The following is a 72,089-nucleotide window of genomic DNA, read 5'->3' as shown; positions in this document are numbered from 1 at the left end:
GGCCCTTAACGAATCCCCTGACGCCCTCTCACGAGGGATGTGTGCCAGCGCCACCGAGGATCGGCTACAGACCCTCCACAACGACCTCTGCCACCCAGGGGTCACGCGGCTGTTCCACTTCATAAAGTCCCGTAACTTACCCTACTCGATTGAGGAAGTTCGGTCTCTGACCAGGAACTGCCGCACTTGCGCTGAGTGCAAGCCTCGGTTCTACCGCCCAGATAGAGCCCACTTAATCAAAGCTACACGGCCCTTCGAGCGGCTCAGCTTAGATTTCAAGGGCCCCCTCCCGTCCGTCGACCGCAATGTTTACTTCCTGAACATTGTGGACGAATACTCCCGTTTCCCATTCGCCTTCCCCTGCCCAGACATGACCAGCGCCACGGTCATTAAATGCCTCAACAGCCTGTTCTGCCTGTTCGGTATGCCGAGCTATATCCACACGGATAGGGGGGCGTCCTTCATGAGTGAAGAGCTACGCCAGTACATGCTGTCCAAGGGGATCGCCACGAGCCGTACCACCAGCTACAACCCCCGGGGTAACGGCCAGGTGGAGCGAGAGAACGGGACAGTGTGGAAAGCAGTCACTCTAGCTCTAAGGACCAAGGGCCTCCCTATCTCCCGCTGGCAGGAAGTCCTCTCGGATGTGCTCCATTCGATACGGTCGCTATTGTGTACGGCCACTAATGCCACGCCTCATGAACGAATGTTTGTCTTTCCTCGGAAATCCACCTCAGGCGTATCCATGCCGTCATGGCTCTCCACCCCAGGTTCGGTACTCGTGCGAAGGCATGTGAGGGGCCACAAGACGGACCCTCTCGTGGAGCCAGTACACCTACTCCACGCCAACCCCCAATACGCATATGTCCGGCACGCCGACGGAAGGGAGGACACCGTGTCCATAAAAGACGTCGCCCCAGCCGGCATCGACAACAACCACGGCAATAGCAGCGACGACGATCACAGCAACCCTTACCCACCCACTATTCTTTCATCACCCCCGGAAGAACATCGACCAACGGCACCCCCACCAACTACCCCTTCAACAACCCCGGCGGCACCCCCGGCAGAGACCCAGGAGGCTACCGGGGACACCCAGCCGACACCCGCGGCACCACAACAGCCACGTCGGTCGCAGAGGACTATCAAACCCCCGAACAGACTAAATCTATAGAAGGGGTGAATGTGATGAAATATATTCCATTCATCACTGCCTGTTTTCTGTGTCTTGTAACTGCCTGCTTTCTGTGTCTTTGCCCTTCCCCCAGTCCTCATGTATTATGTATTGGAATGCTCTGGAACTGGTTGTGTGCAGGGCTTCGCCCATACCTGGCTCCTTTGTAATCTAAGTTCAGTCGGGCATCAGCCTCCTGAAGGAAGACATCTCTCTATTTTACGTGTTATGTTCTGAGTTAATAAAAGCCTTACTTTTGTTCTGCTATCTTCGAGTCTCGGAATAATTGAGGCACATCAATTTTATTAACTCAATTTTCAACACTATGGATCAACTCCTGAAACCCGAACGTTTGGATTTGGATCAACATGCTCCGGACGCATCAGCACGCTTCGGACACTGGTTTGACTGTATGGAATTCTTCCTGGACAATTCCGCAGCCGTCAAAGACGCTACGGACACTGCGAAGATGAGACTCGGAATGCTACGGAATTGGGTAAGCCACCGGGTTTACCCCCTCATCCAAGATGCCGATACGTACCTGGCCGCCTGCAACACCTTAAAGGCGCATTACCAGCAGCCTACGAATGAGGTGTATGCTAGGCATCTACTCGCTACTCGCGCACAGCGACCTGGGGAATCGGTGGAGGAGTTCCTAAGCATCCTGAAAAAGCTTGGCAAGGACTGTAAGTGCCGAGATGTAAAAGCCGTAGTGTACACCGACGAGCTTGTTCACGATGCCTTTATCACAGGCCTCAGCTCCACTCACATCCGGCAAAGACTGCTGGAAAAAACGGAGTTGGACCTGAAACAGGCTGCGGACACCGCGCGGTCCCTGGAGATGGCCCAGAGAAACTCGGACGCCTACTCTTCAGCCCGCGCCGCCCACGCCGCCCCGTGTGCGCTGAGGGCGCCGCCATCTTGGAAGGCATCTTCCCCGCCCGGCAGCCCGACACCGGCGGGGCCCAGCTCTCCCCCCAGAAGCCCTACGACAGCCGCGACGCGTCAAGGACCCAACTGCTACTTCTGCGGGCAGCCAAAGCACACCAGAAACCTGTGCCCGGCGAAAGGCACCACCTGCTTTAAGTGCGGTAAGAAGGGGCACTTCGGGAAGGTGTGCAGAGGGAACCCCGCCGGAAAACCAACCGCCGGAAAACCCGCCACCGCCGCGTGTGCGCCGTGGGAGCGGCCATCTTGGACGCCATCTTGCCCGACCTCGTGGGGTCCGCCATCTTATGAGCAGACAGCGTGGACGCCATCTTGTCTCGATCAGGGCCCTACAGTGGCATCGGTCACAGTGGACCAGACCAGGCCGCATCCGCTATCCAAATCAATGGTGGACATCGAGGTAAACGGGTGCCGGGTTAAATGCTTAATTGACAGTGGAAGCACGGAGAGTTTTATCCACCCTGAACTGGCACAACAACTCTCCCTAAAGGTGGTCCCTGCTCAGGGTACCATCTCTATGGCCGATAAAACCCAGACATCGACCATTCTGGGTTACTGCACGGTACAATTGTGCGTTAACGGAACTGTGTATGATAATTTTAAAGTATTAATCATGAAGAATCTATGTGCGAGCGTGATCTTGGGTTTGGATTTCCAGTGCAACCACCAAAGCATCACGCTCAAGTACGGTGGGTCCCAGCCGCCCCTCACAGTGTGCGGTCTGGCTACCCTGAAGGTAAAGCCGCCTTTGCTATTCGCGAACCTTACCCCTAACTGCCGGCCAATAGCGACCAAAAGCAGGAGGTACAGCTGGGAGGACAGGCGGTTTATCGCGACCGAGGTAGACAGGCTCCTGAAAGAACGCATTATTGAACACAGCAACAGCCCGTGGCGCGCCCAAGTGGTAGTGGTAAGGGGTAGCGAGAAGAAACGGATGGTGATCGACTATAGTCAAACGATCAACAGGTACACCCTACTAGACGCCTACCCGCTACCCCGCATATCAGAAATGGTGAACCAAATCGCCCAATACCGGGTGTTCTCCACCATCGACCTCAAGTCAGTGTACCACCAGCTCCCTATCAGACCAGAGGACCGCCCGTACACCGCCTTCGAGGCGAACGGACGCCTCTACCAATTCCTCAGAGTCCCCTTTGGGGTGACGAACGGGGTCTCGGTCTTTCAGAGGGAGATGGATCGCATGGTCGATGACCACCACTTGCAGGCAACCTTCCCCTACCTCGACAACGTCACCATCTGCGGTCACAACCAGCAGGATCACGACTCGAACCTCGAGAGGTCCCTGAAAACCGCACAAAAACTCAACCTCACCTATAACGAGGGCAAGTGCATTTTCAACACCACGCGCCTCTGCATACTGGGCAGCGTGGTGGAGAATGGGGAAATCGGACCAGACCCCGATCGATTGCGCCCCCTACGGGAGCTGCCCCTGCCCAACACTCCCAAAGCCCTGAAAAGGTGCCTGGGGTTATTTTCTTACTATTCCCAATGGGTCCCCAACTACTCCGACAAAGCCCGCCCCCTCTTGAAAGCATCCTCTTTTCCGCTCTCTGCTGAGGCCCACGCCGCCTTCAAAAGCATTAAGCAGGATATTGAGCGGGCCACGCTACAGGCAGTGGACGAGAACACTCCATTTCAAGTGGAAAGTGATGCGTCCGACTTCGCCTTGGCGGCCACCCTCAACCAGGCGGGGCGGCCCGTAGCTTTCTTCTCGAGGACCCTCCAAGGCCCCGAGATCAGACACTCCTCCGTGGAAAAGGAGGCCCAAGCCATCGTGGAGGCAGTGCGCCACTGGCGCCACTACCTAGCCGGCAAACACTTCACCCTACTTACCGACCAGCGGTCGGTAGTGTTTATGTTCAACAATAAACAGAGGGGGAAGATTAAAAATGATAAGATTCTTAGGTGGCGGATCGAGCTCTCCACTTTCGAGTACGACATCATTTACCGGCCAGGGGCCCTTAACGAATCCCCTGACGCCCTCTCACGAGGGATGTGTGCCAGCGCCACCGAGGATCGGCTACAGACCCTCCACAACGACCTCTGCCACCCAGGGGTCACGCGGCTGTTCCACTTCATAAAGTCCCGTAACTTACCCTACTCGATTGAGGAAGTTCGGTCTCTGACCAGGAACTGCCGCACTTGCGCTGAGTGCAAGCCTCGGTTCTACCGCCCAGATAGAGCCCACTTAATCAAAGCTACACGGCCCTTCGAGCGGCTCAGCTTAGATTTCAAGGGCCCCCTCCCGTCCGTCGACCGCAATGTTTACTTCCTGAACATTGTGGACGAATACTCCCGTTTCCCATTCGCCTTCCCCTGCCCAGACATGACCAGCGCCACGGTCATTAAATGCCTCAACAGCCTGTTCTGCCTGTTCGGTATGCCGAGCTATATCCACACGGATAGGGGGGCGTCCTTCATGAGTGAAGAGCTACGCCAGTACATGCTGTCCAAGGGGATCGCCACGAGCCGTACCACCAGCTACAACCCCCGGGGTAACGGCAGGTGGAGCGAGAGAACGGGACAGTGTGGAAAGCAGTCACTCTAGCTCTAAGGACCAAGGGCCTCCCTATCTCCCGCTGGCAGGAAGTCCTCTCGGATGTGCTCCATTCGATACGGTCGCTATTGTGTACGGCCACTAATGCCACGCCTCATGAACGAATGTTTGTCTTTCCTCGGAAATCCACCTCAGGCGTATCCATGCCGTCATGGCTCTCCACCCCAGGTTCGGTACTCGTGCGAAGGCATGTGAGGGGCCACAAGACGGACCCTCTCGTGGAGCCAGTACACCTACTCCACGCCAACCCCCAATACGCATATGTCCGGCACGCCGACGGAAGGGAGGACACCGTGTCCATAAAAGACGTCGCCCCAGCCGGCATCGACAACAACCACGGCAATAGCAGCGACGACGATCACAGCAACCCTTAGCCACCCACTATTCTTTCATCACCCCCGGAAGAACATCGACCAACGGCACCCCCACCAACTACCCCTTCAACAACCCCGGCGGCACCCCCGGCAGAGACCCAGGAGGCTACCGGGGACACCCAGCCGACACCCGCGGCACCACAACAGCCACGTCGGTCGCAGAGGACTATCAAACCCCCGAACAGACTAAATCTATAGAAGGGGTGAATGTGATGAAATATATTCCATTCATCACTGCCTGTTTTCTGTGTCTTGTAACTGCCTGCTTTCTGTGTCTTTGCCCTTCCCCCAGTCCTCATGTATTATGTATTGGAATGCTCTGGAACTGGTTGTGTGCAGGGCTTCGCCCATACCTGGCTCCTTTGTAATCTAAGTTCAGTCGGGCATCAGCCTCCTGAAGGAAGACATCTCTCTATTTTACGTGTTATGTTCTGAGTTAATAAAAGCCTTACTTTTGTTCTGCTAACTTCGAGTCTCGGAATAATTGAGGCACATCAGGGAGCTTTACTCTGTATCTAACCCGTGCTGTACCTGCCCTGGGAGTGTTTGATGGGACAGTGTAGAGGGAGCTTTACTCTGTATCTAACCCGTGCTGTACCTGCCCTGGGAGTGTTTGATGGGACAGTGTAGAGGGAGCTTTACTCTGTATCTAACCCCGTGCTGTACCTGCCCTGGGAGTGTTTGATGGGACAGTGTAGAGGGAGCTTTACTCTGTATCTAACCCGTGCTGTACCTGTCCTGGGAGTGTTTGATGGGACAGTGTAGAGGGAGCTTTACTCTGTATCTAACCCGTGCTGTACCTGCCCTGGGAGTGTTTGATGGGACAGTGTAGAGGGAGCTTTACTCTGTATCTAACCCGTGCTGTACCTGCCCTGGGAGTGTTTGATGGGACAGTGTAGAGGGAGCTTTACTCTGTATCTAACCCATGCTGTACCTGCCCTGGGAGTGTTTGATGGGACAGTGTAGAGGGAGCTTTACTCTGTATCTAACCCGTGCTGTACCTGCCCTGGGAGTGTTTGATGGGGCAGTGTAGAGGGAGCTTTACTCTGTATCTAACCCGTGCTGTACCTGCCCTGGGAGTGTTTGATGGGACAGTGTAGAGGGAGCTTTACTCTGTATCTAACCCGTGCTGTGGGGCTCTGTTCTACACCAGGCGGGGCATTCAGCAGTGAGCATACACTGAAGCAGTTTTATGTTTAAATATATTAGAGTAAGTCCACACTCAAGTAAATTTTGCAGCTTAGCAGATTTGACAGATTGATATCGAAAGTTTCTGATTGATCCTGTTTTGGAATCTGCAGGCAGTTTGAGTGATTGGGCTGTGGGGCGTTAGCTGGGCTGAGCTACTGATTTTCCACATGAGTGAATTTTTGTCCCTAAATCATAGGATTACATCGGATTACGCCGGATATACGGCACAGAAACGGGCCATTCAGCCCAACCAGTCCAGACCGGCATTGATGCTCCACTCCAGCCTCCTCCCGTCTTTCCTCATCTAACTCGATCAGCCTAACCCTCGATTCCCTTCTCCCTCAAATGCTTGTCCAGCCTCCCCTTAAATGTATCGATACTATTCGCTTCAACCACTCCCTGTGGGAGCGAGTTCCACATTCTCACCACTCTCTGAGTAAAGAAGTTTCTTCTGAATTCCCTATTGGATTTCTTGGTGACTATCTTATATTGATGGCCTCTAGTTTTGCTCTTCCCCACAAGTGGAAACATTCTCTCTGTATCCACTCTATCAAAACCTTTCATCATTTTAAAGACCTCTATTAGGTCACCCCTCAGCCTTCTCTTTTCGCAAGAGAAAAACGACCCAGCCTGTTCATCTTTTCCTGATATGTATACCCTCGCATTTCTGGTATCATCCTTGTAAATCTTCTCTGCTCCCTCTCCAGTGCCTCTATATCCTTTTTATAATATGGCGACCAGAACTGTACGCAGTGCTCCAAGTGTGGTCTAACCAAGGTTCGATACAGGTTTAGCATAACTTCACTACTTTTCAATTCAATCCCTCTAGAAATAAACCCTAGTGCTTGGTTTGCTTTATGGCCTTGCTAACCTGTGGCACAACTTTTAGTGATTTGTGTACATTTTCCTTTCTTTCTGTTTGACTTGGTTTATTGAAGAAACTTTAGCGATCTCGGGTCTGTCTTTCCGTCAGATTCATAGAGTAATGGCAAAAAGGGGTTTTGTAATTTTTTTTGCTGTAAAAGCAAGAGGCGGGTATTGAAACTGCAAATTCCTTCAGCCACGAGTCAGGGTTTGTGAGGGCGGGACACAGGCAGTAACCAGTCAGCACAGGCTGCTCTGACTGACAGCCAGGCTGGGCTGGGCCGGGTATAAACTGCAGCAACTCCGGCAACTGCAGCACAACTGGAACTAGAACAGTAACTGGAAGAAAGGCAGGTTAGAACTGGGCTGACAATGGGGGTTAACTAGAGACTGGTTATCTAATGGGGGTTAACTAGAGACTGGTTATCTAATGGGGGTTAACTAGAGACTGGTTATCTAATGGGGGTTAACTAATGACTGGTTAATGGGGGTTATCTAATGGGGGTTAACTAGAGATCAGTTATCTACTGGAGAGTTAACTAGCGATCTGGGAGGTAACTTTTTTATAAACTTTCTTTGTTCCTTTTCCGTCTCTTTGGCTCCAAACTCGGGACTGGGTTGACGGGAATATTATGGGATGTGCCGGGGTCTCTCCGCAGTTTCGGGTTTATTCCGTTAGAGGAAAGTTTGAAAAGTTTTTTAAACTTTAGTTTCACAGTTTGATGAAGTGAAGTAACCGGGAGAGAAACTGAGCAAATCCCTTAACGGGGGGCGAGGGAGGGGGTTTAGGGGGCGAGGGAGGGGGTTTAGGGGGCGAGGGAGGGGGTTAGTGTGAGGGGGCGTCAATGGGGAGTTTGCAGCCTCCGATTCTCTCCTGACTCGGAGTTTTCTTTGATTCTCAGACTTCACTCCCTCCTTCAGCATGGCAACAACTCCTTCCAGAACCGAGGTGGCCATGCAGAACCTGATGGATGTTTTTTACCAATACGCCAAGGGAGACAAGTACACCCTGACCAAGAGCCAGATGAAAGCACTGGTGGAGACAGAACTCGGCCAGCTCACAAAGGTAATGGACTGGGTGTGGCTCAGACGGGCATCAAAACTGACCACTGCACCTCCCCTTGCCTGCCCTACCCCATTACCCACCCTACGCCCCCGTGCCCTGCCTGCCCCACCTCCCCTAACCCTACGCCCCCTCGCCCCGCCCTACACCCCCCTCGCCCTGCCCTACACCCCCCTCGCCCTGCCCCCCTCACCCTGCCTGCCCCCTCACTCGCCCTGCCTGCCCCCTCGACCCATCACCCACCCTGCCCCTAGCCCCTTGCCCACTCTACCCCCTCACACACACACACCCTCACTAAATTACTGTGTGAGGGAGCTGGATGAACATCAGTAGAGATGGTCAGTGACCCCTGGTGATTCAGAGAGCTGTGTCTGACCAGGCAAGAACCTCCCCAATGATGTCATCATTTTTCATACATAACTCGAGGAAGGCGAGGCAGTGAGAACAGCGAGTGGATCTTCAACATATTCCTGCCCCTCAGGCTCCAACTTTAAACTCCTGTTTTGAAATATTTGGTTCCCCTCCTTGTCTGCACCTTACAATTGGACCAGCCAATGGTTTCCTGCCTGACCGCCCATCCCCCTGATCACTGCCCAGTGACCTCTGGGGGAGAGAAGGGAAATCAGCCAGGGTTCCTGCTCCTGGTCACTGTCCAGTGACCCTGCTGGAAAGCTGTGTGTGATGGGACATTGAGTGAGCACAGCATCAGACTCATCTGTGATGCCTCCCAAGGGTGAATATGACCACTCTCTGCCTCGGTTTGCATGGAAGGAATGGCCGTTTGGGTGAGAGTATCGGTGGCATTCTGCGCCTGTGGGACCAACAACCCGGACACAGTCAGGCTGCCTGTCTGAAGTGCAGACATTCGGCAGTGTGAGGGTTAAAGTGAACAGAAAGCATTTGATGAGCAGTCAGACCTGTGATGAAGGAGATAACAGTGACTGGGAGTTGAGGAATGTTTGCTTAAGGGTGTGGTTTCTGTGCAGCGAGCCAAGAGTGAACAATCCGGAATATTGATTAGAGGAGCAGTCAGGCCTGACCAAGCAAGTGAGCAGAAGCCCAGTTAGAAGCTACATATCTGGCCATGTTCCCACCTCCACCGGTCTCGGTGGGTTACACACAGGCTACTGAGGCCAGGAGCTTTTCAGTCCCGGGGCGTGACCTTCTGACAACCTCTTGATCCGAGTCTCGGGTTCAATGAAGCGCACAGTTTGCGACTGAATCCAACTGAGCAACAAGTCCGCACACTCACAATAGGGCTTGGCTTCCGAGTTAGGGAACGGTGCAATTTAACCCGTGCTGTACCTGCCCTGGGAGTGTTTGATGGGACAGTGTAGAGGGAGCTTTACTCTGTATCTAACCCGTGCTGTACCTGCCCTGGGAGTGTTTGATGGGACAGTGTAGAGGGAGCTTTACTCTGTATCTAACCCGTGCTGTACCTGCCCTGGGAGTGTTTGATGGGACAGTGTAGAGGGAGCTTTACTCTGTATCTAACCCGTGCTGTACCTGCCCTGGGAGTGTTTGATGGGACAGTGTAGAGGGGGCTTTACTCTGTATCTAACCCGTGCTGTACCTGCCCTGGGAGTGTTTGATGGGACAGTGTAGAGGGAGCTTTACTCTGTATCTAACCCCGTGCTGTACCTGCCCTGGGAGTGTTTGATGGGACAGTGTAGAGGGAGCTTTACTCTGTATCTAACCCGTGCTGTACCTGCCCTGGGAGTGTTTGATGGGACAGTGTAGAGGGAGCTTTACTCTGTATCTAACCCGTGCTGTACCTGCCCTGGGAGTGTTTGATGGGACAGTGTAGAGGAAGCAGAGCTCGGTAATGGAGTCACTCTATTTTCACACCTTTTTCATCTCTCGACAGAATACGACGAATGTTGAAGTCTTTGACAGGATGATGAAGGACCTGGATTTTGATGGTGATGGAGAAGTGAATTTTGAGGAGTTTGTGTCGTTTATCGCGGGTCTCATGTATTCCTGTAACGCAATCTATGTTCAGAGGCGGCAACAACAGGCAAAGGGCGGAGCCGGAGCCAGCCCGGCCAAGAAATAATCAGCGACCAGGCTGCTCATCGTGTGACTATAGAGCAATCAGCTTACAAACCCATGCAGCATACTTGCTTATTTCCTATTTTTAAATAAAAAATTATTGAAATAAAATGGGTCAAACAACCAACACCAGGGTTTCCGTCTCTTTAAAAGCTCGGCCTGTCGATGGGGGTCTGGAACTCACTGCCTGAGAGGGCGGGAGAGGCAGAAACCCTCATCACATCACATGTTAAAAGTACTTGGATCTGTGCTTGAAGTGCCTGAACTTGCAGGGCTACAGACCAACAGCTGGAAGGTGGGACTAGGCTGGGTGGCTGTTTATTGGCCGGCACAGACACGATGGGCCGAATGGCCTCCCTCTGCTTAAATTTCTCTGACTCTCTGTTGCTGCTGCTTTACACCTGAAACATGAGATTAGCAACATTCTTGTGTCCCGAACCCCCTCTGGCGGGGCAACTGGACTCAATGGAAGGGAGGAGAATGCGGAGCCTTGCTGGGCGGCGCCTGTCCTTGACATATTTCAGTCGGTGGGTTTCCAGGGTTCAATGGTGGTCTGGGCTGAGTGAACCATCACAGCCCACGTCAGTGCTGCAACCGGGGCGTGTCCCCAGGTTAGGGAGTGGGAAATGCAGCTAAGGAATCTGCCGCTGATCAAGCGAGTCTGCTGGGAAGTGAGTCGGGGGAAAGGATCAGCTGTGATACCTTCCACAGTGGAATAGTCTTGTGCCACACACTGTCTAGGCCCTTGGGTGAGGGATCAGAAGGTGACTGACACCCTGGGAGTTGTACATATAAAAATGCACTGGGGCCCCAGCAACAAGTCTCCTTGAGTAACAAAGCCAGGGTGTGGCTCCAGTCCAGCTCCATCACAGGCTGATTGCGCTCAGCCTCGGGTTTTGGCGCGGATACAGCGATGTTGGTCACCGTACTTTCTGTTTCAAGGTGTGCCTGTTCTGCCCAGTATCTAATTGCACGACACTGCCACCCTGGCGTCAATGATCTGAACCAGGTATCGTGTCTGCTTCTTCAAGCTGTGAAATCGCTTGGTGAGATTGGGCCAGCTGTGAATCAATACTGTGTGAGTGAACAAGCGGGTAGACAGTCCCCTTGTGGCTCAGGTACTGGAGCAGCAACACAGAGCTCGCAAGTTCTAATCTACACGTTATCACATTCAGTAAACCTGGACATTCCTGGCTGGCTGGGCACTGGAACCTGTCACCCTACTTGGTTTTCTCTACATATGACTGCAGCCCCACACTGACTGATTGACTCAACCCCCCAGGGTGAGAAGGGATGGGCAGTAAACACTAAATCAGAGCATTGCTAACATCTCAAGAAAAAACTAAATTAAAAAGAGCAGCCCTGAAACGCAACATTAATATTTGATGAGCTGCCCTCGTGGTCTGGATTGTCTGCTCTCCCATTTGGTTAAAAGCCCCAGTGAGGAACGTTGTCCCAGGGAAGTGCTGCCTCCTCACAGGAAGTATTTCACTGTCACCCCGACAGTATACTGGGCACTGCAGAGGAACGCTGAATCAACAGGGCACTGAGATGGGCACAGCCAGCCCACTAAGGGTTAAAGCCACTGCCAGTGAAGGCATCGCTGGAAGAAGCCAGAAGCCAAAGTTCAGCTGAGTGTTTACAGATCCAGCACACGACTGGCAGCTTAGAAACAGACAGAGAAAAATAGCAGCAGGAGTGGGCCCTTCGGCCCTTCGAGCCTGCTCCGCCATTCAATATGATCGTGGTTGATCCTCTATCTCAATACCATTCAGATATTGTCAAAGCCATCTCTGGAAATCTTCCCGGGGTTGCGGAACCTGCCTGTATCTCTGTAGGAAATGAGCTGATTGTAAGGCAGAGGTTGCATGGGTGCGATTCTGGCCGAGCTCACAGACTCCGTCTGCTCTGCTGGCCGACCTAACATTCATCATTTGCATATTTTTGGTAAGCTTCTGCCCAAAGACAGCTGCCTGGGCGACCTGAAGGGTGAAGAGGTCTGACAGGTGAGGAGAAGCAGGGTAGCACGAGGTCCAGTGGTGGGGAATTCGGGCCAGTTTTCAGTCATAATTCCATCCCTCTCTCTGGCCACTGTCTCGGGCTGAACCTGACTGTTCACAACCTTGGTGCCCTATTTGACCCTGAGCTGAGCTTCTGACCCCATCTCCCCTCCGTCACTAAGACCGCCTACTTCCACCTCCATAACATCGCCGGTCTCTGCTCCTGCCTCGGCCCATCTGCTGCTGAAAACCTCAACCTTGCTTTCATCACTTCGAGACTCAACCATTCCAACTCTCTCCAGGCCGGCCTTCCACCCTCCATAAACCTGAGCTCATCCAAAACTCTGCCTCCAAACTCACACCAACTCCCGTTCACCCATCACCCCCTGTGCTCACTGCCCCGTGTCCTAACTCACACCCAGTCCCATTCACCCATCACCCCCTGTGCTCACTGCCCCGTGTCCTAACTCACACCCAGTCCCATTCACCCATCACCCCCTGTGCTCACTGCCCCGTGTCCTAACTCACACCCAGTCCCGTTCACCCATCACCCCCTGTGCTCACTGCCCCGTGTCCTAACTCACACCCAGTCCCGTTCACCCATCACCCCCTGTGCTCACTGCCCCGTGTCCTAACTCACACCCAGTCCCGTTCACCCATCACCCCCTGTGCTCACTGCCCCGTGTCCTAACTCACACCCAGTCCCGTTCACCCATCACCCCCTGTGCTCACTGCCCCGTGTCCTCACTCACACCCAGTCCCGTTCACCCATCACCCCCTGTGCTCACTGCCCCGTGTCCTAACTCACACCCAGTCCCGTTCACCCATCACCCCCTGTGCTCACTGCCCCGTGTCCTAACTCACACCCAGTCCCGTTCACCCATCACCCCCTGTGCTCACTGCCCCGTGTCCTAACTCGCACCCAGTCCCGTTCACCCATCACCCCCTGTGCTCACTGCCCCGTGTCCTAACTCACACCCAGTCCCGTTCACCCATCACCCCCTGTGCTCACTGCCCCGTGTCCTAACTCACACCCAGTCCCGTTCACCCATCGCCCCCTGTGCTCACTGCCCCGTGTCCTAACTCACACCCAGTCCCGTTCACCCATCACCCCGTGCTCACTGCCCCGTGTCCTAACGCACACCCAGTCCCGTTCACCTATCACCCCCTGTGCTCACTGCCCCGTGTCCTAACGCACACCCAGTCCCGTTCACCCATCACCCCCTGTGCTCACTGCCCCGTGTCCTAACTCACACCCAGTCCCGTTCACCCATCACCCCCTGTGCTCACTGCCCCGTGTCCTAACTTGCACCCAGTCCCTTTCACCCATCACCCCCTGTGCTCACTGCCCCGTGTCCTAACTCGCACCCAGTCCCGTTCACCCATCACCCCCTGTGCTCACTGCCCCGTGTCCTAACTCACACCAACTCCCGTTCACCCATCACCCCGTGCTCACTGCCCCGTGTCCTAACTCACACCAACTCCCATTCACCCATCACCCCGTGCTCACTGCCCTGTGTCCGAGCTCGCACCCAGTCCCGTTCACCCATCACCCCCTGTGCTCACTGCCCCGTGTCCTAACTCGCACCCAGTCCCGTTCACCCATCACCCCGTGCTCACTGCCCCGTGTCCTAACTCGCACCCAGTCCCGTTCACCCATCACCCCCTGTGCTCACTGCCCCGTGTCCTAATTCGCACCCAGTCCCGTTCACCCATCACCCCCTGTGCTCACTGCCCCGTGTCCTAACTCACACCCAGTCCCGTTCACCCATCACCCCCTGTGCTCACTGCCCCGTGTCCTAACTCACACCCAGTCCCGTTCACCCATCACCCCCTGTGCTCACTGCCCCGTGTCCTAACTCACACCCAGTCCCGTTCACCCATCACCCCCTGTGCTCACTGCCCCGTGTCCTAACTCGCACCCAGTCCCGTTCACCCATCACCCCCTGTGCTCACTGCCCCGTGTCCTAACTCGCACCCAGTCCCGTTCACCCATCACCCCCTGTGCTCACTGCCCCGTGTCCTAACTCGCACCCAGTCCCGTTCACCCATCACCCCGTGCTCACTGCCCCGTGTCCTAACTCACACCCAGTCCCGTTCACCCATCACTCCCTGTGCTCACTGCCCCGTGTCCTAACTCACACCCAGGCCCGTTCACCCATCACCCCCTGTGCTCACTGCCCCGTGTCCTCACACCCAGTCCCGTTCACCCATCACCCCCTGTGCTCACTGCCCCGTGTCCTAACTCACACCAACTCCCGTTCACCCAGCACCCCCTGTGCTCATTGCCCCGTGTCCTAACTCACACCCAGTCCCGTTCACCCATCACCCCCTGTGCTCACTGCCCCGTGTCCTAACTCACACCCAGGCCCGTTCACCCATCACCCCCTGTGCTCACTGCCCCGTGTCCTAACTCACACCCAGTCCCGTTCACCCATCACCCCTTGTGCTCACTGTCCCATGTCCTAACTCACACCCAGTCCCGTTCACCCATCACCCCCCGTGCTCACTGCCCCGTGTCCTAACTCACACCAACTCCCGTTCACCCAGCACCCCGTGCCCACTGCCCCGTGTCCTAACTCACACCCAGTCCCGTTCACCCATCACCCCCTGTGCTCACTGCCCCGTGTCCTAACTCACACCCAGTCCCGTTCACCCATCACCCCCTGTGCTCACTGCCCCATGTCCTAACTCACACCCAGTCCCGTTCACCCAGCACCCCCTGTGCTCACTGCCCCGTGTCCTAACTCACACCCAGTCCCGTTCACCCATCACCCCCTGTGCTCACTGCCCCGTGTCCTAACTCACACCCAGTCCCGTTCACCCATCACCCCCTGTGCTCGCTGCCCCGTGTCCTCACACCCAGTCCCGTTCACCCATCACCCCCTGTGCTCACTGCCCCGTGTCCTAACTCACACCCAGGCCCGTTCACCCATCACCCCCTGTGCTCACTGCCCCGTGTCCTCACACCCAGTCCCGTTCACCCATCACCCCCTGTGCTCACTGCCCCGTGTCCTAACTCACACCAACTCCCGTTCACCCAGCACCCCCTGTGCTCATTGCCCCGTGTCCTAACTCACACCCAGTCCCGTTCACCCATCACCCCCTGTGCTCACTGCCCCGTGTCCTAACTCACACCCAGGCCCGTTCACCCATCACCCCCTGTGCTCACTGCCCCGTGTCCTAACTCACACCCAGTCCCGTTCACCCATCACCCCTTGTGCTCACTGTCCCATGTCCTAACTCACACCCAGTCCCGTTCACCCATCACCCCCCGTGCTCACTGCCCCGTGTCCTAACTCACACCAACTCCCGTTCACCCAGCACCCCGTGCCCACTGCCCCGTGTCCTAACTCACACCCAGTCCCGTTCACCCATCACCCCCTGTGCTCACTGCCCCGTGTCCTAACTCACACCCAGTCCCGTTCACCCATCACCCCCTGTGCTCACTGCCCCATGTCCTAACTCACACCCAGTCCCGTTCACCCAGCACCCCCTGTGCTCACTGCCCCGTGTCCTAACTCACACCCAGTCCCGTTCACCCATCACCCCCTGTGCTCACTGCCCCGTGTCCTAACTCACACCCAGTCCCGTTCACCCATCACCCCCTGTGCTCGCTGCCCCGTGTCCTCACACCCAGTCCCGTTCACCCATCACCCCCTGTGCTCGCTGCCCCGTGTCCTAACTCACACCCAGTCCCGTTCACCCATCACCCCCTGTGCTCGCTGCCCCGTGTCCTAACTCACACCCAGTCCCGTTCACCCATCACCCCCTGTGCTCACTGCCCCGTGTCCTAACTCACACCCAGTCCCGTTCACCCATCACCCCCTGTGCTCACTGCCCCGTGTCCTAACTCACACCCAGTCCCGTTCACCCATCACCCCCTGTGCTCACTGCCCCGTGTCCTAACTCGCACCCAGTCCCGTTCACCCAGCACCCCCTGTGCTCACTGCCCCATGTCCTAACTCACACCCAGTCCCGGTCACCCATCACCCCCTGTGCTCACTGCCCCGTGTCCTAACTCACACCCAGTCCCATTCACCCATCACTCCCTGTGCTCACTGCCCCGTGTCCTAACTCACACCCAGTCCCGTTCACCCATCACCCCCTGTGCTCACTGCCCCGTGTCCTCACACCCAGTCCCGTTCACCCATCACCCCCTGTGCTCACTGCCCCGTGTCCTAACTCACACCAACTCCCGTTCACCCAGCACCCCCTGTGCTCACTGCCCCGTGTCCTTACTCACACCCAGTCCCGTTCACCCATCACCCCCTGTGCTCACTGCCCCGTGTCCTAACTCACACCCAGGCCCGTTCACCCATCACCCCGTGCTCACTGCCCCGTGTCCTAACTCACACCCAGTCCCGTTCACCCATCACCCCTTGTGCTCACTGTCCCATGTCCTAACTCACACCCAGTCCCGTTCACCCATCACCCCCCGTGCTCACTGCCCCGTGTCCTAACTCACACCCAGTCCCGTTCACCCATCACCCCCCGTGCTCACTGCCCCGTGTCCTAACTCACACCCAGTCCCGTTCACCCATCACCCCCCGTGCTCACTGCCCCGTGTCCTAACTCACACCCAGTCCCGTTCACCCATCACCCCCTGTGATCACTGCCCCGTGTCCTAATTCACACCAACTCCCGTTCACCCAGCACCCCGTGCCCACTGCCCCGTGTCCTAACTCACACCCAGTCCCGTTCACCCATCACCCCCTGTGCTCACTGCCCCGTGTCCTAACTCACACCCAGTCCCGTTCACCCATCACCCCCTGTGCTCACTGCCCCGTGTCCTAGCTCACACCCAGTCCCGTTCACCCATCACCCCCTGTGCTCACTGCCCCGTGTCCTAACTCACACCCAGTCCCGTTCACCCATCACCCCCTGTGCTCACTGCCCCGTGTCCTAACTCACACCCAGTCCCGTTCACCCATCACCCCCTGTGCTCACTGCCCCGTGTCCTAACTCACACCCAGTCCCGTTCACCCATCACCCCCTGTGCTCACTGCCCCGTGTCCTAACTCACCCAGTCCCGTTCACCCATCACCCCCTGTGCTCACTGCCCCGTGTCCTAACTCACACCCAGTCCCGTTCACCCATCACCCCCTGTGCTCACTGCCCCGTGTCCTAACTCACACCCAGTCCCGTTCACCCATCACCCCCTGTGCTCACTGCCCCGTGTCCTAACTCACACCCAGTCCCGTTCACCCATCACCCCCTGTGCTCACTGCCCCATGTCCTAACTCACACCCAGTCCCGTTCACCCATCACCCCGTTCTCACTGCCCCGTGTCCTAACTCACACCGAGTCCCGTTCACCCATCACCCCCTGTGCTCACTGCCCCGTGTCCTAACTCGCACCCAGTCCCGTTCACCCATCACCCCCTGTGCTCACTGCCCCGTGTCCTAACTCACACCCAGTCCCGTTCACCCATCACCCCCTGTGCTCACTGCCCCGTGTCCTAACTCACCCAGTCCCATTCACCCATCACCCCCTGTGCTCACTGCCCCGTGTCCTAACTCACACCCAGTCCCGTTCACCCATCACCCCCTGTGCTCACTGCCCCGTGTCCTAACTCACACCCAGTCCCGTTCACCCATCACCCCCTGTGCTCACTGCCCCGTGTCCTAACTCACACCCAGTCCCGTTCACCCTTCACCCCCTGTGCTCGCTGCCCCGTGTCCTGACTCGCACTCAGTCCCGTTCACCCATCACCCCCTGTGCTCACTGCCCCGTGTCCTAACTCACACCCAGTCCCGTTCACCCATCACCCCGTGCTCACTGCCCCGTGTCCTAACTCACAGCCAGTCCCGTTCACCCATCACCCCCTGTGCTCACTGCCCCGTGTCCTAACTCACACCCAGTCCCGTTCACCCATCACCCCGTGCTCACTGCCCCGTGTCCTAACTCACACCCAGTCCCGTTCACCCATCACCCCCTGTGCTCACTGCCCCGTGTCCTAACTCACACCCAGTCCCGTTCACCCATCACCCCGTGCTCACTGCCCCGTGTCCTAACTCACCCAGTCCCGTTCACCCATCACCCCGTGCTCACTGCCCCGTGTCCTAACTCACACCCAGTCCCGTTCACCCATCACCCCGTGCTCACTGCCCCGTGTCCTAACTCACACCCAGTCCCGTTCACCCATCACCCCCTGTGCTCACTGCCCCGTGTCCTAACTCACACCCAGTCCCGTTCACCCTTCACCCCCTGTGCTCGCTGCCCCGTGTCCTGACTCGCACTCAGTCCCGTTCACCCATCACCCCCTGTGCTCACTGCCCCGTGTCCTAACTCACACCCAGTCCCGTTCACCCATCACCCCCTGTGCTCACTGCCCCATGTCCTAACTCACACCCAGTCCCGTTCACCCATCACCCCGTGCTCACTGCCCCGTGTCCTAACTCACAGCCAGTCCCGTTCACCCATCACCCCCTGTGCTCACTGCCCCGTGTCCTAACTCGCACCCAGTCCCGTTCACCCATCACCCCCTGTGCTCACTGCCCCGTGTCCTAACTCACACCCAGTTCCGTTCACCCAGCACCTCTGTTGCTCGCTGACCCGTGTCCTCACACCCAGTCCCGTTCACCCATCACCCCCTGTGCCCACTGCCCCGTGTCCTAACTCGCACCGTCCCGTTCACCCATCACCCCCTGTGCCCACTGCCCCGTGTCCTAACTCGCACCCAGTCCCGTTCACCCATCACCCCCTGTGCCCACTGCCCCGTGTCCTAACTCACACCAACTCCCGTTCACCCAGCACCTCTGTTGCTCGCTGACCCGTGTCCTAACTCACACCAACTCCCGTTCACCCAGCATCTCTGTTGCTCGCTGAACTACATTGGCTTCCGAAATAAGAACAGAAAACGCTGGAAATACTCAGCAGGTCAGGCAGCATCTGTGGAGAGAGAAACAGAGTTAACGTTTCAGGTCGATGACCCTTCATCAGAACTGGAAAAAGCTGGAGATGGAACAGATTTTTAAGCGGGTGTAGGGGCCGGGAAAGGGGGGAGGGGAGGAAAGAACAAAAGGGAAGGTCTGTGATAGGATGGAAGGCAGGAGAGATTAAGAGATGGTGCGAGGCAAAAGGAGATGGTAATGGGACAAGTTAAGAAACAAAAGATGACTCTAGATGAAGTGTAAATGGCACTGGCAGAATGATCGACAGCTGCCACGTGCGAGAGAGAAGAAAAATGAATAGATAAATAAATAAAATGGGAAAAAAAAGGATCGGGGCCGAGGTTATGGTCTGAAATTGTTGAACTCGATATTGAGTCCAGAAGGCTGTAAAGTGTCTAATCGAAAGATGAGGTGCTGTTCCTTGAGCTTACGTTGAGCTTCATTGGAACAGTGTAAGAGGCCGAGGACAGAGAGATCAGAGTGGGAGTGGAGCGGAGAATTAAAGTGACAGGTGACCAGAAGCTCGGGGTCACCCTTACGGACTGAACGGAGGTGTTCCGCAAAGCGGTCGCCCAATCTGCGTTTGGTCTCCCCAATGTAGAGGAGACCGCATCGTGAGCAGTGAATACAGTATACTAGATTGCAAGTAGTACAAGTAAATCACTGTTTCACCTGGAAGGGGTGTTTGGGGCCCTGGACAGTGGGAAGGGAGGAGGTAAAAGGGCAGGTGTTGCATTTCCTGCGCTTGCACGGGAAGGTGCCGGGCGAAGGGGAGGGGTGTTGGGGGTGATAGAGGAGTGGACCAGGATGTCGCGGAGGGAGCATCCCTCCATGGTCTCGCCCTTCCTATCTCTGTAACCTTCTCCAGACCTACACCCCTCTGAGATCTCTGCACTCCTCCAACTTTGGCTTCTTTCACCCCACCATTGGTGGCCGTGCCTTCAGGCATTTGGCCCCAAGCTCTGGAATTCCCTCCTTTATGGCGCTCTGTAAAATCCACCTCTTTGACCAAGCTTTTGGTCACCAGTCCTAATGTCTCATACGGCTCGGTGTTTGATAACGCACCTTAGGGTGTTTTACTATGTTGAAAGTGCGACTTAAATACAAGTTCTTGTTATGATCAGGGAGTGGGCAGACCAGCTCTGGTGCCGTCTGACACCTGGAATGTCGGTCCTTCTGCGTGAAGTCCTGTGATGAGGAAGCATTGAAAGGTATCCTGTATTTCTCAATGAAATGGCAGGAAAACAACCAACAGTGGACCTCTCCCCGGGGCCCTCACACCTCCCCCCCCAGCTCCTCTCCCCGGGGCCCTCACCCCCCCCCCAGCTCCTCTCCCCGGGGCCCTCACCACCCCCCCCCCAGCTCCTCTCCCCGGGGCCCTCACCCCCCCCCCCAGCTCCTCTCCCGGGGCCCTCACCCCCCCCCAGCTCCTCTCCCGGGGCCCTCCCCCCCCAAGCTCCTCTCCCCGGGGCCCTCACCACCCCCCCCCCAGCTCCTCTCCCCGGGGCCCTCACCCCCCCCCAGCACCTCTCCCCGGGGCCCTCACCACCCCCCCCCAGCACCTCTCCCCGGGGCCCTCACCACCCCCCCCAGCTCCTCTCCCCGGGGCCCTCACCCCCCCCCCCCCAGCTCCTCTCCCCGGGGCCCTCACCCCCCCCCCAGCTCCTCTCCCCGGGGCCCTCACCCCCCCCCCCAGCTCCTCTCCCCGGGGCCCTCACCCCCCCCCAGCTCCTCTCCCCGGGGCCCTCACCCCCCCCCCAGCTCCTCTCCCCGGGGCCCTCACCCCCCCCCCCCCAGCTCCTCTCCCCGGGGCCCTCACCCCCCCCCCCCCAGCTCCTCTCCCCGGGGCCCTCACCCCCCCCAGCTCCTCTCCCCGGGGCCCTCACCCCCCCCCCCAGCTCCTCTCCCCGGGGCCCTCACCCCCTCCCCCCCAGCTCCTCTCCCCGGGACCCTCACCCCCCCCCCCGAGCTCCTCTCCCCGGGGCCCTCACCCCCCCCCCAGCTCCTCTCCCCGGGGCCCTCACCCCTCCCCCCAGCTCCTCTCCCCGGGGCCCTCACCCCCTCCCCCCAGCTCCTCTCCCCGGGGCCCTCACCCCCTCCCCCCCAGCTCCTCTCCCCGGGACCCTCCCCCTCCCAGCTCCTCTCCCCGGGACCCTCCCCCTCCCAGCTCCTCTCCCCGGGACCCTCACCCTCCCAGCTCCTCTCCCCGGGACCCTCACCCTCCCAGCTCCTCTCCCCGGGACCCTCACCCTCCCAGCTCCTCTCCCCAGGACCTTCACCCTCCACTTCCTCTCCCCGGGACCCTCACCATCCCAGCTCCTCTCCCTGGGATCCTCACCATCCCAATCCCAATCCCAGCACTGAAGCTTTGTTGCTCGAGGTTTGTGGGCGAGGACAGGGTGACCGAGATTCGCCCCCAACAGACCCGACATCAGAACAGATTCCATCCCAGTAGCTGCAGTGCTGTCGACATTTTATTTTGTTGTATTTTACATTTTTATCATAAATCCACACTGCGCAAATCCTGTAGTCCCAGCCAATGGGGCTCACTGAGCATTCTGAGAAACAGTAATCCACACCGCAATAAAAAGAAACAGAAGAACAGCAATCGCTTGAAGAGAATCCATTTTCCTCAGGCGTTAAGCTCAGTGTCTTTGCCCCGAAGCTGCCTGGAGAGCCCGCGGGGTTCCGGGGCCTGGCTTCCAGCCCACCCGCTGGCGGGGCACATTATCCGGCCGCCTGTTTGCACTTTACTCTCCCCCACCTTCCCTCAGCGGCCCATCCAGCTGCCGCTTGGGCGCCAGAGTCTCTGCCAGGCCCGGTGAGGCGTCCTCCGAGTCACCGCTGGCCCCAGTGGAGAGCAGGGTGGGGCTGGTGTCACTGGAGCCCGAGCTCAGGTCCAAGGTGGCGGACAGCGGGAAGCAGCCCTTTGGGATCGGGTCAAAATCCTCATCATCTTCCACATCCAGGGACTTGAGGATACCTAGCCCCAAAAAACAGAAGCAGAGATCAGCGAGAAGCACAAACACAGCAACCGGCCAACAGGCCTCGCTCCCTGCCTACTGACACTGCCCACTGACACTGCCCACTACCCACTGACCATTGACACTGCCCACTGCCACTACCCACTGCCCAGTGCCCACTGACACTGCCAGGCCTGAGCAACAGGCCTAACCATCACACCAATAAACCGGTCCTTTCAGCGGAGTAAGCCCCAGCCCCACCCCTCCATTGCCCAAGCCACCGTCCCCCCACCCCCCCATTCCAACCCCCCCCCCCATCCCAACCCCCCCACCCCCCAGGGAGTGTCTAATCTGGGCGCGTCTACCCGCACAGCGCAGTGGAGGTTAGGAAACATTCCCTGGGTGGATCACGGGCAGTAACCCACGCCCGACCATCCACGGCACAGCATCACACACAATGCCCATCAATTCACCAGATAGAGAGAAACTTCTGGCAGAATGTCACATTCCTGTGAATAACTGGAGCTAACTCCTCCTCCAGACTGATCTCTTTAAATCCCAGCCCATTGTTTGACTTTCCTTCCTCCTGGCGATGTGCTGTTTCCTTCCTGTCCCCAGAGCTCCTCCACTTGCTGGCATCGTTCCTCAGGCAGCCGTCATGTCCTGGCACCTCGCCCGAGTCCACACAGTGAGTGTTGCATCGAGTCTGCAGCACAGAAACAGGCTGCTCGGCCCCTCAGGTCCGTGCCGGTGTTTCTGCTCCACACCAGCTTCCTCCCACCCCTCCTCATCTCACCCTATCACCATATCCTTCTATTCCTTTCTCCCTCATGTGTTTAACCAGCTTCTCCTTAAATGCATCTCTGCTATTCACCTCAACTACCTGATAAGTATAACCTCTCAGTTCTGGTATTATCCTTGTGAATTTTTTTTGCATCTTCTCCAGTGCCTCGATATCCTTTTTATAGCATGGAGACCAGAACTGTGCACAGTGCTCCAAGTGTGGTCTAACCAAGGTTCGATACAAGTTTAACACAATTTCTCTGCTTTTCAATTCCATCCCTCGCGAAATGAACCCCAGGGCTGGGTTTGATGTTTTAAGGCCTTATTAACCTGTGTCGCTACTTTTAGTGATTTGTGTATCTGTTGCCACAGATCCCTCTGCTCCTTGACCCCAGTCACACTCTTTGGGCTCGAATTTCCAAGCCCCGTGGAGGCGGGTTTGGAGGCGGGAAAATTGCAGAATCGGGGGGGCAGGAACCCATCCCGCCCCCGTGCCAATGTCCCAGGAGGCGGGTATCCGACCTGTGCTGGGAGCCGCCTCCCCGAGGCAGGAAGGGGATTAGTGCCAATTAACTGCCTGTTAACTGGCAGTTTTTTGCCTAATCCCTATTTTTAGCCCTGAAGTGTGGGCTGTCCGACGGCTCCGAACCACGCCAAGTTAGCGAGGCGGACCATCGGTCTGCAGGGGTTGGAGGGGTCGAGATGTCCATTGTGCAGGTGAGTGATGGGTGCATGCGTGCAGAGGTAAGTGTGTGAGGTAAGTGTAAAGTGTTTTAATAAGTTTTACTTAGCTTTACTTTCTCCTGCAGGCTTCCTTCCTTCAGTTCTCGGGAGTCCCTCAGCTCACCGGCACAGAAAGCAGAATGGCCGCTGAACTGTCAAAAGCTGCAGCCTCTGCTTTCTGGTCTGGAGAGATCGCTAACTGAGTCTGAGCAGAAGGACTCAAGTTAGAAGACAGATTGTCAGTGTTGGACAGCTTCACAGAGCTGTCAAACGCTGACTTTTCATCTGTCAAAAGCTCTTGACAGATGAAATGTCAATCACTGACATCACCAGTAACCAAGTGTCCCTTAATTGGCCTGCTGAGCCCGCTGGGTGGGCTCAACAAGGTCAATCAAGGGAAAATAGCGTGGGTTGGCCACAAGTCGATGGAGGCAGGACTACAACCCAAAAAGTGGGAGTCCCGCCTCCATTGACAAAATCCAGCCCTTACTATCCAAGCAGTGTGTGGCCTCCTTATTCTTCCTACCAAAATGCACCACCTCACACATCTCTATATTGGAATTCATTTGCCAATTACACGACCATTCTGCGAGTTTCTTAATGTCTTCCTGTATTTTGTTGCAGTCCTCCTCTGTATTAACTACACTCACCAATTTGGTGTCATCCACAAATTTAGAAATGTCAGTGAGGCATTCAACTGTGGAGCAGCATAACTGACCCCGATCCTGCCCCCCGCGCTTACGCGCTCGACCCTGTCCCCCGCGCTTACGCGCTCGACCCTGTCCCCCGCGCTTACGCGCTCGACCCTGTCCCCCGCGCTTACGCGCTCGATCCTGTCCCCCGCGCTTACGCGCTCGATCCTGTCCCCCGCGCTTAAGCGCTCGATCCTGTCCCCCGCGCTTACGCGCTCGATCCTGTCCCCCGCGCTTACGCGCTCGATCCTGTCCCCCGCGCTTACGCGCTCGATCCTGTCCCCCGCGCTTACGCGCTCGATCCTGTCCCCCGCGCTTACGCGCTCGATCCTGTCCCCCGCGCTTACACGCTCGATCCTGTCCCCCGCACTTACACACTCGATCCTGTCCCCCGCACGCTTTTACACATACACAAGCGCACACTTCCCAGCACGAGTCTCTAGATACTGATCAGGAGTAAGAACCCTTGCTGATTTTCCCTCCCTTGCTGAAGGGTGCAGTGGGTAATTGCTGCCCTGGTGAGAGCTAACTCAGCACAGACTGGGATCCCCGAGTCAGAATCACACCGAGCGGTATCTCTATACGCAGTCACTGGGCGGGGTGGGGCGGGGCGGTGCACCCTCTCATGCTTCAGCACAACTTCTGATTGAAAGGTTAAACTGGGTAATTACTCTCTGAAAGATCAATTCCAAAATCAGTTAAACCCAATAAAGCAGAGAACAGCCGCTGGCCACTCGCAGACCTGGTGGTGACATACAGAACATGCTCGATCTGTCTGGGACAATCCTCCCGTCCCAGACACGCTCGACCTGTCTGGGACAATCCTCCCGTCCCAGACATGCTCGACCTGTCTGGGACAATCCTCCCGTCCCAGACATGCTCGACCTGTCTGGGACAATCCTCCCGTCCCAGACACGCTTGACCTGTCTGGGACAATCCTCCCGTCCCAGACATGCTCGATCTGTCTGGGACAATCCTCCCGTCCCAGACATGCTCGACCTGTCTGGGACAATCCTCCCGTCCCAGACATGCTCGATCTGTCTGGGACAATCCTCCCGTCCCAGACATGCTCGACCTGTCTGGGACAATCCTCCCGTCCCAGACATGCTCGACCTGTCTGGGACAATCCTCCCGTCCCAGACATGCTCGATCTGTCTGGGACAATCCTCCCGTCCCAGACATGCTCGACCTGTCTGGGACAATCCTCCTGTCCCAGACACGCTTGATCTGTCTGAGACAATCCTCCCGTCCCAGACATGCTCGATCTGTCTGGGACAATCCTCCCGTCCCAGACATGCTCGATCTGTCTGGGACAATCCTCCCGTCCCAGACATGCTCGACCTGTCTGGGACAATCCTCCCGTCCCAGACATGCTCGATCTGTCTGGGACAATCCGCCCGTCCCAGACATGCTCGACCTGTCTGGGACAATCCTCCCGTCCCAGACACGCTTGACCTGTCTGGGACAATCCTCCCGTCCCAGACATGCTCGATCTGTCTGGGACAATCCTCCCGTCCCAGACATGCTCGACCTGTCTGGGACAATCCTCCCGTCCCAGACACGCTTGACCTGTCTGGGACAATCCTCCCGTCCCAGACATGCTCGATCTGTCTGGGACAATCCTCCCGTCCCAGACATGCTCGATCTGTCTGGGACAATCCTCCCGTCCGTCACATTCCAACAGGAGCTGAAGATGTTCATCAACTAGTTTCCGCATCAAAAGTTGTGAAAATGGTTGTTCATTAATTACTTAAATCTTGCAATAATTAAACCGAAGTTTTGTGATTCTGAACATTTGAATTTATTTCCGACTCACAATACGGATTTACTTGATTATTTGATCCAAGTGCAGGTATTAAAGAAAAATAATTCCTGGGATGTGGCGTGGCCCCTGGTTACCCCGAGAAGGTGGTGCTTGCTCGACTCCTTGAACTGCTGCAGTCCATGCGGTGAAGTGTGAGAAGGCCGATTCTCAAGATCTCTTGAACCCGAAGATTCCTGTGTGTTTGTGTGACTCTCCTACATGTCCCGTATCTGGTTAAATGTCCGCGATACTATCCTAGGGGTCCCGTAGCTAGCTAAATGGGCCGTTAAGATCTGTGTGAAATGTACAGCTCCCCGGAACATACTTACTGCTGAATGCTTCCGGGTGTTGCTTTGCGAGTTTGTCCTTCAGAGTTCTACGGGGAAAAAGCAAACGACTGACTGATCAGACCCTGGAAAACATCCACACAAATTCTGCTGCCAAGCTTGGCCAGTTGTCTGAATCATTTATTGAGACTTCTTTTCATAGAATCATAGAAAGTTACAGCACAGAAGGAGGCCATTTCGGCCCATCGTGTCCGCGCCGGCCAACAAAGAGCTATCCAGCCTAATCCCACTTCCCAGCTCTTGGTCCGTAGCCCTGCAGGTTACAGCATCCCAAGTGCACATCCAAGTACTTTTTAAATGTGGTTAGGGTTCCTGCCTCTACCACCCTTTCAGGCAGTGAGTTCCAGACCCCCAGAACCCTCTGGGTGAAGAAATTTCCCCTCAAATCTCTAAACCTTCCCCCAATTACTTTAAATCTGTGCCCCCTGGTTTTTGACCCCTCTGCTAAGGGAAATCGGTCCTTTCTATCCACTTTATCCAGGCCCCTCATAATTTTATACACCTCAATAAGGTCTCCCCTCAGCCTCCTCTGTTCCAAGGAAAACAGACCCAGCCTATCCAGTCTTTCCTCAGAGCTAAGATTCTCTACTCCCAGCAACATCCTTGTAAATCTCCTCTGTACCCTCTCTAGTGCAATCACATCTTTCCTGTAATGTGGTGACCAGAACTGCACGCAGTACTCTAGCTGAGGCCTAACTAGTGTTGTATACAGTTGAAGCATAACCCCCCTGCTCTTGTATTCTATGCCACGGCTAATAAAGGCAAGCATTCCGTATGCCTTCTTAACCACCTTATCTACCTGGCCTGCTACCTTCAGGGATCTGTGGACATGCACTCCAAGGTCCCTTTGTTCCTCTACGCTACTCAGTGTCCTACCATTTAATGTGTATTCCCTTTCCTTGTTAGCCCTCCCCAAATACATTACCTCACACTTCTCTGGATTGAATTCCATTTGCCACTGTTCTGCCCACCTGACCAATTTATTGATATCTTCCTGCAGTCTGCAGCTTCCTTCTTCAGTATCAACCACACAGCCGATTTTAGTATCATCTGCAAACTTCTTAATCATACCCCCTATATTCAAGTCTAGATCATTGATATATACCACAAAAAGCAAGGGACCGAGTACTGAGCCCTGTGGAACCCCACTGGAAACAGCCTTCCAGTCACAAAAACACCCATCAACCATTACCCTCTGCTTCCTGTCCACAGACTCTGAATGCTCTGCGTTCCTGTACAGCAATGCTGCCTGCGCCCTCGTGCACTAAGCCAGGTGTACCAAAGGTTGCTTGTGATGAGCAGGGACCATGTCTGTATTTGCGAGGTGCACCTGCTCCCTCCAGTGGCATAAAGCAGTACCTCAGTGAGTGGTTAATGCAGGTATGCTCTGGCCAAACTACAAACATTTCTTCCGTTCCCCGCCGAAGGCACGGACTCTTCCTAGGGTACAGATTCCCTGGGTGCAACTGTCCGCCAGAGTATTGAACCCCGAATCACAGCCAGGTCCCGACCTCAATCGACACCCCACTGGACAGCGGGGGTGGGGGAGGGGCAGTGAGGGCGGGGGAGGGGCAGTGAGGGCGGGGGAGGGGCGACAATGTACCTGATTCGCCGGAAAATGTTGTCGAGATCCTTCTTCATGTCCACAAGCGCCCTCGTGTGGTGCTGGTACCGTTCCGTCATCTGGTTCAGCCTCATGCTCGACAGATTGTTGAAGTTCAGTAACATCTCGTTCGTCTTCTCAAAACGGTCCAGCCTGATAGAGGTGAAAGGTCGATAAATTGGCGACCCGGTCTGTGGGGGAGTCGTTGTGGTGATTTTACCCACCAATAGCCAAACACAGTAGCAACCGACGGCAGCAATATCCAAACACCTCCCTCTCAGCACCACTCGTTACAGTGAATCCCGTACCCCAGTGAGAGTCAGTGTGTGGGGAACCCGTACCCCAGTGAGAGTCAGTGTGTGGGGAACCCGTACCCCAGTGAGAGTCAGTGTGTGTGGAACCCGTACCCCAGTGAGAGTCAGTGTGTGTGGAACCCGTACCCCAGTGAGAGTCAGTGTGTGTGGAACCCGTACCCCAGTGAGAGTCAGTGTGTGTGGAACCCGTACCCCAGTGAGAGTCAGTGTGTGTGGAAACCGTACCCCAGTGAGAGTCAGTGCCAGTGGAACCCGTACCCCAGTGAGAGTCAGTGTCTGTGGAACCCGTACCCCAGTGAGAGTCAGTGCCAATGGAACCCGTACCCCAGTGAGAGTCAGTGTCTGTGGAACCCATACCCCAGTGAGAGTCAGTGTCTGTGGAACCCGTACCCCAGTGAGAGTCAGTGTCTGTGGAACCCGTACCCCAGTGAGAGTCAGTGTCTGTGGAACCCGTACCCCAGTGAGAGTCAGTGTCTGTGGAACCCGTACCCCAGTGAGAGTCAGTGTCTGTGGAACCTGTACCCCAGTGAGAGTCAGTGTCTGTGGAACCCGTACCCCAGTGGGAGTCAGTGTGTGTGGAACCCGTACCCAAGTGAGAGTCAGTGTCTGTGGAACCCGTACCCCAGTGAGAGTCAGTGTCTGTGGAACCCGTACCCCAGTGAGAGTCAGTGTCTGTGGAACCCGTACCCCAGTGGGAGTCAGTGTGTGTGGAACCCGTACCCCAGTGAGTCAGTGTCTGTGGAACCTGTACCCCAGTGAGAGTCAGTGTGTGTGGAACCCGTACCCCGGTGAGAGTCAGTGTGTGTGGAACCCGTACCCCAGTGAGAGTCAGTGTCTGTGGAACCCGTACCCCAGTGAGAGTCAGTGTGTGTGGAACCCGTACCCCAGCAAGAGTCAGTGTCTGTGGAACCCGTACCCCAGTGAGAGTCAGTGTCTGAGGAACCCGTACCCCAGTGAGAGTCAGCGTGTGTGGAACCCGTACCCCAGTGAGAGTCAGTGTGTGTGGAACGCGTACCCCGTGAGAGTCAGTGTCTGTGGAACCCGTACCCTAGTGAGAGTCAGTGTGTGTGCAACCTGTACCCGAGTGAGAGTCAGTTTCTGTGGAACCCGTACCCTAGTGAGATTCAGTGTCTGTGGAACCCGTACCCCAGTGAGAGTCAGTGTGTGTGCAACCTGTACCCGAGTGAGAGTCAGTTTCTGTGGAACCCGTACCCTAGTGAGATTCAGTGTCTGTGGAACCCGTACCCCAGTGAGAGTCAGTGTCTGTGGAACCTGTACCCCAGTGAGAGTCAGTGTCTGTGGAACCCGTACCCCAGTGGGAGTCAGTGTGTGTGGGACCCGTACCCAAGTGAGAGTCAGTGTGTGTGGAACCCGTACCCAAGTGAGAGTCAGTGTCTGTGGAACCCGTACCCCAGTGAGAGTCAGTGTCTGTGGAACCCGTACCCCAGTGGGAGTCAGTGTGTGTGGAACCCGTACCCCAGTGAGTCAGTGTCTGTGGAACCTGTACCCCAGTGAGACTCAGTGTCTGTGGAGCCCGTACCCCAGTGAGAGTCAGTGTCTGTGGAACACGTACCCCAGTGAGAGTCAGTGTGTCTGGAACCCGTACCCCGGTGAGAGTCAGTGTGTGTGGAACGCGTACCCCGTGAGAGTCAGTGTCTGTGGAACCCGTACCCTAGTGAAAGTCAGTGTCTGTGGAACCCGTACCCCAGTGAGAGTCAGTGTCTGTGGAACCCGTACCCCAGTGAGAGTCAGTGTGTGTGGAACCCGTACCCAAGTGAGAGTCAGTGTCTGTGGAACCCGTACCCCAGTGAGAGTCAGTGTCTGTGGAACCCGTACCCCAGTGAGAGTCAGTGTCTGTGGAACCCGTACCCCAGTGGGAGTCAGTGTGTGTGGAACCCGTACCCCAGTGAGTCAGTGTCTATGGAACCCGTACCCCAGTGAGAGTCAGTGTCTTCAGAAAGTGTTGAGGATTTATTGCGGATATTACATTAGTTGTGACACGTCCCCTCCCCTGAGCTGCTGGCTGGGTCCAGGGCCTGGGGCAGGACTGCCAGCTCCCCCAGTACTCACATGTGTCTCTGTGCCTGGACAATAGCATTTACGTCCTCGCGGTTCACCATGCTCAACATCCTGCTGCAGAACATTCCCGAGGCGGAGGCCTCCATCCCTCCCCGGCCTGGCAAACACACAAAAAACTATCACACAGGGAACAGGCCATTCAACCATGGAGCACCCACCAGTACTGTACCCCAGTGTTATACAGTGACAGACCTGTACCCACCAGTACTGTACCCCAGTGTTATATAGTGACAGACCTGTACCCACCAGTACTGCACCCCAGTGTTATTGATGCGCTATCAATTACTCATAAAAGACTGAGAGTTAGAAGAGTAACTAAAGGCTTTTATTGACAACAGAATGGAGGTCTGCCTCGAGTGGTCGACCGGTCCAGGATACAAGGGCTGGGGAGCAGTCACCTTTATACTAGGACCTGTGGGAGGAGTCAGCCGAGGCATGTCCAGGCATGTACACAGTGGAATACAAACAGGACAAACAGGAATACAAACAGTGGTTTACCACATTCACCCCTTGTTTAAAATTGAGTCCGGCGGGGTGAAGTGTATTAAAAGTTAGTGTATTGGAGTCTCTCCGGAGGTCTTGTCTGCCGCTGTGATCGGCGTGGCGACGGCAGGGGTAGTGAAGCTTCCGGCGTCGAGTCCAGCGTAGGCTGTGGCACAGGCGTGTCGTCCTCGTAGATGTCGAGCGGGTCGCGGGGCCCAGGCCTGCCGTCTGCTGGGGCTGGATATCGGATCGTGGGGGGGGGTGGTAGTGGGTAGTGGGTTACTGTGGTCCCCGAGGGTGCAAGGTCTCTTATGGAGACTGTGTCCTCCCGCCCGTCCGGGTATGCGATGTAAGCATACTGGGGGTTGGCGTGGAGGAGGTCGACCCTCTCGACCAGGGGGTCCGTTTTATGTGTCCTCACGTGTCTTCTCAGTAGGACCGGCCCTGGGGACGTCAGCCATGGCGGTAGCGATGTCCCTGATGTGGACTTCCTTGGGAAGACAAACATTTTCTCATGAGGGGTGGCGTTAGTGGCAGTGCAGAGCAGTGACCGAATAGAGTGGAGCGCATCGGGGAGCACATCCTGCCAGCGGGAGGTTGGAAGGCCCCTAGACTTTAAGGCTAGCAGGACGGCCTTCCAAACTGTCGCATTTTCTCTTTCCACCTGTCCGTTCCCCCGGGGGTTGTAACTGGTGGTCCTGCTTGTGGCAATACCCCTAGTTAGCAGGTACTGACGGAGTTCGTCGCTCATAAACGATGAGCCCCGGTCGCTATGGATATAGCTGGGGAAGCCGAACAGGGTGAAGAGGTTGTTCAGACATTTAATGACCGTGGCACTGGTCATGTCCGGGCAGGGGAAGGTGAACGGGAAACGGGAGTACTCATCAATAATATTGAGGAAGTACACATTGCGGTCGGAGGAGGGGAGAGGCTCTTTAAAATCAACGCTCAGGCGCTCGAAGGGGCGAGTGGCTTTTATCAGGTGGGCCCTGTCTGGTCTATAAAAGTGTGGTTTGCACTCAGCGCAGACTTGGCAGTTCCTGGTCATGGTCCTGACCTCCTCAATAGAGTAAGGCAGGTTGCGGGCCTTGATGAGGTGGAAGAACCTGGTGACCCCCGGGTGGCAGAGGTCATTGTGGAGGACCCGTAGTCTATCGATCTGCGCGCTGGCGCAGGTGCCACGCGATAGCGCATCCGGGGGTTCATTTAGCTTCCCGGGCCGGTACAAGATCTCGTAGTTGTAGGTGGAAAGTTCGATTCTCCACCTCAAGATCTTGTCATTTTTGATTTTGCCCCTCTGTTTGTTGTTAAACATAAAAGCAACTGAACGCTGGTCAGTGAGCAGGGTAAATCGTTTTCCGGCCAGGTAGTGCCTCCAATGACGCACAGCCTCCACAATCGCCTGGGCCTCCTTCTCAACAGCGGAGTGTCTGGTCTCCGGGCCTTGGAGGGTTCGTGAAAAGAAGGCCACGGGTCTCCCCGCCTGATTGAGGGTAGCGGCCAGGGCAAAGTCGGACGCGTCGCTTTCCACCTGGAAGGGGATGGATTCGTCCACTGCGTGCATGGTGGCTTTGGCAATGTCCTCCTTGATACGGTGGAAGGCTAAGCGGGCCTCTGCCGTCAAGGGAAAAGGAGGTGGACTTGATCAGCGGACGGGCCTTCTCCGCATAGTAGGGGACCCACTGGGCGTAATAGGAGAAAAACCCTAGGCATCTCTTCAGGGCCTTGAGGCAGTGGGGCAGTGGGAGTTCCATAAGGGGACGCATCCGGTCGGGGTCGGGGCCGATGACTCCGTGTTCCACAACACAGCCAAGGATGGCGAGGCGGTTTGTGCGGAATATGCACTTCTCCTTGTTATATGTCAGGTTTAGGAGTTGGGCGGTGCGGAGGAATTTTTTGAGGTTTGCGTCATGGTCCTGCAAGTCACGGCCGCAGATGGTCACATTGTCCAGATATGGGAAAGTGGCCTGCAACGCATTTTGATCTACCATCCGGTCCATCTCCCTTTGGAAGATGGAGACCCCGTTGGTGACGCCAAAGGGAACCCTAAGGAAGTGGTAGAGGCGGCCGTTTGCCTCAAAGGCAGTGTACTGGCGGTCCTCAGGGCGGATGGGGAGCTGGTGGTACGCTGATTTCAGGTCAATGGTCGAGAAGACGCGGTACTGCGCGATCTGGTTGACCATATCAGCTATACGGGGGAGTGGGTAGGCGTCCAGCAGGGTGTAGCGATTTATTGTCTGGCTGTAGTCGATGACCAGGCGCTGCTTCTCGCTGGTCTTAACGACCACAACCTGGGCTCGCCAGGGGCTGGTGCTGCCCTCAATAATCCCTTCTTTCAGGAGCCGCTCCACTTCGGTTTTAATGAAAACCCTGTCCCCGGCACTGTATCGCCTGCTCTTTGTGGCGATGGGCTTACAGTCGGGGGTGAGGTTAGCAAACAGTGGTGGGGGGGTGACTCTGAGTGTGGAGAGGTTGCACCTGGTGCGCGGCGGGCAATTTGGAAGCTGCTGGCTGCGGACTGTGAGTGGGGGTAGGGGTCCACCGTACGCCATCGTAACACTTTTAAGGTGGCACTGAAAATCTAACCCCAGCAGGACGGCAGCGCAGAGGTCAGGCAGGACCAGAAGTTTAAAATGATCGTACACGGTCCCGTCTACTACGAGTGTCACCACGCAGTAGCCGCCGATGTCCGCCGACTGGGACTCGGAGGCCATAGAAATCCGCTGTTGCGCAGGCAGGACTGGGAGAGAGCAACGCCGCACCGTGTCGGGGTGGATGAAGCTCTCCGTGCTCCCAGAGTCAAAAAGGCAGATTGTATCGTGACCATTTACCTTAATGTCCATTGTGGAACTGGCCAGTTGGTGCGGTCTCGCTTGGTCCAGTGTAACGGATGCCAGCGTAGGGGTCGGTGTGTCGCTGCGGGTATCAGATGAGGCGGTGTCGGGGGCCTGCTGCGTCCCGGCTGTCGTCCAAGATGGCGGCGTCCATGATCCCCATGTGGCTGGAGGCGTCCAAAATGGCTGCTGTACCGGTGATTCGCACACGGCCGGGGAGGTCCAAAATGGCGGCCCGCATGGCCCACACGCGGCGCTGCTGGGGTTCGGGGTGGCTTTGGCCCTGCAGACGCTAGCGTAGTGTCCCTTCTTCCCGCAGCCCGAGCAGATCGCGTTTTTCGCCGGGCAGCGCGCTCTGGGGTGTTTTGCCTGGCCACAGAAGTAGCATTTCTGGCCTTGGGGCACTGCTGTCTGGCCTTGGGACACTGCTGCGGTAGTTGGGCCATTGTTGGGGTGTCGCTGGGGTGGCACGGCGCTATAAGGCGGTCCTACCGTGTCCCAGGCTGTCATTCCCCGCGGCGTCCACGGTGCAGAGGAGTAGGCATCCATGCCCTGGTAGGCTGCATCCAACGATAGTGCGAGTTCAGAGGCCTTGTTGAGGTCGAGGTTACTCTGCTCCAACAGTCGCTGTCGTGTGTAATTGGATCTGTGGCCCGCTACAAAAGCGTCCCGGATAAGTTCCTCTGTGTACACGGCGGCCTTTACATCCTTACAACCACAGGCCTGGCCAAGCACAGACAGTGCCTGAAGGTATTCCACGGTCGATTCCCCAGGTTGTTGTTTACGACTCCCCAGGAGGTGCCTGGCGTACACTTCGTTCACTGGGCGCGTGTACTGGTCCTTGAGGAGCTTGATAGCATCCGCGTACGAGGTCGCGTCTTGGATAACCGAGTACACTCGGTGGTTCACTTTGGAGGTCAGGACATCCAGTTTGTCCTCGTCCGATTTGATTGCTTCGGAGGCGGTCAGGAATTTTTCGAAACACTTAAGCCAGTGAGTAAACTTGGTGGATGAGTCCGCCTCCCGATGATCTAAGTCCAGGCATGCTGGTGTGAGGATCTTCTCCATTATAAAAATGTTGTTAATAAAATTGATGCGCTATCAATTACTCATAAAAGACTGAGAGTTAGAAGAGTAACTAAAGGCTTTTATTAACAACAGAATGGAGGTCTGCCTCGAGTGGTCGACCGGTCCAGGATACAAGGGCTGGGGAGCAGTCACCTTTATACTAGGACCTGTGGGAGGAGTCAGCCGAGGCATGTCCAGGCATGTACACAGTGGAATACAAACAGGACAAACAGGAATACAAACAGTGGTTTACCACAGTTATATAGTGACAGACCTGTACCCACCAGTACTGCACCCCAGTGTTATATAGTGACAGACCTGTACCCACCAGTACTGTACCCCAGTGTTATACAGTGACAGACCTGTACCCACCAGTACTGTACCCCAGTGTTATATAGTGACAGACCTGTACCCACCAGTACTGCATCCCAGTGTTATATAGTGACAGACCTGTACCCACCAGTACTGTACCCCAGTGTTATATAGTGACAGACCTGTACCCACCAGTACTGTACCCCAGTGTTATACAGTGACAGACCTGTACCCACCAGTACTGTACCCCAGTGTTATATAGTGACAGACCTGTACCCACCAGTACTGCACCCCAGTGTTATATAGTGACAGACCTGTACCCACCAGTACTGCACCCCAGTGTTATATAGTGACAGACCTGTACCCACCAGTACCGTACCCCAGTGTTATACAGTGACAGACCTGTACCCACCAGTGCTGTACCCCAGTGTTATATAGTGACAGACCTGTACCCACCAGTACTGTACCCCAGTGTTATAGTGACAGACCTGTACCCACCAGTACTGCACCCCAGTGTTATATAGTGACAGACCTGTACCCACCAGTACTGTACCCCAGTGTTATATAGTGACAGACCTGTACCCACCAGTACTGTGCCCCAGTGTTATACAGTGACAGACCTGTACCCACCAGTACTGCACCCCAGTGTTATACAGTGACAGGCCTGTACCAACCAGTACTGTACCCGTGTTATACAGTGACAGACCTGTACCCACCAGTACTGTACCCCAGTGTTATACAGTGACAGACCTGTACCCACCAGCACTGTACCCATGTTATACAGTGACAGACCTGTACCCACCAGTACTGTACCGCAGTGTTATACAGTGACAGACCTGTACCCACCAGTACTGTACCCCAGTGTTATACAGTGACAGACCTGTACCCACCAGTGCTGTGCCGCAGTGTTATATAGTGACGGGCCTGTACCCACCAGTGCTGTACCCCAGTGTTATACAGTGACAGAGCTGTACCCACCAGTCCTGTACCCCAGTGTTATACAGCGACAGACCTGTACCCACCAGTACTGCACCCCAGTGTTATACAGTGACAGACCTGTACCCACCAGTACTGTACCCCAGTGTTATACAGTGACAGACCTGTACCCACCAGTACTGTGCCCCAGTGTTATACAGTGACAGACCTGTACCCACCAGTACTGTACCCCAGTGTTATACAGTGACAGACCTGTACCCACCAGTACTGTACCCCAGTGTTATACAGTGACAGACCTGTACCCACCAGTACTGTACCCCAGTGTTATACAGTGACAGACCTGTACCCACCAGTACTGTACCCTAGTGTTATACAGTGACAGACCTGTACCCACCAGTACTGTACCCCAGTGTTACACAGTGACATACCTCTACCCACCAGTACTGTACCCCAGTGTTATACAGTGACAGACCTGTCCCCACCAGTACGGTACCCCAGTGTTATACAGTGAATGACCTGTACCCACCAGTACTGTACCCCAGTGTTATACAGCGACAGACCTGTACCCACCAGTACTATACCCCAGTTTTATACAGCAACAGACGTGTACCCACCAGTGCGGTACCCCAGTGTTACAGTGAGAGACCTGTACCCACCAGTACTGTACCCCAGTGTTATACAGTGACAGACCTGTACCCACCAGTACTGTACCCCAGTGTTATACATTGACAGACCTGTACCCACCAGTGCTGTACCCCAGTGTTATACAGTGACAGACCTGTACCCTCCAGAACGGTATCCCAGTGTTATACAGGGACAGACCTGTACCCACCAGTACTGTACCCGTTATACAGTGACAGACCTGTACCCACCAGTACTGTACCCCAGTGTTATAGTGTGACAGACCTGTACCCGCCAGTACTGTACCCCAGTGTTATACAGTGATAGACCTGTACCCACCAGTACTGTACCCGTGTTATACAGTGACAGACCTGTACCCACCAGTACTGTACCCCAGTGTTATACAGTGACAGACCTGTACCCACCAGTACTGTACCCCAGTGTTATACATTGATAGACCTGTACCCACCAGTGCTGTACCCAGTGTTATACAGTGACAGACCTGTACCCACCAGTACTGTACCCCAGTGTTATACAGTGACAGACCTGTACCCCAGTGTTAGTGACAGACCTGCACCCACCAGTACTGTACCCCAGTGTTATACATTGACAGACCTGTACCCTCCAGAACGGTACCCCAGTGTTATACACTGACAGACCTGTACCCACCTGTACTGTACCCCAGTGTTACAGTGACAGACCTGTACCCACCAGTACTGTACCCGTGTTACACAGTGACTGACCCGTACCCACCAGTACTATACCCCAGTGTTATACAGTGACAGACCTGTACCCACTAGTACTGTACGCGTGTTATATAGACAGACGTGTACCCACCAGTACTGTACCCCAGTGTTATACAGTGACAGACCTGTACCCACCAGTACTGTACCCCAGTGTTACACAGTGACAGACCTGTACCCACCAGTGCTGTACCCCAGTGTTATACAGTGACAGACCTGTACCCACCAGTACTGCACCCCAGTGTTATACAGTGACAGGCCTGTACCAACCAGTACTGTACCCGTGTTATACAGTGACAGACCTGTACCCACCAGTACTGTACCCCAGTGTTATACAGTGACAGACCTGTACCCACCAGCACTGTACCCATGTTATACAGTGACAGACCTGTACCCACCAGTACTGTACCGCAGTGTTATACAGTGACAGACCTGTACCCACCAGTACTGTACCCCAGTGTTATACAGTGACAGACCTGTACCCACCAGTGCTGTGCCGCAGTGTTATATAGTGACAGACCTGTACCCACCAGTACTGCACCCCAGTGTTATACAGTGACAGGCCTGTACCAACCAGTACTGTACCCGTGTTATACAGTGACAGACCTGTACCCACCAGTACTGTACCCGTGTTATACAGTGACAGACCTGTACCCACCAGCACTGTACCCATGTTATACAGTGACAGACCTGTACCCACCAGTACTGTACCGCAGTGTTATACAGTGACAGACCTGTACCCACCAGTACTGTACCCCAGTGTTATACAGTGACAGACCTGTACCCACCAGTGCTGTGCCGCAGTGTTATATAGTGACGGGCCTGTACCCACCAGTGCTGTACCCCAGTGTTATACAGTGACAGAGCTGTACCCACCAGTCCTGTACCCCAGTGTTATACAGCGACAGACCTGTACCCACCAGTACTGCACCCCAGTGTTATACAGTGACAGACCTGTACCCACCAGTACTGTACCCCAGTGTTATACAGTGACAGACCTGTACCCACCAGTACTGTGCCCCAGTGTTATACAGTGACAGACCTGTACCCACCAGTACTGTACCCCAGTGTTATACAGTGACAGACCTGTACCCACCAGTACTGTACCCCAGTGTTATACAGTGACAGACCTGTACCCACCAGTACTGTACCCCAGTGTTATACAGTGACAGACCTGTACCCACCAGTACTGTACCCTAGTGTTATACAGTGACATACCTCTACCCACCAGTACTGTACCCCAGTGTTATACAGTGACAGACCTGTCCCCACCAGTACGGTACCCCAGTGTTATACAGTGAATGACCTGTACCCACCAGTACTGTACCCCAGTGTTATACAGCGACAGACCTGTACCCACCAGTACTGTACCCCAGTTTTATACAGCAACAGACGTGTACCCACCAGTACTGTACCCGTGTTATACAGTGATAGACCTGTACCCACCAGTACTGTACCCCAGTGTCATACAGTGAATGACCTGTACCCACCAGTACTATACCCCAGTGTTATACAGTGACAGACCTGTACCCACCAGTACTGTACCCCAGTGTTATACAGTGACAGACCTGTACCCACCAGTACGGTACCCCAGTGTTACACAGTGACAGACCTGTACCCACCAGTACGGTACCCCAGTGTTAGTGACAGACCTGTACCCACCAGTGCGGTACCCCAGTGTTACAGTGAGAGACCTGTACCCACCAGTACTGTACCCCAGTGTTATACAGTGACAGACCTGTACCCACCAGTGCTGTACCCCAGTGTTATACAGTGACAGACCTGTACCCTCCAGAACGGTATCCCAGTGTTATACAGGGACAGACCTGTACCCACCAGTACTGTACCCGTTATACAGTGACAGACCTGTACCCACCAGTACTGTACCCCAGTGTTATAGTGTGACAGACCTGTACCCGCCAGTACTGTACCCCAGTGTTATACAGTGATAGACCTGTACCCACCAGTACTGTACCCGTGTTATACAGTGACAGACCTGTACCCACCAGTACTGTACCCCAGTGTTATACAGTGACAGACCTGTACCCACCAGTACTGTACCCCAGTGTTATACATTGATAGACCTGTACCCACCAGTGCTGTACCCCAGTGTTATACAGTGACAGACCTGTACCCACCAGTACTGTACCCCAGTGTTATACAGTGACAGACCTGTACCCCAGTGTTAGTGACAGACCTGCACCCACCAGTACTGTACCCCAGTGTTATACATTGACAGACCTGTACCCTCCAGAACGGTACCCCAGTGTTATACACTGACAGACCTGTACCCACCTGTACTGTACCCCAGTGTTACAGTGACAGACCTGTACCCACCAGTACTGTACCCGTGTTACACAGTGACTGACCCGTACCCACCAGTACTATACCCCAGTGTTATACAGTGACAGACCTGTACCCACTAGTACTGTACGCGTGTTATATAGACAGACCTGTACCCACCAGTACTGTACCCGTGTTATACAGCGACAGACGTGTACCCACCAGTACTGTACCCCAGTGTTATACAGTGACAGACCTGTACCCACCAGTACTGTACCCCAGTGTTATACAGTGACAGACCTGTACCCACCAGTGCTGTACCCCAGTGTTATACAGTGACAGACCTGTACCCTCCAGAACGGTACCCCAGTGTTATACACTGACAGACCTGTACCCACCAGCACTGCACCCCAGTGTTATAGTGACAGACCTGTACCCACCAGTACTGCACCCCAGTGTTATACAGTGACAGACCTGTACCCACCAGTGCTGTACCCCAGTGTTATACAGTGACAGACCTGTACCCACCAGTACTGTACCCGTGTTATAGTGACAGACCTGTACCCACCAGTACTGTACCCCAGTTATAGAGTGAGAGGCCTGTACCCGCCAGTACTGTACCCCAGTGTTATAGTGTGACAGACCTGTACCCGCCAGTACTGTACCCCAGTGTTATACAGTGACAGACCTGTACCCACCAGTACTGTACCCCAGTGTTATACAGTGACAGACCTGTACCCACAGGTACTGTACCCCAGTGTTATACAGTGACAGACCTGTACCCACCAGTACTGTACCCCAGTTATAAAGTGACAGACCTGTACCCACCAGTACTGTACCCCAGTGTTATACAGTGACAGACCTGTCCCCACCAGTACTGTACCCCAGTATTATACAGTGACAGACCTGTACCCACCAGTACTGTACCCCAGTGTTATACAGTGACAAACCTGTACCCACCAGTACTGTACCCGTGTTATACAGTGACAGACCTGTACCCACCAGTCCTGTACCCCAGTGTTATGCAGTGACAGACCTGTCCCCACCAGTACTGTACCCGTGTTACATAGTGACAGACCTGTCCCCACCAGTACTGTACCCCAGTGTTATACAGTGACAGACTTGTACCCACCAGGACTGTACCCCAGTGTTATACAGTGACAGACCTGTACCCACCAGCACTGTACCCCAGTGTTATACAGTGACAGACCTGTACCCACCAGTACTGTACCCCAGTGTTATACAGTGACAGACCTGTACCCACCAGTACTGTACCCCAGTGTTATACAGTGACAGACCTGTACCCACCAGTACTGTACCCCAGTGTTATACAGTGACAGACCTGTACCCACCAGTACTGTACCCGTGTTATACAGTGACAGACCTGTACCCACCAGTACTGTACCCCAGTGTTATACAGTGACAGACCTGTACCCACCAGCACTGTACCCCAGTGTTATACAGCGACAGACCTGTACCCACCAGTACTGTACCCCAGTGTTATACAGTGACAGGCCTGTACCCACCAGTACTGTACCCGTGTTATACAGTGACAGACCTGAACCCACCAGTACTGTATCCCAGTGTTATACAGTGACAGACCTGTACCCACCAGTACTGTACCCGTGTTATACAGTGACAGACCTGTACCCACCAGCACTGTACCCCAGTGTTATACAGTGACAGACCTGTACCCACCAGTACTGTATCCCAGTGTTACACAGTAACGGACCTGTACCCACCAGTACGGTACCCCAGTGTTAGTGACAGACCTGTACCCACCAGTGCGGTACCACAGTGTTACAGTGAGAGACCTGTACCCACCAGTACTGTACCCCAGTGTCATACATTGACAGACCTGTACCCACCAGTACTGTACCCGTGTTATACAGTGACAGACCTGTACCCACCAGTACTGTACCCCAGTGTTATACATTGACAGACCTGTACCCACCAGTGCTGTACCCCAGTGTTATACAGTAACAGACCTGTACCCACCAGTACTGTACCCCAGTGTTATACAGTGACTGACCTGTACCCACCAGTACTGTACCCCAGTGTTATACAGTGACTGACCTGTACCCACCAGTGCTGTACCCCAGTGTTATAGAGTAACAGACCTGTACCCACCAGTACTGTACTCCAGTGTTATACATTGACAGACCTGTACCCACCAGTACTGTACCCCAGTGTTATACTGTGACAGACCTGTACCCTCCAGAACGGTACCCCAGTGTTATACACTGACAGACCTGTACCCACCAGCACTGCACCCCAGTTGTAAAGTCTGTGGGTTGTGCAGTTAATAACAACACAGACTTCAGGAGTAACAAACAAACAGGTCTTTACTATTCGAAGGTCAGGGCGAATCTGCCCCAGCAATCCTGCCACAACACTTATATACTGGTGTGGTGGTCACTGTCGGTATTACAGTATACAGAAGCCAAACAAGTCGTGCCACACTTAAAGTAGTTCCCTTAAAGGTGAACGGTTACATACAATAATTTGCTTAAGGGTAGACGGGTACATACACTACAATCCTCCCTTTTTAGCTTTCAACATACTGAGTCCATAGTGGACATACATTATCACATATATATATATACAGATTTATTTAAGACAGTTCATAGATTCAGTCTTTCGGGAGGTTTCCGGATTCTGTCCGGGTAACGCCGCAGTGGTGTCGTCATTCCAAGCGGGCTAGTAGGTGTTTCTGGTAAAGTTGAATCGGCTCGAAGCACAGTGTCAGGTTCCTCTGACTCCAGAACTACCAGATCGGACGTAGGTGTTCTGGGTAACTCAGTCTCAACCTTATCCGGGTAAGGTGGTGAAGTCGGGGGCCCATTTGTGGCGGACCCTATGATCTGGTCAACATGGCGCCTTATTATATTGTCTCCAATGTCCACAGTGTACATCAACGGGCCTAGCCTTTTTCCAATCGTTCCAGGCTGCCATTTCTCAGTACGATAGTCCCGGGCCAAAACTCGTTGACCGGTCTGGAAGGATCTAGTGGCCCTTTCGTTCATGCCCTGGAATTGCCGGTTCTCTACGTCCCTTCTGACGTTTGGTTTGAGTAAATCCAGCTGACATCGTAGGCGTAGGCGTCTATTACAAAACATCATCGCGGGAGTTTGATTTGTGACCGCATGGGTTGCATTTCGGTATGCCAACAAAAAACTATCCACCTTATGCTGTAAACTTATGTCTTCATTACTCATGGCCTTTACGGCCTTCTTGAAGGTCTGGACAAACCTTTCAGCCAATCCATTGGAGGCGGGATGGTATGGGGCTGACGTGTAATGTTTAACCCCATTGCTCTTTAAGAATTTCTTAAATTCCTCAGATACAAATTGCGGTCCATTGTCAGAACAGATCTGTTCTGGCAGGCCATTCCGAGCAAACATCTTAACACCGTGATGGTTTTTTCCGTCGTGGTGGTGGTCATCTTAATTACTTCTGGCCACTTGGAGTGGGCATCTACCGCTATTAGGAACATCGAGTCCATAAATGGACCAGCAAAGTCGATGTGTACTCTTTGCCAGGGAGATGAGGGCCACTCCCATGGGTGCAGAGGAGCCTGTGGTGGCGCATTCTGAACCCTCTGACATCCTAGGCAATTCTTCGTGATCTCCTCTATGTCCCCATCGATGCCTGGCCACCACACAAACGCCCTTGCTAGATTCTTCATCTTTACGCCACCCAGGTGTCCTTCGTGCAGCTCCTTGAGTACCTTCTTTTGGAGTTTGGGTGGAATCACCACTCTAGACCCACACATCAGGGTTCCTCGACACACTGACAGTTGTTCTTTCCTCTGTGAGAATGCTTGCAGTGTTGGTTCGCACTGTGCTGGCCATCCCTCCACCGTTAAATCATAGACTCGTGAAAGAGTCGGGTCATTCCTTGTCTCATTCTCAATCATTGAGTTTGTTATCGGCAGACACTCCACTATTGATGAGTGGAACAACTCTACTGGGTCCACTGTCCTCGCTTCTTCTACCATCGGCAATGGCAAGCGCGATAGCCCATCAGCGTTTCCATGCTGTTTGGACCGTTTGTATTCAATATCATACTGGTGTGCCCCAAGTAAATCTGACCATCTTTGTAACCTTTGTGCCGTCATGGTAGAAACGGCCTTGTTTGGGTTGAATATGGACACCAACGGCTGGTGGTCCGTCAGCAATGTGAAACTCTTACACTGCAGGTAATGGTTGAATTTCTTCACGCCCCACACAAGACTGAGGGCCTCCCTATCTATCTGGGCGTAATTTCGTTCCGCTGGTGTCAATGATCGGGACGCGAATGCCACCGGCCTTTCCAAGCCATTTGGTAGTCTGTGCGAAAGTACTGCCCCAATTCCGTACGGGGAAGCATCACAAGCTAGCCGAAGGGGTAATGCTGGGTTGAAATGAGCCAACACTTCTTCAGAGGTAATCAACTCCTTGCTCCTGCGAAAAGCCTTTTTGCATTCTTCACTCCACCTCCATGGTGTTTCTTTCCGCAACAGCTCATTTAGCGGATGCAGCACCGTAGATAAATTTGGCAGAAACTTGTGATAATAATTAATCAACCCCAAGAATGACCTTAGCTGTGACACGTTTCCTGGAGCGGGGGCCTTCACGACCGCTTCTATCTTTTCCGGTGACTTATGTAGTCCCTCTCGGTCAATGACATGACCGCAGTATGAGATCCGTTTTTGGAAGAACTCACACTTCTTGCGATTAACCCGAAGGCCATACTCCTTCAACCTGGTGAGTACCAGTTTCAAATTCGTGAGGTGTTCTTCCTCATCTTTTCCCGTGATTAGAATATCATCTAAGTAGCACTGCGTGCTTGGAATTCCTTGTAACACCTGTTCCATGGCCCTCTGCCAAATTGCTGGCGCCGAAGCTACTCCAAAGACCAGTCTATTATAGCGATACAAGCCTCTGTGAGTGTTGATGGTGAGGTATTGGCGTGACTCTTCCTCAACCTCCATCTGTAAATATGCCTGAGCCAAGTCTATCTTCGTGAAGTGCTTCCCTCCAGCCAATGAAGCAAAAATATCTTCAATCCGCGGAAGCGGGTATTGTACCGTGTGAAGTACCGGATTCACTGTGATCTTGAAATCTCCACAGATACGGACCTTCCCCGGTCCCCCTGGCTTATTACTTGGTGAGGATTTCATGACGGGAACAATGGGCGTGGCCCACTCACTCCAGTCTACTTTTGACAGAACCCCTGATCGTTCAAGTTCTTCTAGTTCTGCCTCTACTGCTGGTCGTATTGCGTACGGTACCGATCTGGCCTTAAAAAACTTTGGGCTTGCATGTTCTGCAATCTTGACCTTTGCTTTAATACCTCGCAGCGTTCCCAGTCCTTGCTGGAATACCTCTTTAGCTTCGTCTAATATTCTGGACAACCGTTCAGGTTTGACATCCTCTTTTTCGGACTCCACCGTCATGGTGTTTAGTGCATGCCAGTCCATCTTTATTTTTCGGATCCACTCTCGTCCCAGAAGTGGTGGACCTCCCTCAGGCAACACATACAGATCTAACCGGTGGTGAACTTTATCCTGGTATCTCACCTTAACCTCTAGTTTTCCGATGGGGAATACTTTGTGCCCCGTGTATGTCTGCAGCACTAGATCCGTATTCCGTAGTGGAATATGCTTGAAAAACTTTTTATAGTCATGCTTATTCATGACAGTCAACGCCGATCCGGTGTCTACTTCCATTTTTACTTGGACCTTCTCAATCTGTAACGTTATCCAAATAGTTTGTCGGTCGGCTTCATTGCTCACGTTGTGGATTCTCAGACTGTCCAGTCCTTTGTGTTTGGAGTGTGAGTCCGACTTCTGTTCCTTCAGACTCTTCCTAGTCGCCTCTTGTACCTTTCTGTACCATTTTTGTGAGGACTCGTCATTGTTGTACGTCGTTCCTGACCGGCACACTTTAGCTATGTGCCCGATCTTGCCACATTTCCGGCATTCTTGGTTTTTACCCCAGCAACGCTTCTGGTCGTGTGTTGTCTTCCCACAACGATAGCATTTCGTAGTCCTCGAGGTGATGTGGTCCACCCCTAGTGCCACCGCCTTCCGCTGCATTACCGCCGTTCCTTTTGCTGCGGCTTCGTATGATGCGGCTATAAGGACAGCCCTGTCAAGTGTGAGGTTGTTCTCTTCCAGTAGTCACTTTTGCGTCCCTTCTTTGGACAATCCACATACGAACTTGTCTCGCAGTGCCTCTGTCAGATCCCCTCCGAACTGGCAGTGTTTCGCTAGCCTCCGCAGTTCGACCAAGTATTCCGCGTTGCTTTCGTCTTTCTTCTGCGTTCTCGCATAGAATCTGAATCGTTCAGCCAGCTTCAACGGTGTGGGGTTCAAGTGATCCTTCAGCACCGCTACTATATCCTCGAAAGTCTGATCCGCCGGTTTAGCTGGAGAGAGAAGATGTTTCAACAACCCGAATGTTTTCGCACCCATCATGTTAAGTAAGGTTGCAGCTTTTTCCTCCTTAGCTATTTTGTTAGCCTTACAATGTATCTCAATACGTTCCACGTACGTGGGCCAGTCTTCTATTTCGGAGTTAAAATCGTTGCTGTCCCCACGCTTAGGCATCTTCCTTTCTTTGGGTACAACACAAATATTTCTTTAAATTCTTATGTATTTTTTTTTTCTAAGATGGCGGCTTTTCCCGCGAATTTGGCAGTTTCCCGCTCTTCCTTTCTCTCCCCGCCCACTTCAATGGCGGTTTCCCGCGTTTCTTCCTGGTGGAAGGGGTACGCTTTCCCCGCAGCGGACAGGTTCAGCCGCTGGGCTGGCTCTCGCACAGCTCCCCCTACGCGGCTGTCTTCTCCTCCCGCCCGCACGGCTCTACCGGCGCTGGGTACACACCGTTAACGGAGGACAGTTCAGCCGCTGGACTGGCTCTCGCGCAGTCTCTCACCCTGTTTTCGGCTGTGTCTCTCTCCCACTCCCTCACGTTCGGTTTTGCCGGCTCTGAGTACCCCGTTGGTGGAGAACAGCTCAGCCGCTGGACTGGCTCCTCGCAGTCTCTCTCTCCGCCCCCGGCTCTCACCCGCACGGTTCCCGTTCGCCTCCCCAGCCCTCTCGCAGACCAGTGTTTCCCTCCCCGGCTGCGGCTGGGTTTCTCTTCCCGCGCCTACTCGCAGGCTCAGCGCTTCGTGGCTGCGGTCGCTGCCCGGATTTTTCCCGCCGATCGCGGTCCGGCTGTCACCCGACGCCGTTGGACCCGACTTCTGACCGGCTCAGCTCCCCCTCGACCGAGGTCGAGTGCTCTGCCCTTATCCTCCGGATACTTCTACACTTTCCCCTACTCACAGTCTCTTCGGCCGCCTTGTTTCCAGCTGATCGGCTCACTCTGTACCGTGGTAGAACGGTAGTCAGTGCCTGTTGCTAATGGAAGCTTTTGTTGCTAAAGTCTTCCTCCTTCCTCCTGCTGCAGCCTTGTGTTTTCTTCCAGCAGCACGACGAGGGCGGTTGCCTCTCTTCGACGCTCTTCTTGCTTTGGTAATCTTGCCGCAGGGTACGATCGGACTCGTCGCCACTGTAAAGTCTGTGGGTTGTGCAGTTAATAACGACACAGACTTCAGGAGTAACAAACAAACAGGTCTTTACTATTCGAAGGTCCGGGCGAATCTGCCCCAGTTATCCTGTCACAACACTTATATACTGGTGTGGTCACTGTCGGTATTACAGTATACAGAAGCCAAACAAGTAGTGCCACACCTAAAGTAGTTCCCTTAAAGGTGAACGGTCACATTCAATAGTTCCCTTAAAGATAGACGGGTACATACACTACACCAGTGTTATACAGTGACAGACCTGTACCCACCAGTACTGTACCCCAGTGTTAGTGACAGACCTGTACCCACCAGTACTGTACCCCAGTGTTATACAGTGACAGACCTGTACCCACCAGTACTGTACCCCAGTGTTAGTGACAGACCTGTGCCCACCAGTACTGTACCCCAGTGTTATACAGTGACAGACCTGTACCCACCAGTACTGTACCCCAGTGTTATACAGTGACAGACCTGTACCCACCAGTGCTGTACCCGAGTGTTATACAGCGACAGACCTGTACCCACCAGTACTGTACCCGTGTTATACAGTGACAGACCTGTACCCACCAGTGCTGTACCCCAGTGTTATAGTGACAGACCTGTACCCACCAGTAATGTACCCGTGTTACAGTGACAGACCTGTACCCACCAGTACTGTACCCCAGTGTTATACAGTGACAGAGCTGTACCCACCAGTGCTGTACCCCAGTGTTATACAGTGAATGACCTGTACCCACCAGTGCTGTACCCCAGTGTTACACAGTGACAGACCTGTACCCACCAGTACTGTACCCGTGTTATAGTGACAGACCTGTACCCACCAGTACTGTACCCCAGTTATACAGTGAGAGACCTGTACCCGCCAGTACTGTACCCCAGTGTTATAGTGTGACAGACCTGTACCCGCCAGTACTGTACCCCAGTGTTATACAGTGACAGACCTGTACCCACCAGTACTGTACTCCAGTGTTATACAGTGACAGACCTGTACCCACCAGTACTGTACCCCAGTTATAAAGTGACAGACCTGTACCCACCAGTACTGTACCCCAGTGTTATACAGTGACAGACCTGTACCCACCAGTACTGTACCCCAGTGTCATACAGTGCCAGACCTGTACCCACCAGTACTGTACCCGTGTTATACAGTGACAGACCTGTACCCACCAGTACTGTACCCCAGTGTTAGTGACAGACCTGTACCCACCAGTACTGTACCCCAGTGTTATACAGTGACAGATCTGTCCCCACCAGTACTGTACCCCAGTGTTATACAGTGACAGACCTGTCCCCACCAGTACTGTACCCGTGTTACATAGTGACAGACCTGTCCCCACCAGTACTGCACCCCAGTGTTATACAGTGACAGACTTGTACCCACCAGCACTGTACCCCAGTGTTATACAGTGACAGACCTGTACCCACCAGTACTGTACCCCAGTGTTAGTGACAGACCTGTACCCACCAGTACTGTACCCGTGTCATACAGTGACAGACCTGTACCCACCAGTACTGTACCCCAGTGTCATACAGTGACAGACCTGTACCCACCAGTATTGTACCCCAGTGTTATACAGTGACAGACCTGTACCCACCAGTACTGTACCCCAGTGTTATACAGTGACAAACCTGTACCCACCAGTACTGTACCCCAGTGTTATACAGTGACAGACCTGTACCCACCAGTCCTGTACCCCAGTGTTATGCAGTGACAGACCTGTACCCACCAGTCCTGTACCCCAGTGTTATACAGTGACAGACCTGTACCCCAGTGCTATACAGTGACAGACTTGTACCCACCAGTACTGTACCCGTGTTATACAGTGACAGACCTGTACCCACCAGTACTGTGCCCCAGTGTTATACAGTGACAGACCTGTACCCACCAGCACTGTACCCCAGTGTTATACAGCGACAGACCTGTACCCACCAGTACTGTACCCCAGTGTTATAGAGTGACAGGCCTGTACCCACCAGTACTGTACCCGTGTTATACAGTGACAGACCTGAACCCACCAGTACTGTACCCCAGTGTTATACAGTGACAGACCTGTACCCACCAGTACTGTACCCGTGTTATACAGTGACAGACCTGTACCCACCAGCACTGTACCCCAGTGTTATACAGCGACAGACCTGTACCCACCAGCACTGTACCCCAGTGTTATACAGCGACAGACCTGTACCCACCAGTGCTGTACCCGTGTTATACAGTGACAGACCTGTACCCACCAGCGCGGTACCCCAGTGTTATACAGTGACAGACCTGTACCCACCAGTACTGTACCCGTGTTATACAGTGACAGACCTGTACCCACCCGTACTGTACCCCAGTGTTATAGTGACAGACCTGTACCCACCAGCACTGTACCCCAGTGTTATACAGCGACACACGTGTGCCCACCAGTACTGTACCCGTGTTATAGTGACAGACCTGTACCCACCAGTACAGTACCCCAGTGTTATACAGTGACAGACCTGTACCCACCAGTACTGTACCCCAGTGTTATACAGTGACAGACCTGAACCCACCAGTACTGTACCCCAGTTATACAGTGACAGACCCGTACCCACCAGTACTGTACCCCAGTGTTATACATTGACAGACCCGTACCCACCAGTACTGTACCCCAGTGTTATACAGTGACAGACCTGTACCCACCAGTACTGTACCCCAGTGCTATACAGTGACAGACCTGTACCCACCAGTACTGTACCCCAGTGTTATACAGTGACAGACCTGTATCCACCAGTACTGTACCCGTGTTATACAGTGACAGACCTGTACCACCCAGTACTGCACCCCAGTGTTATACAGTGACAGACCTGTACCCACCAGTACTGTACCCCAGTGTTATAGTAACAGACCTGTACCCACCAGTACTGTACCCGAGTTAGAGACAGACCTGTACCCACCAGTACTGTACCCGAGTTAGAGACAGACCTGTACCCACCAGTACTGTACCCCAGTGTTATACAGTGACAGACCTGTACCCACCAGTACTGTACCCCAGTGTTATACAGTGACAGACCTGTACCCACCAGTACTGTACCCCAGTGTTATACAGTGACAGACCTGTACCCACCAGTACTGTACCCCAGTGTTATACAGTGACAGACCTGTACCCACCAGTACTGTACCCCAGTGTTATACAGTGACAGACCTGTACCCACCAGTACTGTACCCCAGTGTTATACAGTGACAGACCTGTACCCACCAGTACTGTACCCGTGTTATACAGTGACAGACCTGTACCCACCAGTACTGTACCCCAGTGTTATACAGTGACAGACCTGCACCCACCAGTGCTGTACCCCAGTGTTATACAGTGACAGACCTGCACCCACCCGTACTGTACCCGTGTTATAGTGACAGACCTGTACCCACCAGCACTGTACCCCAGTGTTATACAGCGACAGACCTGTACCCACCAGCACTGTACCCCAGTGTTATACAGCGACAGACCTGTACCCACCAGTGCTGTACCCGTGTTATACAGTGACAGACCTGTACCCACCAGCGCTGTACCCCAGTGTTATACAGTGACAGACCTGTACCCACCAGTACTGTACCCGTGTTATACAGTGCCAGACCTGTACCCACCCGTACTGTACCCCAGTGTTATACAGTGACAGACCTGTACCCACCAGCACTGTACCCCAGTGTTATACAGTGACAGACCTGTACCCACCAGTACTGTACCCCAGTGTTATACAGTGACAGACCTGTACCCACCAGTACTGTACCCCAGTGTTATACAGTGACAGACCTGAACCCACCAGTACTGTACCCCAGTGTTATACAGCGACAGACTTGTGCCCACCAGTACTGTACCCGTGTTATAGTGACAGACCTGTACCCACCAGTACTGTACCCCAGTGTTATACAGTGACAGACCTGTACCCACCAGTACTGTACCCCAGTGTTATACAGTGACAGACCTGAACCCACCAGTACTGTACCCCAGTGTTATACATTGACAGACCCGTACCCACCAGTACTGTACCCGTGTTATACAGTGACAGACCTGTACCCACCAGTACTGTACCCCAGTGTTATACAGTGACAGACCTGTACCCCCCAGTACTGTACCCGTGTTATACAGTGCCAGACCTGTACCCACCCGTACTGTACCCCAGTGTTATACAGTGACAGACCTGTACCCACCAGCACTGTACCCCAGTGTTATACAGTGACAGACCTGTACCCACCAGTACTGTACCCCAGTGTTATACAGTGACAGACCTGTACCCACCAGTACTGTACCCCAGTGTTATACAGTGACAGACCTGAACCCACCAGTACTGTACCCCAGTGTTATACAGCGACAGACTTGTGCCCACCAGTACTGTACCCGTGTTATAGTGACAGACCTGTACCCACCAGTACTGTACCCCAGTGTTATACAGTGACAGACCTGTACCCACCAGTACTGTACCCCAGTGTTATACAGTGACAGACCTGAACCCACCAGTACTGTACCCCAGTGTTATACATTGACAGACCCGTACCCACCAGTACTGTACCCGTGTTATACAGTGACAGACCTGTACCCACCAGTACTGTACCCCAGTGTTGTACAGTGACAGACCTGTACCCCCCAGTACTGTACCCGTGTTATACAGTGACAGACCTGAACCCACCAGTACTGTACCCCAGTGTTATACACTGACAGACCTGTACCCACCAGTACTGTACCCCAGTGCTATAGTGACAGACCTGTACCCACCAGTACTGTACCTGTGTTATACAGTGACAGACCTGTCCCCACCAGTACTGTACCCCAGTGTTATACAGTGACAGACCTGTACCCACCAGTACTGTACCCCAGTGCTATACAGTGACAGACCTGTACCCACCAGTACTGTACCCCAGTGTTATACAGTGACAGACCTGTATCCACCAGTACTGTACCCGTGTTATACAGTGACAGACCTGTACCACCCAGTACTGTACCCCAGTGTTATACAGGGACAGACCTGTACCCCCCAGTACTGTATCCCAGTGTTATACAGTGACAGACCTGTACCCACCAGTACTGTACCCCAGTGTTATGCAATGACAGACCTGTACCCACCAGTACTGTACCCCAGTGTTATACAGTGACAGACCTGTACCCACCAGTACTGTACCCGTGTTATACAGTGACAGACCTGTACCCAGCAGTACTGTACCCCAGTGTTATACAGTGACAGACCTGTACCCACCAGTACTGTACCCCAGTGTTATAGTGACAGACCTGTACCCACCAGTACTGTACCTCAGTGTTATAGTGACAGACCTGTACCCACCAGTACTGTACCCCAGTGTTATACAGTGACAGACCTGTACCCACCAGTACTGTACCTCAGTGTTATACAGTGACAGACCTGTACCCACCAGTACTGTACCCGTGTTATACAGTGACAGACCTGTACCCCCCAGTACTGTACCCCAGTGTTATAGTGACAGACCTGTACCCACCAGTACTGTACCCCAGTGTTATACAGTGACAGACCTGTACCCCCCAGTACTGTACCCCAGTGTTATACAGTGACAGACCTGTAGCCCCAGTACTGTACCCCAGTGTTATACAGTGACAGACCTGCACCCATGATATACCTATCAATTCGTCCAATAAAAGGCGACGAGTTAGGAACGTAACTAAAGGTTTTTATTGACTAAGTAACAGAGCCCACCCTCGTGGGTGATCGGGTCCAACAAGGAGGAATACCAGCCAGTCGACTACCTTTATACCTGGGCAGGTAGGTGGAGCCATGGGCGGAGTCGGAGGTGGTCAGCCCAGGTATAACAGCGCGACAAGAGGCGACCTCGTATCGTGATACAACAGTGATAACAATACAACAGTGATAACTATAGTGTAACGATAAAAGTGGTTTACCACATTCACCCCTTGTTTAGATTTGAGTCCGGCGGGGTGAAGTGTACTACCAGTTCTGGTATGTCAGTCTGTCCGGAGGCCTCGTAAGCCTCTCCGATCGTCGCAGCGGCGGTGCTGCATTATCCGGTGTTAGTGCTGGTGTCTGCGTGGTCGGCGAAGGCTCGTGGGGTTCCGGCATGCCGTCTACCTGGGCTGGAATTGGGGGGGTGGTGGGGGGGGGGTAAAGGTGGTGTCTCCGGAGTGCCCGAGGGTGCGAGGTCTCGTAAGGAGACTGTGTCCTCCCGCCCGTCTGGGTAAGCCACGTAGGCGTACTGGGGGTTGGCGTGCAGGAGGTTCACCCTCTCGACCAGGGGGTCTGTTTTATGGGCCCTCACGTGCTTTCGCAGCAAGACGGGCCCCGGAGAGGTCAGCCAGGTTGGTAGAGTGGTTCCCGTAGTCGACTTCCTGGGGAAAACAAACATTCGTTCATGGGGGGTGGCGTTAACGGCAGTGCAAAGTAGTGACCGGATGGAGTGCAGCGCTGTCGGGAGGACTTCCTGCCAGCGGGAGGTTGGGAGGCCCTTAGACTTTAAGGCTAAGAGGACGGCCTTCCATACCGTCGCGTTCTCTCTTTCCACCTGGCCGTTCCCTCGGGGGTTGTAGCTGGTGGTCCTACTTGCTGCAATACCTCTCGCTAGTAGGAACTGACGGAGTTCCTCGCTCATGAAAGAGGAGCCCCGGTCACTATGTATATAGTTTGGGAACCCGAACAAGGCGAAGAGGTCGTTCAGGCATTTAATGACCGTGGTACTGGTCATGTCTGGGCAGGGGAAGGCAAAGGGGAAACGGGAGTACTCATCAACAATGTTGAGGAAGTACACATTACGGTCAGGGGACGGGAGGGGCCCCTTAAAGTCGATGCTCAGGCGCTCGAAGGGGCGGGTGGCCTTGATCAGGCTTGCTCTGTCCGGCCTAAAGAAGTGCGGTTTGCACTCGGCGCAGGTCTGGCAGTTCCTGGTTATGGTCCTGACCTCCTCGATGGAGTAGGGCAGGTTGCGGGCCTTAATGAAGTGGTAAAGTCTGGTGACCCCGGGGTGGCAGAGGTCGTTGTGGAGGGTCTGAAGTCTATCACTTTGCGCGCTGGCGCATGTAATTCGTGACAGAGCATCGGGGGGTTCGTTCAGCTTACCTGGCCGGTACAAGATATCATAATCGTAGGTGGAGAGCTCGATTCTCCACCTCAAGATCTTGTCATTCTTGATTTTGCCCCTCAGCTTGTTATTAAACATAAAAGCGACCGAACGTTGGTCGGTAAGGAGGGTAAATCGTTTGCCTGCCAGGTAGTGCCTCCAGCGTCGTACCGCCTCCACAATCGCCTGGGCCTCCTTCTCGACCGACGAGTGTCGGATCTCAGGGCCCTGTAGGGTCCTTGAGAAGAAGGCCACCGGTCTCCCCTCCTGGTTAAGGGTGGCGGCTAGGGCGAAGTCGGATGCATCGCTCTCGACTTGGAAGGGGATGGACTCATCCACTGCGTGCATAGTGGCCTTGGCAATGTCTCCCTTAATGAGGGAGAAGGCTGCGCACGCTTCCTCCGTAAGGGGGAAGGATGTGGACTTCATGAGGGGTCTGGCTTTGTCCGCATAATTGGGCACCCATTGGGCATAGTAGGCGAAGAGCCCCAGGGTTCTCTTAAGTGCCTTAGGGCAGTGGGGGAGGGGTAGCTCCATGAGGGGGCGCATTCTTTCGGGGTCGGGGCCGATGAGTCCGTTCTCTACTACACAGCCAAGGATGGCAAGGCGCGAGGTGTTAAACACACATTTCTCCTTATTGTAGGTGAGGTTCAGCCGTTGGGCTGTACGGAGGAATTTCTCCAGATTCACGTCGTGGTCCTGCCGGTCGCGGCCGCAGATGGTGACGTTATCTAGGTAGGGGAATGTGGCCTGCAGTCCGTTCTGGTCAACCATCCGGTCCATCTCCCTTTGGAAGACCGAGACCCCGTTGGTGACACCGAAGGGGACCCTAAGGAAGTGGTATAGGCGCCCATTCGCCTCGAAGGCGGTGTACTGGCGGTCCTCGGGGTGGATAGGGAGTTGGTGGTAGGCCGACTTAAGGTCGATGGTCGAGAATACGCGGTATTGTGCAATCTGATTGACCATGTCAGATATGCGGGGAAGGGGGTATGCGTCCAGCTGGGTGTATCTGTTTATGGTCTGGCTGTAGTCGATGACCAGGCGATTTTTATCGCCGGTCTTAACGACCACGACCTGGGCACGCCAGGGGCTGTTGCTCCCCTCGATGATGCCCTCCTTCAGGAGACGCTGCACCTCAGAGCTAATGAAAGCTCTGTCCCCAGCGCTGTACCGCCTGCTCTTGGTAGCGACGGGTTTGCAGTCGGGGGTGAGGTTAGCGAACAGGGAAGGTGGCGGCACCTTGAGGGTGGATAGGCTGCAGGTGTTACGCGGTGGGCGGTTTAACCTTCGCTGGTTGTCGACTGTGAGTGGGGGGAGGGGTCCACCGTATGCTAGGGTTACACTTTGGAGGTGGGATTGGAAGTCCAGCCCTAGTAGGACGGCAGCGCAGAGCTGGGGGAGGACGAGGAGTTTAAAGTTTTTATACTCTGTACCCTTAACCGACAAGGTCACAGCACAGTAGCCGCTAATGTCCGTGGCGTGGGACCTCGATGCCATCGAGATTCGGTTGCGCGTTGGCAGGACAGGGAGGGAGTAGTGGCTCACCGTGTCTGGGTGGATGAAGCTCTCCGTGCTTCCGCTGTCGAACAGGCAGGTCGTGGCGTGGCCGTTTACTTTGATGTCCATCATCGACTTGGACAGGTGGTGTGGGCGGGCTTGATCCAGAGTGACGGAGGCTAGCGTGTAGGTAAGCGAGTCGTTGTCGTCTGCGGGCGAGGCGGTCGTCGGGTCCGGGGGCCCGGTGGCAGTCGGGCGTGGTGGGTAAAATGGCGTCTCCCACGAGGTAGGACAAAATGGCGGAGAAGATGGCTGCCCCCATAACTCACATGAGGCACTATTGGGGTCGGTTGCCTTGATCAAAGATGGCCACCCCCATGACTCACGTGTGGGGATACTGGCCTCAGTTGCCGTGAAAGAAGATGGCCGCCCCCACAGTTCGCATGAGGCACTGCTGGCCTCTGAAGATCCGCTCCTGCAGGCCTTAGAGAAGTGGCCTTTCTTCCTGCAGGTTGTGCAGGTAGAGTTCCTGGCTGGGCAGCGCGACCTCGGGTGCTTCTCCTGGCCGCAAAAGAAGCAGCCGGCGGCCCGATCGCGGGTGCCCGATGTCGGAGCCGGTACCGGGGGTGGCGGGCCCGGTCGGGTCTGGGACGCCGACGCTGAGGTAGGTCCCGGGGGCGGCGCTGCGAAGGGTATTGCGGTAGGGGTCGGGCCCGAGTCCCAGGGTCGCGAGCAGTACCTGGAAAACGCCTCCTGGTCCTGATGGGCCACCTCCAGGGAGAGAGCGAGGGCTTCAGCTTTGTCCAGGTCGAGGTCTTTAGCTTCAAGCAGTCTTTGCCGTGAGTAGTTGGACCGTAGGCCTTTCACAAAGGCATCGCGGATATTATCTTCCGTATTTTCAACAGCCGTCACCGCTTTAAAGTCACAGTTCCTGCCGAGCGCTCTTAGCGCCCGTAAAAATTCAGCTACAGACTCTCCTGGCTGTTGCGGGCGGGATCTTAGGAGGTGCCTGGTGTACATGTAATTTACCGGGCTGCGGTACTGCTGTTTCAGTAGGTTGATAGCGGCCTCGTACGTAGTCGTGTCCTGGATGAGTGCGTATACTCTCGGGCTCGCTTGGGCGTTCAGAAGTCTTAGTTTGGATCTCTGCGGGGCGCCGGATTCTTCCAGGTAGGATTCGAAGCAGTCCAGCCAGTGTTTGAAGTTGAGGGCTGCGTTTGCTGCCTGTGGGTTTAGATCCAGGTACGGTGGTTTGAGGGCTTGCAGCCAAGCCGGCTGGTGTGGCTGTGCTTCTGGGAGGGCTTCTGGCTGGCCAGTAGTAGACATCTTTAAAATTTAGTCAATAAAATTGATATACCTATCAATTCGTCCAATAAAAGGCGACGAGTTAGGAACGTAACTAAAGGTTTTTATTGACGAAATAACAGAGCCCACCCTCGTGGGTGATCGGGTCCAACAAGGAGGAATACCAGCCAGTCGACTACCTTTATACCTGGGCAGGTAGGTGGAGCCATGGGCGGAGTCGGAGGTGGTCAGCCCAGGTATAACAGCGCGACAAGAGGCGACCTCGTATCGTGATACAACAGTGATAACGGTGATAACAATACAACAGTGATAACTATAGTGTAACGATAAAAGTGGTTTACCACAACCCACCAGTGCTGTACCCCAGTGTTATACAGTGACAGGCCTGTACCCACCAGTACTGTACCCCACTGTTATACAGTGACAGACCTGTACCCACCGGTACTGTACCCCAGTGTTATACACTGACAGACCTGTACCCACCAGTCCTGTACCCCAGTGTTATACAGTGACAGACCTGTACCCACCAGTATTGTACCCCAGTGTTATACAGTGACAGACCTGTACCCACCAGTACTGTACCCAAATGTTATACAGTGACAGACCTGTACCCACCAGTACTGTACCCGTGTTATACAGTGACAGACCTGTACCCACCAGTACTGTACCCCAGTGTTATACAGTGACAGACCTGCACCCACCAGTGCTATACCCGTGTTATAGTGACAGACCTGAACCCACCAGTACTGTACCCCAGTGTTATACAGTGACAGACCTGTACCCACCAGTACTGTACCCCAGTGTTATACAGTGACAGACCTGTACCCACCAGTACTGTACCCCAGTGTTATACAATGACAGACCTGTACCCACCGGTACTGTACCCCAGTGTTATAGTGACAGACGTGTACCCACTAGTACTGTACCCGTGTTATAGTGACAGACCTGTACCCACCAGCACTGTACCCGAGTTAGAGACAGACCGGTACCCACCAGTACTGTACCCGAGTTAGAGACAGACCTGTACCCACCAGTACTGTACCCCAGTGTTATACAGTGACAGACCTGTACCCAACAGTACTGTACCCCAGTGTTATACAGTGACAGACCTGTACCCACCAGTACTGTACCCCAGTGTTATACAGTGACAGACCTGTACCCACCAGTATTGTACCCCAGTGTTATACAGTGACAGACCTGTACCCACCAGTACTGTACCCGTGTTATACAGTGACCGACCTGTACCCACCAGTACTGTACCCCAGTGTTATACAATGACAGACCTGTACCCACCAGTACTATACCCCAGTGTTATACAGTGACAGACCTGTACCCACCAGTACTGTACCCGTGTTATACAGTGACAGACCTGTACCCATCAGTACTGTACCCCAGTGTTATACAGGGACAGACCTGTACCCACCAGTACTGTACCCCAGTGTTATACAGTGACAGACCTGTACCCACCAGTACTGTACCCCAGTGTTATACAGTGATAGACCTGTACCCACCAGTACTGTACCCCAGTGTTATACAGTGACAGACCTGTACCCACCAGTACTGTACCCCAGTGTTATACAGCGACAGACCTGTACCCACCAGTACTGTACCCTAGTGTTATACAGTGACAGACCTGTACCCACCAGTACTGTACCCCAGTGTTATACAGCGACAGACCTGTACCCACCAGTACTGTACCCTAGTGTTGTACAGCGACAGACCTGTACCCACCAGTACTGTACCCCAGTGTTAGTGACAGACCTGTACCCACCAGTACTGTACCCCAGTGTTATACATTGACAGACCTGTACCCACCAGTACTGTACCCCAGTTTTAGTGACAGACCTGTACCCACCAGTACTGTACCCCAGTGTTATACATTGACAGACCTGTACCCACCAGTGCTGTACCCCAGTGTTAGTGACAGACCTGTACCCACCAGTATTGTACCCGTGTTATACAGTGACAGACCTGTACCCACCCGTACTGTACCCCAGTGTTAGTGACAGACCTGTACCCAAAAGTACTGTACCCGTGTGAGACAGTGCCAGACCTGTACCCACCCGTACTGTACCCCAGTGTTATACAGTGACAGACCTGTACCCACCAGCACTGTACCCCAGTGTTATACAGTGACAGACCTGTACCCACCAGTACTGTACCCCAGTGTTATACAGTGACAGACCTGTACCCACCAGTATTGTACCCCAGTGTTATACAGTGACAGACCTGTACCCACCAGTACTGTACCCAAATGTTATACAGTGACAGACCTGTACCCACCAGTACTGTACCCCAGTGTTATACAATGACAGACCTGTACCCACCGGTACTGTACCCCAGTGTTATAGTGACAGACGTGTACCCACTAGTACTGTACCCGTGTTATAGTGACAGACCTGTACCCACCAGCACTGTACCCGAGTTAGAGACAGACCGGTACCCACCAGTACTGTACCCCAGTGTTATACAGTGACAGACCTGTACCCACCGGTACTGTACCCCAGTGTTATACACTGACAGACCTGTACCCACCAGTCCTGTACCCCAGTGTTATACAGTGACAGACCTGTACCCACCAGTATTGTACCCCAGTGTTATACAGTGACAGACCTGTACCCACCAGTACTGTACCCAAATGTTATACAGTGACAGACCTGTACCCACCAGTACTGTACCCGTGTTATACAGTGACAGACCTGTACCCACCAGTACTGTACCCCAGTGTTATACAGTGACAGACCTGCACCCACCAGTGCTATACCCGTGTTATAGTGACAGACCTGAACCCACCAGTACTGTACCCCAGTGTTATACAGTGACAGACCTGTACCCACCAGTACTGTACCCCAGTGTTATACAGTGACAGACCTGTACCCACCAGTACTGTACCCCAGTGTTATACAATGACAGACCTGTACCCACCGGTACTGTACCCCAGTGTTATAGTGACAGACGTGTACCCACTAGTACTGTACCCGTGTTATAGTGACAGACCTGTACCCACCAGCACTGTACCCGAGTTAGAGACAGACCGGTACCCACCAGTACTGTACCCGAGTTAGAGACAGACCTGTACCCACCAGTACTGTACCCCAGTGTTATACAGTGACAGACCTGTACCCAACAGTACTGTACCCCAGTGTTATACAGTGACAGACCTGTACCCACCAGTACTGTACCCCAGTGTTATACAGTGACAGACCTGTACCCACCAGTATTGTACCCCAGTGTTATACAGTGACAGACCTGTACCCACCAGTACTGTACCCGTGTTATACAGTGACCGACCTGTACCCACCAGTACTGTACCCCAGTGTTATACAATGACAGACCTGTACCCACCAGTACTATACCCCAGTGTTATACAGTGACAGACCTGTACCCACCAGTACTGTACCCGTGTTATACAGTGACAGACCTGTACCCATCAGTACTGTACCCCAGTGTTATACAGGGACAGACCTGTACCCACCAGTACTGTACCCCAGTGTTATACAGTGACAGACCTGTACCCACCAGTACTGTACCCCAGTGTTATACAGTGATAGACCTGTACCCACCAGTACTGTACCCCAGTGTTATACAGTGACAGACCTGTACCCACCAGTACTGTACCCCAGTGTTATACAGCGACAGACCTGTACCCACCAGTACTGTACCCTAGTGTTATACAGTGACAGACCTGTACCCACCAGTACTGTACCCCAGTGTTATACAGCGACAGACCTGTACCCACCAGTACTGTACCCTAGTGTTGTACAGCGACAGACCTGTACCCACCAGTACTGTACCCCAGTGTTAGTGACAGACCTGTACCCACCAGTACTGTACCCCAGTGTTATACATTGACAGACCTGTACCCACCAGTACTGTACCCCAGTTTTAGTGACAGACCTGTACCCACCAGTACTGTACCCCAGTGTTATACATTGACAGACCTGTACCCACCAGTGCTGTACCCCAGTGTTAGTGACAGACCTGTACCCACCAGTATTGTACCCGTGTTATACAGTGACAGACCTGTACCCACCCGTACTGTACCCCAGTGTTAGTGACAGACCTGTACCCAAAAGTACTGTACCCGTGTGAGACAGTGCCAGACCTGTACCCACCCGTACTGTACCCCAGTGTTATACAGTGACAGACCTGTACCCACCAGCACTGTACCCCAGTGTTATACAGTGACAGACCTGTACCCACCAGTACTGTACCCCAGTGTTATACAGTGACAGACCTGTACCCACCAGTACTGTACCCCAGTGTTATACAGTGACAGACCTGAACCCACCAGCACTGTACCCCAGTGTTATACAGCGACAGACTTGTGCCCACCAGTACTGTACCCGTGTTATAGTGACAGACCTGTACCCACCAGTCCTGTACCCCAGTGTTATACAGTGACAGACCTGTACCCACCAGTACTGTACCCCAGTGTTATACAGTGACAGACCTGAACCCACCAGTACTGTACCCGTGTTATACAGTGACAGACCCGTACCCACCAGTACTGTACCCCAGTGTTATACATTGACAGACCCGTACCCACCAGTACTGTACCCCAGTGTTATACAGTGACAGACCTGTACCCACCAGTACTGTACCCGTGTTATACAGTGACAGACCTGTACCCACCAGTACTGTACCCCAGTGTTATACAGTGACAGACCTGTACCCCCCAGTACTGTACCCCAGTGTTATACAGTGACAGACCTGTACCCACCAGTACTGTACCTGAGAGTTATACAGTGACAGACCTGTACCCACCAGTACTGTACCCCAGTGTTATAGTGACAGACCTGTACCCACCAGTTATGTACCCGTGTTATACAGTGACAGACCTGAACCCACCAGTACTGTACCCCAGTGTTATACACTGACAGACCTGTACCCACCAGTACTGTACCCCAGTGCGAAACAGTGACAGACCTGTACCCACCAGTACTGTACCTGTGTTATACAGTGACAGACCTGTCCCCACCAGTAATGTACCCCAGTGTTATACAGTGACAGACCTGTACCCACCAGTACTGTACCCCAGTGCTATACAGTGACAGACCTGTACCCACCAGTACTGTACCCCAGTGTTATACAGTGACAGACCTGTATCCACCAGTACTGTACCCTTGTTATACAGTGACAGACCTGTACCACCCAGTACTGTACCCCAGTGTTATGCAATGACAGACCTGTACCCACCAGTACTGTACCCCAGTGTTATACAGTGACAGACCTGTACCCACCAGTACTGTACCCGTGTTATACAGTGACAGACCTGTACCCACCAGTACTGTACCCCAGTGTTATACAGTGACAGACCTGTACCCACCAGTACTGTACCCCAGTGTTATACAGTGACAGACCTGTACCCACCAGTACTGTACCTCAGTGTTATACAGTGACAGACCTGTACCCACCAGTACTGTACCCCAGTGTTATACAGTGACAGACCTGTACCCACCAGTACTGTACCTCAGTGTTATACAGTGACAGACCTGTACCCCCCAGTACTGTACCCGTGTTATACAGTGACAGACCTGTACCCACCAGTACTGTACCCCAGTGTTATACAGTGACAGACCTGTACCCCCCAGTACTGTACCCCAGTGTTATACAGTGACAGACCTGTAGCCCCAGTACTGTACCCCAGTGTTATACAGTGACAGACCTGCACCCACCAGTGCTGTACCCCAGTGTTATACAGTGACAGACCTGCACCCACCAGTGCTATACCCGTGTTATAGTGACAGACCTGAACCCACCAGTACTGTACCGCAGTGTTATACAGTGACAGACCTGTACCCACCAGTACTGTACCCAAGTGTTATACAGTGACAGACCTGTACCCACCAGTACTGCACCCGTGTTATACAGTGACAGACCTGTACCCACCAGTACTGTACCCGTGTTATACAGTGACAGACCTGCACCCACCAGTGCTGTACCCGTGTTATAGTGACAGACCTGAACCCACCAGTACTGTACCCCAGTGTTATACAGTGACAGACCTGTACCCACCAGTACTGTACCCCAGTGTTATACAGTGACAGACCTGTACCCACCAGTACTGTACCCCAGTGTTATACAATGACAGACCTGTACCCACCGGTACTGTACCCCAGTGTTATAGTGACAGACGTGTACCCACTAGTAATGTACCCGTGTTATAGTGACAGACCTGTACCCACCAGCACTGTACCCGAGTTAGAGTCAGACCTGTACCCACCAGTACTGTACCCGAGTTAGAGACAGACCTGTACCCACCAGTACTGTACCCCAGTGTTATACAGTGACAGACCTGTACCCACCAGTACTGTACCCCAGTGTTATACAGTGACCGACCTGTACCCACCAGTACTGTACCCCAGTGTTATACAATGACAGACCTGTACCCACCAGTACGATACCCCAGTGTTATACAGTGACAGACCTGTACCCACCAGTACTGTACCCGTGTTATACAGTGACAGACCTGTACCCATCAGTACTGTACCCCAGTGTTATACAGGGACAGACCTGTACCCACCAGTACTGTACCCCAGTGTTATACAGTGACAGACCTGTACCCACCAGTACTGTACCCCAGTGTTATACAGTGATAGACCTGTTCCCACCAGTACTGTACCCCAGTGTTATACAGTGACAGACCTGTACCCACCAGTACTGTACCCCAGTGTTATACAGGGACAGACCTGTACCCACCAGTACTGTACCCCAGTGTTATACAGTGACAGACCTGTACCCACCAGTACTGTACCCCAGTGTTATACAGCGACAGACCTGTACCCACCAGTACTGTACCCTAGTGTTATACAGTGACAGACCTGTACCCACCAGTACTGTACCCCAGTGTTATACAGCGACAGACCTGTACCCACCAGTACTGTACCCTAGTGTTATACAGCGACAGACCTGTACCCACCAGTACTGTACCCCAGTGTTAGTGACAGACCTGTACCCACCAGTACTGTACCCGTGTTATACATTGACAGACCTGTACCCACCAGTACTGTACCCCAGTGTTAGTGACAGACCTGTACCCACCAGTACTGTACCCCAGTGTTATACATTGACAGACCTGTACCCACCAGTGCTGTACCCCAGTGTTAGTGACAGACCTGTACCCACCAGTACTGTACCCGTGTTATACAGTGACAGACCTGTACCCACCAGTACTGTACCCCAGTGTTATACAGTGACAGACCTGTACCCACCAGTACTGTACCCCAGTGTTATACAGTGACATACCTGTACCCACCAGTACTGTACCCGTGTTATACAGTGACAGACCTGTACCCACCAGTACTGTACCCCAGTGTTATAGTGACAGACCTGTACCCACCAGTACTGTACCCCAGTGTTATAGTGACAGACCTGTACCCACCAGTACTGTACCCCAGTGTTAGTGACAGACCTGTACCCACCAGTACTGTACCCGTGTTATACAGTGCCAGACCTGTACCCACCAGTACTGTACCCCAGTGTTATACAGTGACAGACCTGTACCCACCAGTACTGTACCCGTGTTATACAGTGACAGACCTGAACCCACCAGTACTGTACCCGTGTTATACATCGACAGACTTGTGCCCACCAGTACTGTACCCGTGTTATAGTGACAGACCTGTACCCACCAGTACTGTACCCCAGTGTTATACAGTGACAGACCTGAACCCACCAGTACTGTACCCCAGTGTTATACAGTGACAGACCTGAACCCACCAGTACTGTACCCCAGTGTTATACAGTGACAGACCCGTACCCACCAGTACTGTACCCCAGTGTTATACATTGACAGACCCGTACCCACCAGTACTGTACCCCAGTGTTATACAGTGACAGACCTGTACCCACCAGTACTGTACCCGTGTTATACAGTGACAGACCTGTACCCACCAGTACTGTACCCCAGTGTTATACAGTGACAGACCTGTACCCACCAGTTATGTACCCGTGTTATACAGTGACAGACCTGAACCCACCAGTACTGTACCCCAGTGTTATACACTGACAGACCTGTACCCACCAGTACTGTACCCCAGTGCTATACAGGGACAGACCTGTACCCCCCAGTACTGTATCCCAGTTTTATACAGTGACAGACCTGTACCCACCAGTACTGTACCCCAGTGTTATGCAATGACAGATTTGTACCCACCAGTACTGTACCCCAGTGTTATACAGTGACAGACCTGTACCCACCAGTACTGTACCCGTGTTATACAGTGACAGACCTGTACCCACCAGTACTGTACCCCAGTGTTATACAGTGACAGACCTGTACCCACCAGTACTGTACCCGTGTTATACAGTGACAGACCTGTACCCACCAGTACTGTACCCGTGTTATACAGTGACAGACCTGTACCCACCAGTACTGTACCCCAGTGTTATACAGTGACAGACCTGTACCCCCCAGTACTGTACCCCAGTGTTATACAGTGACAGACCTGTAGCCCCAGTACTGTACCCCAGTGTTATACAGTGACAGACCTGCACCCACCAGTGCTGTACCCCAGTGTTATACAGTGACAGACCTGCACCCACCAGTGCTATACCCGTGTTATAGTGACAGACCTGTACCCACCAGTACTGTACCCCAGTGTTATACAGTGACAGGCCTGTACCCACCAGTACTGTACCCCAGTGTTATACAGTGACAGACCTGTACCCACCAGTACTGTACCCCAGTGTTATACAATGACAGACCTGTACCCACCGGTACTGTACCCCAGTGTTATAGTGACAGACCTGTACCCACTAGTACTGTACCCTTGTTATAGTGACAGACCTGTACCCACCAGTACTGTACCCGAGTTGGAGACAGACCTGTACCCACCAGTACTGTACCCGAGTTAGAGACAGACCTGTACCCACCAGTAGTGTACCCCAGTGTTATACAGTGTCAGACCTGTACCCACCAGTACTGTACCCCAGTGTTATACAGTGACAGACCTGTACCCACCAGTACTGTACCCCAGTGTTATACAGTGACAGACCTGTACCCACCAGTACTCTACCCCACTGTTATACAGTGACAGACCTGTACCCACCAGTATTGTACCCCAGTGTTATACAGTGACAGACCTGTACCCACCAGTACTGTACCCCAGTGTTATACACTGACAGACCTGTACCCACCAGTCCTGTACCCCAGTGTTATACGGTGACAGACCTGTACCCACCAGTATTGTACCCCAGTGTTATACAGTGACAGACCTGTACCCACCAGTACTGTACCCAAGTGTTATACAGTGACAGACCTGTACCCACCAGTACTGTACCCGTGTTATACAGTGACAGACCTGTACCCACCAGTACTGTACCCCAGTGTTATAGTGACAGACCTGCACCCACCAGTGCTATACCCGTGTTATAGTGACAGACCTGAACCCACCAGTACTGTACCCCAGTGTTATACAGTGACAGACCTGTACCCACCAGTACTGTACCCCAGTGTTATACAATGACAGACCTGTACCCACCGGTACTGTACCCCAGTGTTATAGTGACAGACGTGTACCCACTAGTACTGTACCCGTGTTATAGTGACAGACCTGTACCCACCAGCACTGTACCCGAGTTAGAGACAGACCTGTACCCACCAGTACTGTACCCCAGTGTTATACAGTGACAGACCTGTACCCACCAGTACTGTACCCCAGTGTTATACAGTGACAGACCTGTACCCACCAGTATTGTACCCGTGTTATACAGTGACAGACCTGTACCCACCAGTACTGTACCCCAGTGTTATACAGTGACCGACCTGTACCCACCAGTACTGTACCCCAGTGTTATCCAATGACAGACCTGTACCCACCAGTACTATACCCCAATGTTATAGTGACAGACCTGTACCCACCAGTACTGTACCCGTGTTATACAGTGACAGACCTGTACCCATCAGTACTGTACCCCAGTGTTATACAGGGACAGACCTGTCCCCACCAGTACTGTACCCCAGTGTTTTTCAGTGACAGACCTGTACCCACCAGTACTGTACCCCAGTGTTATACAGCGACAGACCTGTACCCACCAGTACTGTACCCCAGTTAGTGACAGACCTGTACCCACCAGTACTGTACCCCAGTGTTATACATTGACAGACCTGTACCCACCAGTACTGTACCCGTGTTATACATTGACAGACCTGTACCCACCAGTACTGTACCCACCAGTACTGTACCCGTGTTATACAGTGACAGACCTGTACCCACCAGTACTGTACCCCAGAGTTATAGTGACAGACCTGTACCCACCAGTACTGTACCCGTGTTATACAGTGACAGACCTGTACCCACCAGTACTGTACCCCAGTGTTATAGTGACAGACCTGTACCCACCAGTACTGTACCCCAGTGTTAGTGACAGACCTGTACCCACCAGTACTGTACCCCAGTGTTATACAGTGACAGACCTGTACCCACCAGTACTGTACCCCAGTGTTATAGTGACAGACCTGTACCCACCAGTACTGTACCCCAGTGTTATACAGTGACAGACCTGTACCCACCAGTACTGTACCCCAGTGTTATACACTGACAGACCTGTACCCACCAGTACTGTACCCCAGTGTTAGTGACAGACCTGTACCCACCAGTACTGTACCCCAGAGTTATACAGTGACAGACCTATACCCACCAGTACTGTACCCCAGTGTTAGACTAACCTGTATTTTTAATCCGGAGTTGTTTAATTTTCCGGCCTGATCCGGCCCTCTCCCTCCTACGGCGTCGCCGTGGAAACCGCACATGCGCAGCGCCTTTTTGCGTTGCGCCCTTCGTCACTTCCGGTTTGTCTGTGAACCGTCATTGACCTCCCGCCAGTTCACTTCCGGTTAATTTTTTCCTTTGTTCCCCAAACCAATCCCACTGACCCCAAACCCAAACTAATCCCACTGCCCCCAAACCCAAACTAATCCCACTGCCCCCAAACCCAAACTAATCCCACTGACCCCAAACCCAAACTAATCCCACTGCCCCCAAACTAATCCCACTGACTCCTAACTAATCCCACTGACCCCAAACCCAAACTAATCCCACTGACCCCAAACCCAAACTAATCCCACTGACCCCAAACCCAAACTAATCCCACTGCCCCCAAACCCAAACTAATCCCACTGACCCCAAACCCAAACTAATCCCACTGCCCCCAAACTAATCCCACTGACTCCTAACTAATCCCACTGACCCCAAACCCAAACTAATCCCACTGACCCCAAACCCAAACTAATCCCACTGACCCCAAACCCAAACTAATCCCACTGACCCCAAACCCAAACTAATCCCACTGACCCCAAACCCAAACTAATGCCACTGACCCCAAACTAATCCCACTGCCCCAAACTAATCCCACTGACCCCAAACTAATCCCACTGACCCCAAACTAATCCCACTGCCCCCAAACTAATCCCACTGACTCCAAACTAATCCCACTGACCCCAAACCCAAACTAATCCCACTGCCCCCAAACCCAAACTAATCCCACTGACCCCAAACTAATCCCACTGACCTAAACTAATCCCACTGACCCCAAACTAATCCCACTGCCCCAAACTAATCCCACTGACCCCAAACTAATCCCACTGCCCCAAACTAATCCCACTGACCCCAAACTAATCCCACTGCCCCAAACTAATCCCACTGACCCCAAACTAATCCCACTGACCTAAACTAATCCCACTGCCCCCAAACTAATCCCACTGCCCCAAACTAATCCCACTGACCCCAAACTAATCCCACTGCCCCAAACTAATCCCACTGACCCCAAACTAATCCCACTGCCCCAAACTAATCCCACTGAACCCAAACTAATCCCACTGCCCCAAACTAATCCCACTGCCCCAAACTAATCCCACTGACCCCAAACTAATCCCACTGCCCCAAACTAATCCCACTGACCCCAAACCCAAACTAATCCCACTGACCCCAAACTAATCCCACTGAACCCAAACTAATCCCACTGACCCCAAACTAATCCCACTGAACCCAAACTAATCCCACTGACCCCAACTAATCCCACTGACCTAAACTAATCCCACTGACCCCAAACTAATCCCACTGCCCCAAACTAATCCCACTGCCCCAAACTAATCCCACTGCCCCAAACTAATCCCACTGCCCCAAACTAATCCCACTGACCCCAAACTAATCCCACTGCCCCAAACTAATCCCACTGACCCAAACTAATCCCACTGCCCCCAAACCCAAACTAATCCCACTGACCCCAAACTAATCCCACTGCCCCAAACTAATCTCACTGCTCCGCTCTCCCCATAGCCCTGTATCAATCCCAAAGTTTAAATATTTATCCAATTTTCCAGTAGAATATGCCATGTTTTGTGCCTCACCTACTCGCTGTAGCTGTGACTGTGAAGACATTTCTCCTAATCTCTCTCCTCACTCAGTGACGGATTTAAATTGATGGGCCCTCGTCACTGGAATAGTCTTTCCCTATTGAGCCGCTTCAAACCCTTCATTACTTTAGCCCAGGAGAGGGAGCCTGGAGAACACGGAGAAACACGGTAGAAAAGTTCGAACAAAAGATTCGTGTCTTTTCCGAAATTCCACACTTCAGCTCTTTAGTGCAGGATGGCAGATGATGATTTGAGGAGACTCCAATAAATCTTTCACTCTTTCAGTTGTGTAATGTATTATTTAAGATGATCCAGAATGTCTTTTCTGTGCAAGACTCCTACAGATTGCATCACGTTCTCTGACTGCTTGTGGTGAAATCCTTTGTTAATATTTCTCAATTCACCCTGTGGAGCGGCCCCTGAATCTCGCGGCCTGAAGCTGAAGCTCACACAGAGCTCTGCAATGTCCCGAGTGAGAATCCATTAAAACCCAAACCAAGGATTGAGGCAGGGGTTGAAACTGATCCCGCAGGGGCTGAGCTTTCTGCTCAGGAGGTTTTACTGCAGCGATAATGACAACTTTCTCCCCAGTCCTCCCTCTGTCCTGAAGGTGCGTGCTCTATTTCCCAAATCTCTACTGACCCGTGTTTCTGGGATGTGAGGGAGAGGGAAAAGGGCCAGAGATTCAGAATGTAGAGTTCCTGCCCGACTTGCAGCCGGTGCCCATTCCCCGGGATGATCAGGAAGCGCCGAGTGAAAGGGGAACATTGAAACAATGGCCCAGATCCCCACCGACAGTCAATATATCAGCAACCCTTACCCTGAATAAACAGTGACTCTGTACAGTTAGTTACACAGTGAGGAATCCTTACCCTGCTGAATATGACATTCAGTAATCTAAGATGTGAGTTTTGAGGATGAAAGAAACAGATGCCAGACAGTACTAAATATGGATTTTATTTATTATTCTGAACAGAGAAACACACATCTACAAATACATAATTCACTGTTTAAAAGACATATATAGGATTGAATTATTAACAGTCAACCAGTTTTGGTCAAACCTAAAATCAAGCCGTCTTAAGATAAATGCTCAAATTATATGTTGTACTGCATATAATACGCTGCACATACCGCATACAGTGGGTATAATACGCTGCACATACCGCGTACAGTGGGTATAATACGCTGCACATACCGAGTACAGTGGGTATAATACACTGCACATACCGCATACAGTGGGTATAATACACTGCACATACCGCATACAGTGGGTATAATACGCTGCATATACCGCGTACAGTGCGTATAATACGCTGCACATACCGAGTACAGTGGGTATAATACGCTGCACATACCGCGTACAGTGGGTATAATACGCTGCACATACCGCGTACAGTGCGTATAATACGCTGCACATACCGCATACAGTGGGTATAATACGCTGCACATACCGCATACAGTGGGTATAATACGCTGCACATACCACGTAGTGGGTATAATACGCTGCACATACCGCGTACAGTGCGTATAATACGCTGCACATACCGAGTACAGTGGGTATAATACGCTGCACATACCGCGTACAGTGCGTATAATACGCTGCACATACCGAGTACAGTGGGTATAATACGCTGCCAATACCGCATACAGTGGGTATAATACGCTGCACATACCGCATACAGTGCGTATAATACGCTGCACATACCGCGTAGTGGGTATAATACGCTGCACATACCGAGTACAGTGGGTATAATACGCTGCACATACCGCGTACAGTGCGTATAATACACTGCACATACCGAGTACAGTGGGTATAATACGCTGCACATACCGCATACAGTGGGTATAATACGCTGCACATACCGCATACAGTGGGTATAATACACTGCACATACCGCGTAGTGGGTATAATACGCTGCACATACCGCGTACAGTGCGTATAATACGCTGCACATACCGAGTACAGTGGGTATAATATGCTGCACATACCGCGTACAGTGGGTATAATACGCTGCACATTCTGTGTACGTGTTTCCTAGAAAGCGCATCCTGTCTGCATATATACTCCGTACAGGCCATGTATACAGTGTGCATACGTGTATACCCTGCGTATATGATGTGTACATGCTGCATTTATACTGTGTATAGGCTGGATATGTACTCTGTTCACAATGTGTGTATACGGACTATAAGTTGCACAATTTAATAAATCTCTAATACACTAACAAATTGTAGTTTATTTTACACAAATATCAAAGATCTCCTAGTGGTTGAATTGTAGCCCATACTGAATTATTAATTCTAATTCTTAAAGTTAGGAATAAATACCATATGGATTGCTTGTCTAAACAATATTGAGAGTTCTAACAAAAAATATGGTTTTGATGGTTGGAGCGTTGTCTGAGGGAGTGATCAGTGACCCGGGGCCTGGTGGAGAGGCGTCTCCTCGACCCAGGGTCTGGTGGAGAGACGTCTCCTAGTCCCAGGGTCTGGTGGAGAGGCGTTTCCTAGACCCAGGGTCTGGTGGAGAGACGTCTCCTAGTCCCAGGGTCTGGTGAAGAGACGTCTCCTAGTCCCAGGGTCT

General features: G+C 53.4%; 2 protein-coding genes across 3 annotated transcripts; one reads left to right on the top strand and one right to left on the bottom strand.

Moving 5' to 3' along the window:
- The first annotated feature begins 7,378 nt into the window (after positions 1-7,378).
- Positions 7,379-10,371, top strand: LOC147107947 (protein S100-A1-like). 2 transcript variants are annotated; one of them, XM_086004316.1, is made up of 3 exons: positions 7,379-7,483; positions 8,032-8,195; positions 10,060-10,371. In XM_086004316.1, the coding sequence occupies exons 2-3, from the start codon at positions 8,052-8,054 to the stop codon at positions 10,246-10,248; spliced, it is 333 nt and encodes a 110-aa protein (XP_085860442.1). In that variant the 5' UTR covers positions 7,379-7,483; positions 8,032-8,051; the 3' UTR covers positions 10,249-10,371. The 2 variants fall into 2 exon arrangements, with proteins under 2 accessions (XP_085860442.1, XP_085860443.1); XM_086004317.1 differs by having other exon boundaries at positions 7,397-7,479.
- An 11,230-nt stretch (positions 10,372-21,601) lies between these two features.
- On the bottom strand, positions 21,602-67,926 carry kxd1 (KxDL motif containing 1). Its single transcript, XM_086004315.1, has 5 exons — positions 67,817-67,926; positions 30,440-30,545; positions 28,056-28,208; positions 26,435-26,481; positions 21,602-22,123 (listed from the first exon to the last, which is right to left on the bottom strand). Exons 2-5 carry the CDS (start codon positions 30,532-30,534, stop codon positions 21,891-21,893), a joined length of 528 nt encoding a protein of 175 aa, XP_085860441.1. The 5' UTR covers positions 30,535-30,545; positions 67,817-67,926; the 3' UTR covers positions 21,602-21,890.
- Between the last annotated feature and the right edge of the window lie 4,163 nt (positions 67,927-72,089).

The sequence above is a fragment of the Somniosus microcephalus genome, chromosome 13 (assembly GCF_052327205.1).
Source record: "Somniosus microcephalus isolate GS21.2 chromosome 13, FLI_Smic_1.0, whole genome shotgun sequence".
NCBI classification, from domain to species: Eukaryota; Metazoa; Chordata; class Chondrichthyes; order Squaliformes; family Somniosidae; genus Somniosus; species Somniosus microcephalus.
The sequence above is the reverse complement of the archived record's forward strand: the minus strand, read 5'-3'. Positions and strand labels throughout refer to the sequence as shown.

Bases quoted from the DNA above. Each gene is read 5' to 3' on its own strand.
- LOC147107947 (XM_086004316.1), top strand. From the start codon at position 8,052: ATGGCAACAACTCCTTCCAGAACCGAGGTGGCCATGCAGAACCTGATG. The intron at 8,196-10,059 runs GTAATGGACTGG...ATCTCTCGACAG, and splicing joins AACTCGGCCAGCTCACAAAG to AATACGACGAATGTTGAAGT.
- kxd1 (XM_086004315.1), bottom strand. From the start codon at position 30,534: ATGGAGGCCTCCGCCTCGGGAATGTTCTGCAGCAGGATGTTGAGCATG. The intron at 28,209-30,439 runs GTGAGTACTGGG...CACCTCTATCAG, and splicing joins GTCCAGGCACAGAGACACAT to GCTGGACCGTTTTGAGAAGA. The intron at 22,124-26,434 runs GTAAGTATGTTC...TTTTGGGGCTAG, and splicing joins ACACCCGGAAGCATTCAGCA to GTATCCTCAAGTCCCTGGAT.